General features: G+C 38.3%; 3 protein-coding genes and 1 long non-coding RNA gene across 7 annotated transcripts; 3 read left to right on the top strand and 1 right to left on the bottom strand.

Annotated features, from left to right (window-relative positions):
* Positions 1-15,781: 15,781 nt before the first annotated feature.
* Positions 15,782-20,444, top strand: LOC135673856 (catalase isozyme 2). Its single transcript, XM_065183237.1, has 8 exons — positions 15,782-15,941; positions 16,398-16,494; positions 17,877-18,154; positions 18,582-19,358; positions 19,431-19,520; positions 19,800-19,867; positions 19,953-20,046; positions 20,155-20,444. Exons 1-8 carry the CDS (start codon positions 15,927-15,929, stop codon positions 20,212-20,214), a joined length of 1,479 nt encoding a protein of 492 aa, XP_065039309.1. The 5' UTR covers positions 15,782-15,926; the 3' UTR covers positions 20,215-20,444.
* Positions 20,445-24,583: 4,139 nt separating this feature from the next.
* Positions 24,584-64,968, bottom strand: LOC135673854 (uncharacterized). Of its 4 annotated transcripts, none has more exons than XM_065183232.1 (24): positions 64,804-64,968; positions 63,382-63,518; positions 63,167-63,251; positions 62,044-62,097; positions 61,181-61,272; positions 60,985-61,088; positions 60,076-60,148; positions 36,620-37,022; positions 35,521-35,835; positions 35,211-35,429; positions 35,004-35,093; positions 34,854-34,917; positions 32,352-32,464; positions 30,929-31,175; positions 30,658-30,803; positions 30,446-30,570; positions 30,047-30,170; positions 29,906-29,964; positions 29,033-29,126; positions 28,773-28,959; positions 28,597-28,695; positions 28,369-28,496; positions 26,830-26,889; positions 24,584-24,959 (listed from the first exon to the last, which is right to left on the bottom strand). In XM_065183232.1, the coding sequence occupies exons 1-24, from the start codon at positions 64,840-64,842 to the stop codon at positions 24,858-24,860; spliced, it is 3,159 nt and encodes a 1,052-aa protein (XP_065039304.1). In that variant the 5' UTR covers positions 64,843-64,968; the 3' UTR covers positions 24,584-24,857. The 4 variants fall into 4 exon arrangements, with proteins under 4 accessions (XP_065039304.1, XP_065039305.1, XP_065039306.1 ...); XM_065183233.1 differs by having other exon boundaries at positions 28,369-28,487; XM_065183234.1 differs by having other exon boundaries at positions 35,211-35,414.
* A 303-nt stretch (positions 64,969-65,271) lies between these two features.
* LOC135674997 (uncharacterized) lies at positions 65,272-67,164 on the top strand. Its single transcript, XR_010513792.1, has 3 exons — positions 65,272-65,406; positions 66,159-66,392; positions 66,518-67,164. It is a non-coding gene; the product is annotated as an uncharacterized LOC135674997 (long non-coding RNA).
* Positions 67,165-68,277: 1,113 nt separating this feature from the next.
* LOC135673855 (serine carboxypeptidase-like 34) lies at positions 68,278-71,175 on the top strand. Its single transcript, XM_065183236.1, has 10 exons — positions 68,278-68,572; positions 68,649-68,756; positions 68,854-68,940; positions 69,027-69,119; positions 69,205-69,293; positions 69,385-69,672; positions 69,781-69,917; positions 70,015-70,110; positions 70,603-70,708; positions 70,789-71,175. Exons 1-10 carry the CDS (start codon positions 68,314-68,316, stop codon positions 70,936-70,938), a joined length of 1,413 nt encoding a protein of 470 aa, XP_065039308.1. The 5' UTR covers positions 68,278-68,313; the 3' UTR covers positions 70,939-71,175.
* The last annotated feature ends 914 nt before the right edge of the window (positions 71,176-72,089 follow it).

The following is a 72,089-nucleotide window of genomic DNA, read 5'->3' as shown; positions in this document are numbered from 1 at the left end:
GAACATCCCATTTTTAGCATACAACCCGAAAAATGAACTTCTTACATGCATTTGGTTAAGAATATTTGTCACATGATTTGCAACATGTTATTTGATCAAGCGTTTGTCAAGGCATGTAATAGTAATAACATCCGAAAAATAATTTTAACTAGTTTAAGTATTTGGACACATCAACATACCTAATTCTCTTCTTATGTAATCAAATTGTTCTTCACATAGGGGTTTTGTGAAGATATCAGCCAGTTGATGTTTGGTATCAATAAACTCTATGGTCACGTCATGATCAGTGACATGATCACGTATAAAGTGATGTCTAATATCATATTGCATAGCAGGATTTTTATTTCAGCAAGTGTAGCATTGCATCACATGGTAAGATATCAGCTCGTATGATGCAAATTTTTGTTTGATACATGGCATGATAGCAATCATATTAGCAATAGCTGACTTATCAACTTACATTGGTATGTTGCTTCATATTTTCAAGGCATAGATTTTTAAACCTTTTTAGTTTCAGTGCAAAAACCGAGATAAACAACAAGAGATGTTTGCAAAATATGCTTACACAGACAAAGATAACCATATCAGGGTAACATATGTACAGCATATCAGGTAACCATAAAGACAAAGTCCTTCATGAATAACATAAGGAGTTTACAACATGTCATATCAAAAACATCAGATGTTTATACAAGCTTATTCATGAGGTGGAAGATTAAAGTGCCTAAATAAAGAGTCAAATTGTCGATGGATTTGTTGTAGCTCGGTTAGGATTTGATCTTGTCGAAGTTCAAGCCGTTCTTGTCGTTGCTCAAATCGGTCCATCCGAATCCCGATATCTTCGATGGATGATGTGTGAGTCTGCTCAACCGGATGTGTTTCCTCAAAGGGACAGATTGGAGGAGAGTGGGTACTCATAAAGACTGGGGTTTCTGGCTCTGGTTCAGGTTCAGGTTCAGGGGGATTAGTTCTTCTAGGCATTCTTACCCAGTTTCCGTTTCTATAGTGACATCTCAGTCGGTGAAGTAGATTTTTGTTTATTATGCTGTATCTATCTGATTTCATTACTTCTTCTTCTAGTGGTATTTGAATGTCGTAAGCTTTCATTATTCTAGTAATAATTCCACCATATGGGAGCATCATATCTTTTGTAGATAATTCCAACATGTTTTGTTGGATCAGATAGCCAAGACAAATGTCACGTTCTTTCATAATTAGGTACATAATTCCTAATTCCAATTGACTTACTTCATCATGATGATATTGCTTAGGAAGAATTATACTAGTCATGATATGATGAAGTATCTTAGTGTTAAAAGGCATTAGATGTTCACAACTTTTAGAAATAGATTCTATGTTAGGATTGGCAAGGATTGTTCCTAAGGCGTCAACGTAAGATGTTCCAATAGTGTTTTCATCCCATGATCCTTTGAAGTAAAGTCCTATGCTTTTCATGGGGATACCTATTATATCACAAATGAATCTATCAGTGATTGAAATGTGTTGTCCTAAGAGATAGGTTGATATCCTTTCTTCATCATCTTTTTGCATGTTGTTGTAAAACAATCGAACTAGTCTAGGATAAATGGGTTCGTTGATCTGCAAAATGGGAAGTAGATTTAGGTTTGCAAACCAATGTATAGTCTCTACATCTCTTAGTTCATTCAGATCTACATATTTTCCCTTATTGATGCTTCTTAGTTCGAAGGAGAGAAATTTTTCAGCATGGTTTTTGGAATCAAAAAGAGTGAGATCAAACTCTTCTACTACTCTCCTCTTTCCCTTGTCCCTTGAGGATCTTCTAGATCCCATTACTACTGCTGTTTTAAAGGGATGATGATGAGCTAAAGAAAATGAAGAACAAAACAGAATTTAAGAGCTTCTTAGAGAATACCTTTGTGAAATCTTCAAGAGAAGGAAGGATTCTTGATGTTTTGCTCCGAAATGGGAGGTATTTGGAAGGCTTAGAGGAGTGAAGTGGGAATGGAGGAGTCTTGGGAGAGTAGAGGAGGGAATGGGGGTGAGTTGGGGTCGGTTCCTTAGCCGGCCCTAGCGTGATTTTAAGGGGGCAGAGCTGCTGGCGGTTGCACCTCTGGCTGGAGCGGTGCAACCTCTGGCAACCCGTGAAGGCTGGAGGTGCAACCGCCAGCTGGAGAGGTGCCACCGCCTGCAGCAGGTGAGCATTTTAGGATGTTTTGATTTAGGGAGCCTTTGCCTTGAGGAGAGTTTCAGAGCAATTGATGTTTGTCACATGATTTCGTGTGAATTTTCATTTAAGGAAGAAGCTCTTCGTAAGATAGATCTTTTAAGGTGTATACGAATGTTTGTTTGGTGTCCCTTTTATGACATGTTTAGTTTCTACAAGAATTGATTCGTAGATGAACAGGTTTTGAAGATCAGGGGTATGTGAATTTGGATATCATATGTTTCTAATTGTATTGTATTTGTGATTTCATAGCTTCCACTTGTTACTTAAGCGTTGCGAGTTCCTTTTTGATTTTATGACCATTGAGAGTCAAGGAGCAGAATATTATTTCTTGCTCCGGCCTAGACTTTTAATGTTTTTATAGGAACGGATGATCTTTAGGAACCCATTTGCTTTTGGGTGCCTCATAAACAGATCTATATTTTCTATCATGTTGCATAGAGTTTATCATGGTTCCTTTAGGAACCCAAATTAATTTGTTTGGACTTATTTTCTTGAATGGACAACAATGTGTCTTGTGTCCAAATTTGCAACAAAAGTTGCACTTGGTTTGGTGTTGAACGTGTAAGATGGGGCCTTTTACAAAGGTAGTTGGATTTCGGTGAGGACTCCTCACAAATCCAATCCCACTTCTTTTGGGAGCATGACCCTTGTTTGTAAGGATCATGTTTAATGACTTGCTACCAACCTCGAATTTCTTCAAGGTGTCCTTAAGCAGCAAGTTTTCATTTTGTATAGTTTCTAAATCATGACATTTGATACATGAGTTTAAACTATCATGATGTTTGACTTTTAATTTATCAAACTCACAAGTAAGATTATCATGTACCCTTTTTAGCAACTTATATTTTCTATTTATAACTTTGCATTCATCAAATAAATCATGGAAGGCATTTAATAATTCATCGAAAGATAAATCAGCATCTAATAAATCCGTTACCTCCCCTTCGATGGCCATAAAGGCATAATGAGCAACTTGCTCGGTGTTGGATTCTTCTTCCTCGGATGCGCTCGAATCATCCCATGTTGCTTGGAGTGCCTTCTTCTTTGTTGTTCTTTTCTTGACTTGGGGACAATCACTTTTGTAATGTCCCGGCTTTTTACATTCATAGCAGATCACTTGGTCCTTCTTAGGTTCAAGTTTATTTTTCATATCGTTTTTAAACTTGTTTCTTTTGAAGAATTTTTTAAACTTTCTTGTCAACAGTGCCAAGTCATCGTCATAATCCTCATCACTTGAGTTTTCTCTCAAGTGGCATTCAGAAGTTTTAAGTGCCATATCCTTCCTGTTCTTTGGAAGGATGTCTTCTTGCTCTTCATGAGCTTTGCAGGTCATTTCGTAGGTCATTAATGACCCGATTAGTTCTTCAAGAGGGAAATTTTGCAGATCTTTTGCCTCTTGAATGGCGGTGACTTTAGGATCCCAACTCTTAGGAAGGGATCTTAGTATCTTATTAACAAGCTCAAAATCCGAAAAGCTCTTTCCGAGACCTTTTAAACCGTTGACGACATCCGTGAAACGGGTAAACATGTCGCCAATGGTTTCACTCGGTTTCATTCGAAAAAGTTCAAAAGAATGCAGCAACAGATTGATTTTTGACTCTTTCACTCTACTTGTGCCCTCGTGGGTCACTTCAAGTGTGTGCCAAATATCAAAAGCAGTTTCGCAAGTTGAAACACGATTAAATTCGTTTTTATCTAGTGCGCAAAATAAGGCATTCATAGCCTTTGCATTAAGAGCGAAAGCCTTCTTTTCCAAATCGTTCCAATCGATCATTGGAAGAGAAGATTTTGAAAATCCATTTTCAACAAGGTTCCATAGTTCAAAATCCATAGAAATAAGAAAGATCCTCATTCGGGTCTTCCAGTAAGTGTAGTCCGTTCCACTGAACATGGGTGGACGTGTAATCGAATGCCCCTCTTGGTTTCCGGCGTATGCCATCTCTCTTGGGTTTTAATCCTTTAGAGAGTTAACCGAGCTCTGATACCAATTGTTAGGATCAAGAGCACTAAGAGGGGGGGGAGTGAATTAGTGCAGCGGAAATCTTATAAATAATTTAAAAACAAAAAGCTGCGTTCGTTCAAAAACGATTATGATGCAAAAGCAAATTCTCAGTTTGTATCTAAGTGCAGTTTGCGTCTAAGCGCAGATTGCGTCTAAGCGCAGTTTTGCGTCTAAGCGCAGATTGCGTCTAAGCGCAGTTTTGCGTCTAAGCGCAGTTTTGCGTCTAAATGCAGATTTACGTCTAAACGCAGATTTGCGTCTAAACGCAGTTTTACGTCTAAACGTAGTTTTACGTCTAAACGCAGATTTACGTCTAAACGCAGTTTTACGTTTAAACGCAGTTTTACGTCTGAACGTAGTTTTACGTCTAAACGCAGATTTACGTCTAAACGCAGTTTTACGTTTAAACGCAGTTTTACGTTTAAACGCAGATTTACGTCTAAACTTTGAAACTCGTTTGTATATTCGCAGAAGGCAGTATGCAGTTGAAATCAAGACGTAAACGTAAACTGAAATCTGATGATTGAGCGAAGAAAGCCGATTTACGTCCGAATGCAGTTTTACGTCTAAATGTTAAAACTCGTTCGTAAAATCGTAGAGGACAGATTGCAGTTATTAATAGGATTAAAATGTAAGCGTAAACTGCAAGGAAGCTCGTTCGTAAAAGCGCGGAAAACAGTTCTGCAGAATCAAACGTAAACGTAAACTGTAATGTACGAAAATACAAGTTTACGTCTGAATGCAGATTTGGAAGAACAGCACTTAGAACTTGTTCGTGAAAGCGCAGAGAGCAGTAGTGATGAGGGAGGTTTGCAGTAATGATAGAGTGCTCGAAATTAAACGCAAACCAGAGATTTAGAGTGGTTCGGTCAGCCTTGACCTACTCCACTTTTGGCTTCCTCCACCGATGAGGTTGCCGACGTCAACTAGCTGCCTTCCTTCAATGGGCGAAGGCCAAACTTCCCTCTTACAGTTTCTCTCCTTTTGACAGGCTTAGGAGACAACCTTTACAGACCTTTCTCTCCTCACTTTACAGTTGAAAACTTGAAGAACAGAAGGAGGAGACTCAAGGATTTACAACACTTTTGAGCTCTTTAGAATCACAGAAAAGATCACAATTTCGGTATCGGTCTGTGTCTTTTCAGTGCTGAATGGGTGGGGTATTTATAGGCCCCAACCCAATTCAAAATTCGAGCTCAAAACGATCAAATCGATCTAATCCCAGAATTTCTGGGATCAGGCGGTTGCACCTCTCAACTGGAGAGGTGGCACCGCCTGGCAGAGCTCGAAGACTGAGCTCTGCCGATTGCTTCTTCTCTGCCAGAGCTCGAAGACTGAGCTCAATGGTTGCATCACCTGGCAGAGCTCGAAGACTGAGCTTGGTGGTTGCATCACCTGGCAGAGCTCGAAATCTGAGCTCGGTGGTTGCATCACTTGGCAGAGCTCCAAACTGAGCTCAAGCTGATGCACCATTCTGCCATAGCTCGAAGACTGAGCTTGGTGAATGCATCACCTGGCAAAGCTCGAGACTGAGCTCAGGCTGATGCACCACTCTGCCAAAGCTCGAAGACTGAGCTTGGTGGTTGCATCGCCTGGCAGAGCTCGGAACTTGAGCTCTGGCGGTGCAACCTCTTGGCTGGAGCGGTTGCACCTCCCAGCCTTGCAACCCTGGCGGTTGCACCTCCTGGCTGGGGCGGTTGCACCTCCCAGCCGTGCACCCCTGGCGGTTGCACCTCCTGGCTGGGGCGGTTGCACCTCCCAGCCCCACAGCCCAGGCGGTTGCACCTCCTGGCTGGGGCGGTTGCACCTCCTGGTGCAATCAGGGTCCGAATGGTTCACTCCATTCGACCCACTTTGAATCTTTTCAGGGGCCCAATTGCCCCAAGATTAAGCTAATGGGATCACCTCCCATTTTCATGCTTAATCATCGTGCTAACTACGATTATCTCTAAGACAACTCCTGCAGCTTGCTCCGATGCGTCAATCGCTTCTTCCGGCGAGTTTCCGGCCAACTTCCGTCGATCAACCGATAACCCTCGGTGATCCTCCTGCGGACATCCGGTATACTCCTGGACTTTGCGACGATCCACTTGGCGAGTTCCGACGAGCTTCGCTTGGCAAGCTTCTGGACTTCTCGGATCTGTTCTCTCTGAACCTCCGACGACCGTCCGAACTTCCGTCGAACTCTCGAACTCCCAACGTGATCATGATCTTGACTCCGGCGCAACTCCTGCTGCTTGTCTTAATCTCATCGTAGTTAATCCTGCACACTTATCTCAACACATAGATTAGATAACAAATGACAATTGACTTCATCATCAAAATCCGAGATTCAACAATTACAAGAACCAATGTTTTACTATAATTATGGTGAGAAAGGACATTACAAGAACCAATGTAAGCAACCTAAGAAGAGCAAGAAAAAGGGAAAAGAAGTGGAGTCTATAGAGTCAAAAGATAATATCACAACTACAATGCAGGGTGGTGATTATTTGATTTTATCTCCTTCTGATGATATTTTTTCTTGTGTGTGTCAGGATCTTGAGTGGGTGATTGACATAGGTGCTTCTTATCATACTACACCACGGAGGGAGTTTTTTGCAACATACAGGTCTGAAAATTTTGGTGTTGTCAAGATGGGCAACTATGGCACAGCGAATATCATAAGCATGGGTGATATCCATTTAAAGACCAACCTTGGCTACAAGTTGGTGCTTAAGGATGTGAGGCATGTGGTTGACTTGAGGCTGAATTTAATTTCAGTTGGAAGGCTAGATGATGAAGACTATGATAGCAGATTTCACAAAAGGCAATGGAAGCTTAGTAAGGGTTCTCTTGTTATAGCTAATGGAAAGAAATGTCATACTTTGTATAGGTTGCAGGCTAAAGTTTATGATGAGCAGTTAAATGCTATAGAAAAAGACTTCAGCATGGAGTTGTGGCATAGGCGATTGGGACACATGAGCGAGAAGGGGCTGCAAGCTCTTTCCAAGAGAGAGGTATTACCAGACCTCAAAGGTATACATTTGAACCCTTGTATTGATTGTTTGGCAAGTAAACAACATAGAGTTTCATTTGCTAGCCCTGCTTTGTCTAGAAAAATGCATGTCTTAGACCATGTTTATACAGATGTATGTGGTCCTTTGAGGACAAAAACTCCTGGTGGATCTGTTAATGTTCTTGGTATAAGTGGTGTACTTTATTTTGTCACTTTTATAGTTGATTTTTCCAGGAAAGTTTGGGCCTATGCTTTGAAGACTAAAGATCAGGTGATTAATGTCTTCAAAGAGTTTCATGCTAGGGTTGAAAGGGAGACAAAAAGGCAATTGAAATGCATAAGATCAGATAATGGTGGTGAGTATACATAATTGTTGAATGACTATTGCAGGTCATATGGGATCCAACATGAGATGACAGTTCCTGGTACACCTCAGCATAATGCAATTGCAAAGAGGATAAACCGCACCATCATGGAAAAGATCAGATGTATGTTTTCACAGGCCAAGCTACCCAAAAGGTTTTGGGATGAGGCTTTGAGGACTGCAGTTGATGTGATCAACTTATCACCATGTACAACCCTAGATGGTGATGTTGCAGAGCATATATGGTCAGGGAAAGATGTTTTCTATAAGCATTTGAGAGTGTTTGGTTGTCGTGCATTTGCACATGTTCCATTTCATGAGAGGTCCAAGCTAGATGGTAAGACTAAAGAATGTATTTTTCTTGGTTACTCACATGATCATTTTGGTTACAGGTTTTGGGATCCAGAAAAGTAGAAGGTGTTTAGAAGCAGAGATGTAGTCTTCTTTGATGATCAAACTTTTGAAGATTTGAAGAAGAAGGCACCAGCCAATACTTTTGTAGAATGATTAGCAGATTGTGACCCAGTTATTCCTCCAGTATATCAGGGTGATGGGGGAGATATGCAAGAAGATGGTGTAGAGTCTGGTTGATCTACCTGTAGGACATGTTGAGCAAGAAGAAGTTGGAGAGCAACTTCTCATAGAACCTAAGTTGAGAAGATCTTCTAGACAACGTCAACCTTCTAGAAGATACTCTACATATGAGTATGTGATGCTTACTAATGCAGGTGAACCAGAGAGTTACCAGGAAGCAGTTGAAAGTGAGCAAAAAGAGACGTGGTTAGTTGCTATGCAGGAAGAGATAGATGCTCTTCAGAAGAACCACACTTATGATTTGGTGTTACTACCAAATGGAATGAAGGCTTTGAAGAACAAGTGGGTTTTCAGGTTGAAGACTCAAGAATATTGTTCTCAACCAATGTACAAAGCTAGATTGGTTGTGAAAGGCTTTGGTCAAAAGAAATGTATTGACTTTGAAGAGATTTTTTCTCTTATTGTTAAAATGTCTTCTATTCGTGTTGCTCTTGGTATTGCTGCTAGCCAGGACTTGGAGATTGAGCAGTTAGATGTGAAGACAACTTTCCTTCATGGGGATTTGGAGGAGGAAATTTATATGGAGCAACCAGAAGGCTTCAAAGTTAAAGGTAAAGAGAACTTTGTCTGCAAATTAAAGAAGAGCTTGTATGGGCTAAAGCAAGCTCCAAGACAATGGTATAGAAAAGTTTGATTCATTTATGATAGAAAATGGATACAAAAGAACGGCTTCAGATCATTGTATGTACATCAAATGGTTTGGTGAGGATTTTATTATTCTCTTACTTTATGTTGATGACATGCTTATTCTTGGAAAAGATATGTCTAAAATTGACAGATTGAAGAAAGAACTGAGTGAGTCTTTTGCAATGAAGGACATGGGGCCAGCAAAGCAAATACTATGTATGCAGATTTCCCGTGATAGGAAAAATAAGAAGATTTGGTTGTCACAGGAGAAATACATCGAGAAGATATTGGAAAGATTTAGTATGAGCAATGCAAAACCAGTTGGTTCTCCTCTTGTAGGTCACTTCAAATTGTGCTCAAAACAGAGTCCGTCAAGTAATGAGGAGAAGGAGAAAATGCAAAAGGTTCCTTATGCTTCAGCAGTTGGAAGTTTAATGTATGCAACGGTATGTACGAGGCCAGACATCGCATATGTAGTGGTGTTAATAGTAGATTTCTTGCAAATCCAGACAAAGAGCACTTGGCAGCAGTGAAGTGGATTTTTAGATATCTCAAAGGGAGCTCTAAGGTTTGTTTAAGCTTTGGATGTGGACCATATGTGTTGACAGGTTACACAGATGCAGATATAGCAAGAGATATAGATATGAGAAAGTCTACTTCAGGTTATGTACTTACTTTTGCAATGGGAGTTGTGTCATGGCAATCCAGGTTGCAAAGGTGTATTGCTCTCTCCACCACAGAAGCAGAATATATTACTGCTACAGAGGTATGCAAAGAAATGTTATGGATGAAAGAATTCTTACAAGAATTGGGGTTGAAACAGGAAAATTATGTGGTACATTGTGACAGCTTGAGTGCCATCCATTTGTGTAAGAACCCAATATTTCATTCCAAGTCAAAACATATAAATGTCAGATACCACTGGATTCGAAATGTATTTGAAGAGAAGCAGTTGCAGCTTCAGAAAATTCACACAGATGACAACGGAGCAAATATATTGACAAAAACTTTACCAAAAGAAAAATAGGAGATATGCCGACTACTGGTCGGCATGGCTTCACATTAAGGAGTCATGGGATAGCCTCCCTTATGGGCTGAAGGGGGAGGTTGTTAGGCTGGTAGCCCACAAATTTAGCCCATAGTGGGCTTGGGCAGCCCACAGCTCACCCCCTCTTAACCTAACCCTAATTAACATTAGGGGGGTGTGGTGACTACATTTTGGAGGTAGAAAAAGACATAAATATGGTAGCAACATGGGAGAAGGAAATAGCCATGGGATTCCAAAGAAAATGAGGAAAACAAGGCAGAAAAGGAATAGAAAGAAAGGGAAGAAAACAAAGACAATACAAAGAGGCTGTTCTCAATCATCTAGTAGTGTTCTCATCTCAAGTTAGATCAAATCTACAGTAGACTCTTACTGTGATTACTTGGGGAGGTTTTAGATATTGTAGGCAGTGACGTGATCCTTATATCCTAGTTATTCTCTTGTGATTGTTGCTAGGGTTTAGGGCAAGAGATTGAGATTTGTATATTCATTATTCTCATAGTAGATTATCTCTAATTTGCCCCGTGGTTTTTACCCTTCACATTGAAGGGGTTTTCTACATATATATTGGTGTTCTATTTTATTGTTGTTTCATTTAATTCCGCTGCGTATTATGGTCTTCTAGTATTTATTCATATACAAAGATTATTCCTGTTTATATCCCCTGTCTGTCCAAGCATAATGTAAACTGAGCACTACGAGGGAAGGAATCAAGAGAAACAATAATTCCTAATGATTCGTAAATCCAGCAAAGATGGCATTTGCTTATCCGAACGATTTTTCTAACAGATGAAGGCAAAAGATTTAAATGGATCCACTAGAAAGAATTGTTCTTATATTTACTGCTGTGAGATCGTCCATGGTGGACGCTCAGAAGACACAGGAATGCCGTGACGAGGAGAAGATTGGCGTTGAAGGCCATTGTAGCGTAACCAGATGTCTTAGTCCTCGACCTAGTGATCCGTATATAAACCGTCGAGTACCAAAGTTTCTGCCGAATAAGGCAAGATCACCATTGGCTTTATCCATGCATCCCTCATTTCATTCCTCACAATGCATGAGTTGGGATATGAGTTCCTTCCTTGTACTAGCAATAGAATATTGGTTTAATTGGCAAAGCAGTCATTGTTCAATATTAGTTAAAGCCTTGTACCCATAGAAAATTACGTTATATGGAATATGATGTTTTTTTTGTTAAGAATAGGAATACCGTCATCAACTGGTTACCTAGAAACGTACAGCAAAGATACGATTCTACTAATTGGAAAATGACTCGGTGGGGTTGTTCGGCTCGTTCGCTGGATAGGAGTTAGAAAAGGTAGGTACGAAGCGTTGGTTGATCGAAGTATGCATTTTCTGTGGTAGTCTGTTTACTTTCTGAGGTTTCATTAGCTGCAACCATGGAATCTGATGCTGATGGACAACCTTTTAACAATCTCAACTAAGGCGGAGTTTGAAGTTATCTTTAGGGGACCCACATACTGACCTATACACAATTTTTTTCTCATCAAGAGAACATTTAGCATGTTCTGCAAGATCCTACACATACAAATAAATAAAAGCACATCAACTGGTGATATGTCTGTAGGATTATGAAGTTGTGTCTGTGAATAAGATGCAGCTACAGCTGATGGTTGGCAAGATCTTGTTCATGACGATGACCTGAGAGAATATTAGGAAGAAAAATCAGCAAAACTAGTGCATTTCTAAAACTTTGGCGTTGCATATGGAACATGTGGTGTCATGTCTTGGAAAGCTTACTAGATCAAGTACCAAAATGTTGATAAATGAAGGTGCCGAAGATGCTTCATGTTTCCTGATATTTTGAACAGATGCTTCCTCTAAAGAAATAAAAATACAGGAAAAGCATGCTCCATATTTAAAACTCTGCTGCTTGATAATTGCTAGACAACTGCTGGAACACGAAAAACACCAACGGTGTGCATGGACTTGACAACAAAGATCAAGTAGTAGCTATCTGATTCGTCCAGATTCAACATCTGTTGTGGTGCAAGCCGAGACTCAATTATAATACCGATGGAGAACAATTTTTCTATGACTGCACAATCAATTATGTTCCTTTTACCGAACTAGAGAGAGAGAGTTAAATATGCATCACAGCAGGTGAAGATAACATGCATTGTAAAATATTTATGCAGAATAACAAGTTTAATATATCATTGACAACACAGCTATGAGATCTGTGACTTTCAAAACAAGTGAGCAAGAGAACCCACCTTTTATTGAGATTAGATGATGTATTTTGGTGTAATTATCCCACCTTTTCTTGCCAATTTTAGGTTCTATTCGGTAAAATGTTTCTCCAGAAGGCCCATGCTACAGATGTTTGATAGCGTAGCTACTTTTCGACCTTGGTTTTCCATTCAAGATACCACAAAAGCCTTTCTGTAATGGTGGACGAGCAGGAAGTCAGGTGAGTTGGGGAATGTTAATCATACTAATAAACATTCTGTAGGTTATATTTCATGTCACCTAAACAGAAAGTGTATAAGTATACAAAAGAACCAAAGCACAAACACCAACTATTGTTTTTCTGTCCTCCAAACATGTAAAGCACACATCACTGTTTGATCTGTCCATGACGGGCACTCTCCCTAACTCACAATCAAACCTTTGCTGGCGAAGGCTCATGGTGGATGTGGATCCACTCGAAATATTCAGAAAACTACCTATATAGGAAATCAATGCAAGCATGGTGCTATATAATTGCAGAATCATCATACAAGATGAACATTTATCAGGATTCTGGCTCAGTCTAGTTGGATAAGGCAAAGAAAAAAGAGCTACTCTTTTTTATGGCCCCCCAAATGAGCTTTCTTTCTTTTTCATGCGAGTCTCAAAAGTCAGTATCGAGTACAGGAACCTACATTATTGTCACTTGGTAACCTGAGGCAAAGATTGTTGCCTCCTAATCTTTCCAAGTTAGTTTCTGATATAAGCAAGGCAAGTCGGACATAAAACTTAAAAGTGGACTTAGGTGCCACAAGAAAGTTCTACTTTTGCAATACAAACCGTTATAACAAGTTAGCTGATGGAAAGATTGATGGTTGGAATTAAGCTTGTTAAGATATCATAAAATAAAAAAAATTATTCTATCATAAAAAGTATTTACTTGAATCAATCATCTAGATCGGCTAAGTCACATGATTCAAAGAGTCCAATTGCAATAAAAACAAGAATGATTCACCAGCTATACGATGTGACTCGAAGGATTTTTTTTTATTTTATCTTTTCACATGATATGATCTATTAATCTTCAAAGAAGCTTCCAGAGAAAAAAAATGGTGACAAGCTATATGAACGAGGAGATTTATGCTATTAACAAAAATGATATTCTAAAAGACCACCAAGCGATCGGTGTTAATCATATCTTCAAAAAACAAAAAATACATAAGGAGAGGTGGAGAAATATAAGTCATGATTAGTTGCAAAGGGATATAAATAGTAATATAGAATCGACTATGAAGAAGTATTCATACTAGTTGTTTGATTGGAGACAATAAGATTACTTATTTTTCTAGCAGCTCATATGAAATGAAAAATTTTACAAATGAATGTCAAATCGGTATTTCTTAATAGAATTTTTAAAAAAAAAGGTATATGTTCAACTACCCTCTGGTTTTATTATTCATGAATAAGAAGACAAATGTTACAAATTAAAGGGAGATCTTTATGGGGTTAAACAAGCCCTGTAAGCATGAAATTCTCGAATAGATGCTTATTGTATCCAAACAAGTTTTTTTAAATGTCAATATGAATATGCTCTCTATAAGAAATTTAATATCTTGTTTATATGCCTATATATATATTATTTAACTTTTATAAGCAATAGTTGTTCCATGATTAAATATTTTAATTACTTTATGAAGAAGGAGTTTGAGATGATCGACTTGATCCTAATGACTTATTTCTTTATATTCAAGTTATACAAGATAATGAAGAAATTTTTTATCTCACAAGAAAATTATACAAAGGATATTCTAAAGAAATTTTTCATTGAAGATTATCACCCTACATATACATCTATAGAATATGGCACCATGTTAACCAAGGAAGATGAAGGTAAATACATTAATTCAATTTATTATAAAAGCTTAGTTGGAAGTTTAAGGTATTTGACATGCGGTTGATATATTATTTGGAGTTAGTTTAATAAGTAGATATATGGAAGCTCCTAAGATATCTCATTTAAATATCGTTAAAAGAATTTTATGATATACTAAAGAGATAATTGAGTATAAAATATACTATTCATCATGGAGCTTATTTGATATAATGATAATAATTGGACGGGAAAGAGGAAGAGTATAACTAGATTTGTATTTTATTTTTGTGAAACTATATTCACATTGTCTTCAAAAAAATAATATATCATTGCTCTATCAAATTGTGAAGTAAAATATATAGTAGCATCTTTTTATGTTTGTTATATTACATAGCTAAGAAGATTATTCGAGGAACTTTATATGTTATAGGAGAGGTCAACCAAGATTTATGTTGATAACAAATCTTATTGTCTTAACCAAGAATCCAGTCTACCATGAAAGATTGAAGCATATTAATACAAGATTTTATTTTATAAGAGATCATGTCAAAAATAAAAAAAGTAGAACTACTTCACAAATGAATAAGTGGTCGATATATTTATAAAATCTCTTAAATTTAAAATATTTTAACAACTTCAAAAGAAACTTGGTATGTTAAATGAAATAAGTTTGAAAAAATTATTAGAATTAAACTTATTAAAGTATTATAAAGAGATTCATAAGAAAAACATAAGAAGTTCATTACAGGAGAAACACATTAAAAAAAACCTGGTTCTTAGAAGATTTTTTGAAAAAGAATGATTTATTTTGAATATAATTAATATAATATATCGAAGACTATACAACCCTCATGAAAAAAGATTTTATTTTTATCCTATCTCTTTTTCTTATTTAGTTATGAAAAAGAAAAAAAACGTGGGAAAATGACAACCAGCTACTATAATCAATCATGCAGCAATCTCTGGTTAACTCATCCATTCATACCCAAGATGCAAAATGAACAGAGTGAGAAAGGAGAATGCGATTTTATGGAAATAAAAGAACAAAGAATTCATGGAACACTTAATTCTGTGGCTATCAGTCGCTATTAAGTGTTTATGAAGCTTTATTATAGGAGACATAGTCTTTGATGCGACGAACATTTCACATGGTGAAACTAAATATATCAAACGCTTAAGATTGTTTCAGTAGAAGCGAGAAGATTTTTTTTTTTTTTTCTTTCTTTCTTTTTCGTTGATTTCTTGAAGTATTAATGGCGTCCACAACTCTTCAAGCTAACCTTGTTGTGGTTTACCATTTCGGAAAGTGTTGTCTTCTTCCCTCTACGCACGTCGTCCACACTGCCCCCATCCCTCCATCGTTGGCTCCAAATCCCTCGAATCTGCTCCACAAACCGACGTGCCCTTTAACGAAGAGCACACAATCAATCCAAGGGTTAACGAGACACTTGGAATGCAACGCGTCAGACACTCACCGGTGGCACAGAGATGGTCGTAGAAATGCCCTAAAGAGATAAGACTCCACCGGTGACTCCTGTTCATACAAAATACGCACAGATTAGTAGGGAAAATGTTGAGGTGGATACCTCATCCTTCAAGCCTTTTGTGGCTCTTGAGCTGCCTGCCCTCTTACAGCCAACATTACGGCATCTATCATTGATGGTTTGTTTAGCTCTCGATCTAACGATTAGAGTAGAAGAAACGGGCGATATGTTTGCTCACAAGTGATCAATCCTGCACGCGACATATAAGAACAGTCCAAGAAGAAACCAAGGCCCGTAACTTGCTTTGTGGTATGTATCTCATGTTCCAAGAAGCGAACACAGTACACGCAATCTTTTCCCGTCAAGTGGGGACGCGTGTCGACAAGTAGGGCCACATATATACATGCCAACCGGTGGCCTATATATGCATGCCTTTCCCCAGCACCGGCGAAGGTAGTCGTGTGGCCTACGCTTTCACCCGTCTCGTTGGTCTAATAATCTGATACAGAGCGAGAGAGAGCGATCGAGTGTTCTCGCATGGATCCCTACAAGGTGCGTTTTTCTTTCTGTCCGTCGATGACGAAAGATTGGATGTTGAACGGGTTTCTTTTCATCGCCCTCTTGTTTTGCTTCTTGTTGATGGATTGTTTGGTTTTGCATTCCTTTTGCTTCTCAAGCCGATTCCTCTGATAATACTCTCAATTTTCTTGATTTGCGGGCGCGATTCCGGAGTTATCCTGCCCTTTATTCGATGCTGATGACGCTGAGGTTTCGACCCTTCACCTGATTTCTACTCTTGTTTCGTGATTCCTTTTGTTCAAGATTGGATTTTGCGCTTTATGCCATAGAAAATTTTGGTTCCTTTTTCTTGTCGCCAAGTTGTTTCTTTTGCCCTCGTCTCTGTTGTTTGTTCTAAAATTTTGCTTGTGTTTTTGTCCTGTTTGATTCGATTGACATTTGGATGGTTCTGTCGTGCCCCACTCGTAATCGGCGTTTCATATGCTGCAGTTCCGCCCCTCGAGCAACTACAACTCGCCCTTCTGGACCACCAACTCTGGGGCACCCGTTTGGAACAACAACGCCTCTCTCACCGTCGGATCCCGAGGTAATTGAAGACTTCTTTTTCTTGCCTGATTGATTGCATTTGTTGCCTCCGTTATCCTTCCACTCTATCTGGTTGGTCTCTGTTCCACTTGTTTGTCAAGTTCGAAGACATGGTGTTTCCGAAATTTGTTAGTCGATGAAGAAACTTCATGCAGTGATGGATTTGTGGTTATCACCAATGGAAAAATATGTTATTTGTTTCTGAACAGTCCACCAGTCTTGGAAATGCAAGGGACCTTAGTATAGGATGTCATAATTGCAATTCTAACAATCAGCTGATTGTTCATGTTTCTCGGAGTAATATTTTTTTTTTTTTTGTAGAGCTAATAATCCTTTGACAAATATTTCTGTTGCCAGTCATATTTCATGTTTTGAAATTTGGAAAATTATTTTATATCAGTAATATTAGGAACTTTTATTTCCACAAATAAACATGATCATCTGCGAAAAGCCTATCTCTAATATTACGTTATCATTGTTTGTGGCATCCAAGCAATAATAAAACTAATTCAAAACTCATAGCAACCAAGGATTGAATTTGTGTGAATATATTATTCTATTTATTAATTACATATTAACTGATTATTTTCCGTTTAGATAAATGCCATCTATTGCATGCAAGGATTTCTATAATTCTCTTTTATTCTTTATATTTATTAAAATTCATATGGCATACTGCATATAAAATATGAATCTGTTTGTTTAGTTTTAATAAGTATATCAGTTTTATGGATGAGGTTATTGACTATAGCTCGATGATATCTTGGTTATGTAAAATCCCCCAAAAAAAGGAGCAAATTATACACTGTTTCACATGGACATGAAGAAAATTTTGATGTCTAATGGAATGAGGGAGAAAATTACCCAACTCTTTTTTAAATAAAATTAGGATATTTAGATATCCACTGTTAAGAAGGTTTACTGATGCGCTTAACCTGTAGGACATCCTGACACTGTAGGCAGTGTAGTTTATTTCAACATTATGTGACTTGAATGCATCATCAGCTCATGACTGACCGACAAGATCAATGCTTATCTGAACAATTCTTAAGGCTCGCAATATGTTAAGCTTGACGTAAGTTATTTCACAATAAATTTAATATGACGGCAAGGTCGCTCTGTAATAATAAGTAGCCTGCAGCAATTATGTAGTGGTTAGTGGTGCCAATCGAATCTAATGGAGTCTGGTGCTTGGAATGGTTGTGGAATCCCAAGTAAAATTTTTAGCGGATTAGCTGATGTCTAGATATGTACTGTTTACAATTGTTTGCTTTCTGCACACATAGTAGTAGCAAGATTTTTATTGTCACAAATCAGTCTCAAAATACAGTGATTGCTGGTAATACTTGACTCAACTGTGTGTGTCGTCTTCTTGTTGAAAAGGACCTATTCTCCTCGAAGACTATCATCTCGTGGAAAAGATTGCTCAGTTTGACCGAGAGCGCATTCCGGAACGTGTTGTCCATGCCAGAGGAGCTAGCGCCAAAGGCTTCTTTGAGGTCACTCACGATGTCTCTCGCCTAACGTGTGCTGATTTCCTTCGTGCTCCAGGGGTGCAGACCCCAGTCATCGTTCGCTTTTCAACTGTCATTCATGAGCGTGGGAGTCCTGAAACATTGAGAGATCCCCGAGGTTTTGCAGTGAAATTCTACACTAGAGAGGTAAACCCGACCAGTATGCCTCTAATCATTTTTTGTTATCAGTTTTCGACAGTGAATAAACCAATTTTCCTTGGCATGTTAGTTAAATTTTATATACTCATCTGCTGCTCCATTTTTTCAAGGCATTCATAGGTGGTATGAGAATTGACTCTTTAAAGATCCAGACCCTTTTTTGTTCTTAATATGATTACTGATTGGCACTCTTTGTTGTTCGATTGCCAGCTGACTTAAGATGATTCTAGTTTGGCAGTAGCAGTGTTATTATTCATTGTTCTTTAACCAGTAATTTATGCAAAAAAGCATTAACATGCAATATTGAAGTAACAAACCAGGCATTCATATCAGACTGCGGACTCGTAGGATGAATCTATGCAGAAGTTAGAATCTATGCTAATGCTTTTACTATTGTAAATTTACTTTGCTCCAGGGTAACTTCGATATGGTGGGAAACAATTTCCCAGTGTTTTTTGTCCGTGATGGGATGAAGTTCCCTGACATGGTCCATGCTCTCAAACCCAACCCCAAGTCCCACATTCAGGAGAACTGGAGGATCCTTGACTTCTTCTCGCACCACCCGGAGAGCTTGCACATGTTCACTTTTCTCTTTGATGACATTGGTGTTCCTTTGAACTACCGTCACATGGATGGCTCTGGCGTCCATACTTTCACGCTCATCAGCAGGGAAGGGAAAGCTACCTACGTTAAGTTCCACTGGAGACCTACATGTGGAGTCAAGAGTTTGCTGGAGGAAGAGGCTGTGATTGTAGGAGGCAATAACCACAGCCATGCCACCCAGGATCTCTATGACTCCATCGCTGCTGGGAACTATCCAGAGTGGAAGCTATTCATCCAGACCATGGACCCTGATCACGAGGATAGGTTCGATTTTGACCCACTTGATGTCACCAAGACATGGCCGGAAGACATCTTTCCTCTTCAGCCGGTTGGGCGCATGGTCCTGAATAAGAACATCGACAACTTCTTCGGAGAAAACGAGCAGCTTGCCTTCTGCCCCGCACTTGTGGTTCCTGGAGTCTATTACTCGGATGATAAGCTTCTTCAGACCAGAATCTTCTCCTACTCTGATACCCAGAGGCACCGTCTCGGACCCAACTATCTGATGCTTCCGGTGAATGCTCCCAAGTGTGCTCATCACAACAACCACTATGATGGGTTCATGAACTTCATGCACAGGGACGAAGAGGTAGTGTCATATTGCTCCAACCTTCATCTCTGACTTTTGGGACATTCATTAACATATATCTGTTTCTTTCAGGTGGATTACTTCCCATCAAGGTACGATCCCGTTCGTCATGCCGAGAGGTTCCCAATTCCAACCCGTGTTCTTACCGGCAAACGCGAGAAAGTGAGTCTCTTTGATCTAGACCTCGTGCTTCTGTAATAATAGCAACTAGTTTTTGTGGTGTAAGCATCGTTATGAATTCTACTATATCTGTGAGTTGCATCTCTCTCTAGAGAATCAACACTTGGCAATTATTTGTTTTGGTTGTATGATATTAGTGTATCATAAGAATCTGTTACTTCAGTGGAACATTGTGTAGTGAGTCAGTAGTGTGATCCTAATCATCTATCTAGGTTCCGATGGAGCTTAAGATCTAATGTTCTTTGTGCTTGGTGAATTCAGTGCATGATTAGCAAGGAGAACAACTTCAAGCAGCCTGGAGAGAGATACCGGTCTTTCTCTCCTGACAGGTCTGTCCCCCAGACTCCAGTTTTGCAGGATGCATATAGTATGCACTGGATTTTTACGTGAGTGGAATTCCAATGTTCATGGCAGGCAAGAGCGCTTCATCCGCAGATGGGTGGAGGCTCTATCTGACCCCAAGGTCACCCATGAGATACGCAGTATCTGGATCTCTTATTGGTCTCAGGTCAGATTAGCTTCCCACTCTGTGTTCTTTTCTTGTCGAGACCTACTTTTTGTTCTTCTTCTTCTTCTTCTTCATGCTAACATCCTCGTTATTCCCTGTGGAGTACAGTGTGACAAGTCTCTTAGTCAGAAGCTGGCAACTCGTCTCAGTGTTAAACCAAGCATGTAAAACTGGTTTCTTATGGTCAAAGATGAGAGAGAGAGAGAGAGAGAGAGAGAGAGAGCTGTGATGGATCCATAAGAGACCGGTAATTATGCCATATTACATATCAAATGCATCTGGATACGTTATGCAAACTTTTGTATGAATAATATGTATAAGAAGTTTTCCCAAAAACTGACGATTGTATCATACTAAGTACATTTGAATACATTATGGAAGTTGATGTTGTAATTCTATGTCATGTATTTGTTGATGTTGTCTTTACTTTTAATTTTTTTTCTTAATAATAGTTTGCAAACTGCTTTTGACTTAAAAAAAAAAAGAAGATTATTGAATTAATTTTTTACTTTGGTTTGATCGGGTCGAGTCGAATCTTAAAAGGCATATTTAATTGGCCTGTGGATCGTTTGGCATAACAACAAGCTCATTATTAGCATAACAACAAGCTCAATTGAAATAAGATTTGGCTACCAATTAATTCTCTGGTTGAATGTTAAAGTTGGGGTTTGATCGGGACTTGTCCTTTCCTTCGGCCTCTCTGAGAGAGTGAGTGAGGGGTGGAGGAGGCAAATAAACCCGTTGCTTTTGGTTTGTACTCTTCTTACAAGGACGAACGAAGCAAGCGGTCATTCGATCTTGGGACGAACCAAGCAAGGTAAACAAGTCCCCACGTCCATAAGCCCGCCCTGTTCGACCTCATCTCATCTCTCCGGGTTTCTTTCTCACCCACTCGATCGCTTGCTTTATCGTAACACTTGGTCATGAGAGGGGAGGCATTTAAATATAAGGCCACAACGTCCACCAAGGGCAGGTAAGGTACAGGTGAGCCACTCTTGTGAATGGGCCTGCCTTGTAAGTTCCTTGGGTCTCTCTGGGAGACGATAAACCCACCCTATTTTAGTTTGTACTCTTCTTACAAGGACGAACGAAGTAGCCATGCAACATTTTGCCTGCGACCATCAATGGATGCAATGAATAGTGTTGTGTCCCACGTATCGATGACGTGTTAAATACGACAATGCAATGTGCATTAGTAAAAATATATCAACAAGTATCCAAGACATTGACGAATATATTATAATTTAATTAAAATCGGATCCCGTTAAAACTCAAGATAGTTCAATTAAACTGATATAAAATATTAGATCCGTTGACCCATATATATATATATATATATATATATATATATATATATATATATATATATAGGTGTATCTAAAATAGGCTCGAGTAAAGGGTCAATTTTTTTAAGTAATCTAATCTAATCTTCTTAATAAGTTTTTATTAATGATATTAAATCTATCTAGTTTTATAATTTTTTTATCTTATAGGATAGTTATGTCATATGTATGTAAAAGTTTAGTAATCAAATCTTATATAGAAGCATCATATCCCTCTAAGATATATCAATCATATTTTAAGTATGAGATAACCAAAGAAATAAGCACATTGTCATAATCCCGGTGATAATTATTTTTAAAGTATTAGCTTTATTAAGATGATAATTATTTATGAAGTAAAATACTACTTGAAATATGATATAAGTAATTTTACATTAAATAGTAAAATATATTCATAACTCTTAGGGTCAATAGATAGATTAAAATTTTAAAAAATAATGATAATAACCTCATGATAGGTGACCCTAGTGGACTCGATGTCCCATTATCCTAGGAAAAGAAAACTTTGATCCTTTTTAAGTGATACCTAAGATGTCATAAATTATGTTATCTTTGATAGGTATATAATATCCTAAAATATAAATAGATAATTTATCATTTTTATTTATATATAAATTATTATAAAATATTCTAACTAATCTAGGGTAGATAAGTTCACTAATTTGAATAATAGGAAGGACATTTAAGTTAGTGAATCATTGAATAGTCTCCGATTCACCTAAATCTTCTAGGTCCATATATTTTTCTTTCTGAATAATCTCAAATTCAAACTAAATTTTATGACATGTTCAAAGGAATTAAATAGGATGGTGTTATAGGTTTCATCTACTTTTCTCTTCTAGGTGTCATGAGGACTATAATATTTATTGTAAAAATAAGAATAAGAGATTTAGAGATTACCCTTGTAGTCTTAGTCTTACTAAGTTAAGACCTTTATCTTAATGACCAAAAAGAGTGACTAAGTTCTTAACTTGATTCTTAACCTTATAAAAGGAGTAAAAGTCCTCGGCTTTGTGTGAGTAAAGAGTAAGAAGATAACTTAATGAGAAACTAGGAAGAAGAAGGAGAAAGAGGGTTGTGGAGGAGGTTTAGAGGGAGGAAGAAGAGGGTTAGGAGATAGAGAAACCAATTGGGGTGAGATAGAGGAGAGGAGGAGAGGGGTTTAAGGTGGTTCTACTCTAGTCCTAAAGTTATAGGGCATGGTAATGGATCACCGGGGGTAGTACCACTAGCTTGGTGATGCTATTACTATTGGACAAAATGTTTTGGTGGTACTAAGCCTATGGTGCTATCGTTGAGCCTCAAATTTTTTTTTTAACCTATGTCCAAAGTGATCTCAAGAATCATTTATATAGGTTTAATATATATAATTATCTTATAATAAAATCAAATTATTCCTCATGATTTAGTAAAAATGTTCATGTTTTGTATCAATAAATTCTAAAGATATATCATGATTACTTATATGATCCATAATGAAATGACGTCTAATATCAATATGTTTAGTTCGAGAATGTTAAATAGAATTCCTTGATAAATAAATTACACTAGTATTGTCACACTTTATAGAGATATTTTTTAAACAAAGTTTATAATATTCTAAAATATTCTTCATCCAAATTACATACACATAATATGCATTTGACATAGAAAATTTAGCTTCAGCTTTAGAGTGCAGTAGAGTTTTGCTTTTTGGATGACTAAGAAATAAGTTTCAAAATATATGAAATTGACTAGTTTCAAAAGTACATTTTCTATCTATTCTATATCTTACAAAGTTAGCATCAACATAAACAATGAAATTAAAATTTTTAGATTTAGGATATCATAATCTCATATTATTTTTTATAAATATCTAAAATATAAATTTACTGTTTTATAATAATATTATTTAGGATTAGATTGAAATATTACACAAAGTCTAATATAAAATATTATATCAGTTATAATAAGGTATAATAAAACTACCTACCATATATCTATAAGTCTTTTCATCAAAGCATTCTCCTTCAATGTCCATATCTAATTTAGTAGAGATACTCATCCGTATATGATAAGCTTAGTATTGTCTATGTAAAATCATTTTAATATATCAAAAGTATATTTGGTTTGACTAATGAAAATTTTATCATTTAGTTGCTTAATTTATAATCCTAAGAAAAATATCAATTCGCTTATCAAGCTTATTTCAAATTATTGAATCATATTCTTAGCAAATAATTCACATAAAGATTTGATACAAAATAATATCACCAATATGAATTTAAATAATAAAAAATTATTAATAAAAATTTTTATAAATAATGTGATGTCGACCTTACCTTTTGAAAAGTTATTTTATATAGGAAAAGAACTAAATCTCTCTTGCTAAGCCCTAAGAGCTTTCTTTAACTCATAGAGAGCTTTAAATAAATCATAAATATAATTAAAAAAAATATTTTTAAATCTGGGTGGTTGTTCAATATAAACTATTTTAGATTAAGAAAAATACTTGTGATATCTATTTAAAATAATTTAAAAATTTTAAATTATGCATAGATAAAGAGCATCTTTGTAACTTCAACTCTAGTCGCTCGCATAAGAATATTCTACTTGGCATGTGATACTTGCACGGTATCGATGGTGGGCAGTGTGTGCTATGGTTATGGTAGGCATGTCATATTCTACTTGACATGGGATCGATTGTTTCGTGCGTGACACGTCACAACTATAGAAAGGCGGTTCTGTTGGAGTTTTGGCTAGTTGATATCGTGATCGGTAGTCGTTTCATATCTGGATGTGTTTGAGGTGGAATGAATGGGTGCACTTAAATGTGTTCTGAGAACGGGGTTTCTGAGGTATAGTGGTGAGTGATTACGAGTGCAGCAGCTGCACATCCAACGGTTATGCATCATCATCTATGTTTAAATTTCGTGTGGGTTGATCATGGAGTCGAGTTAGTCACTGGTAAATCTCACAGCAGAGACAGCTGACACAAAAAAGATTGTTCGCAACTATTAACTTGTGAAGAATTACTCAATAATAAGCATTTGCAGGCGTGAATTTTTCTTATCGAGCAATGTGTAGGAATAGAAATTGCCTACACAATGCCGCCATCTAATCTGCAGCACACTTTGACTAAGTGGTGGATCCCACATCACACTTGTTGAGTTGCTAATTCCATCTTTGCTCACTCTGGGTGGGTTCCGTATTCCTTTCCGATCAAACTCCTTTTTGTTTATATCATGATCCAAGATACAAATGCTACCTCAGAAAGAGAGAGTAGAGTCAGCACAAATCATAACCATGACCCCTACTACGCTAAACGAAATCACACACGCAAAGAACCTACACACAACAAAGCACAAATCATAACCATGACCCCTACTACGCTAAACGAAATCACACACGCAAAGAACCTACACACAACAATAACAATAGGTTCTACACACATACACAAGTGGGAACTTAATGCGACGTCTGTCTCTCCTACGTACTCTTGCTGCCCTGTGTGGATTGTAGCAGTTCTTTTGCCAAGGATGAAAATGTCTGAGCTGTATTCTGCATCTCCGATGTCCGCAATCCAATGGCCTGCAATAATCAGCCACAACAACATACAGATTTATGACCATGGAACAATTTCTAAGCAGGTAGGTAGGTAATGCTTTTCCATAGCGGGAACAACCAAAAAGATTCGCACCAAGATTTTGCCAAGACACATAGTAGCATTTGTCCTCTTAATGCATCAGAAGAAAGTAGTCAATGTATTTTGTCAAAAGCAATGGAACAGGAAAAGATGGTGAGAATGAGATTCTTCTTATGAAAAGATAGTGTGGTTCATTTGTAGGCTTAATTTATTGTCAAAGCAAAGCCCTCAATTTCAATGAATATATATTTTCAAGTCAGAATGGCCAAAATTGATGTTTGCTAATGTAACATTCAACTCCCTATATTTCATCTTACTTTGTTTTACCAATAAACTCTATGATCCTACTTATATACTTATAAATACTAATTGAATTTTTGGGTATCAACTTAACCCAAGGAAATTCAATTTCGCAAATTGAACCTATATCAGTCCATCCTCAGATTGGTATGGGTCAGATACACACGGGCATACATATGGCTGTATGTACCATGGCACTAAAAAAGATAGAAAAATCTGCAAATAAATACTAATTTAGGATTCTGTCTCACTTATTCTTGGCAAATATTATCAATATTGATAACAATAAACTGATTTCAATCAAGAAAACAATAAAATACCAATCCATTTTGATCTAGCTGAGATCCATATGGATCTAAGCATAGATCCGCATGAATCTAGGTTAGATCCGTTTCATATGATAATAATAAAGTGATTTCAATCTAGAAAAAAATAAATACTAGATCCATTCATATGGATCTATCTAGGCTAACATAAGACTGGTTATATTCAGATCTAGTGTAGATCCACAATGATCAACCCTTGTTCCTTATGGATCTGTCTTAGATCTACAAGAAATTCAGAAGAGATGTAAGAGAAATACTCCTCCCTTGATGTTCTGGAATTATTTAAAAGGGTTGAGAGAACTTTAGAAGGGAATGAGAGTGAGTGAGTGTACGACCGTGAAGGGAATCTAGAAAAAAAATATATTCACTTTCGATTCACTTTCTAACTTGTTCCTCAGTTCTCCAGTTCACTTAAAAACTTTTGCACCACATTTTTAAATTTTAGTTAACAATACAACACAATCCTAGGCAGTAGAAGTGTACAAGGCTTGCCTACAAATTCAATAGAACAAAAAAAACACGAAAAGGCTAGAATTTACTTTAGAACTGTTAGACCATTTAAATCATCTGATGGTAAACAGTAGAACGAAGCACAGTAATGAACATCATTATATGATTGTATATCTTTTATTATAATATCTTTTCTTAGCTTCTATGATACTAGAAATGCAACTTATCATTGATTTGCATTGATCCTTGACTAATCATTTACGAGTACCTCGTCCAATGATTTAAATCTCACCCGATATATGTTTTAGCAACCTATCATACCAATATGATACCAGCATACCAGACAGATAAATGAGTGTACCTGCATCACCTAGTGTCATTCAATAGAAATGATGGATAAATGAATGTAGCCGCATCTAGCTATATATTTTGATACCAGTAATTGGTTGAATCAGTATCTTTTGTTCTGTATCAACCATGAGATTTGCAAACTTGACCTCATCAAAATTGAACATACATTCTAAAGAGACAACAATAAAAAGTGGGACTTGAGAAAGGTATTTATGATATGTAATATCAGAAATCATATCAAGATTTTCATGGAAGAAAAAAAGAAAGAAGAGAAATCTAAATCTCCATTGCTTTCTTGTTAGCTTTTCTTCCAAGGCTGACTTCATTGTTATCAATCCAATAAAGTTGACAAGGGAAAATGACACTCAAATTTGGGACAAGTTAATACCTTCAGCTTTATGACATTCTCCCTCAATTTGCTCTCTGCCATCTTTACAGTATTTGACTCCTGTATCAAGGCAATGCATCATAAACTGTGAATGCTACAAAGCTATGAAAAGAAAATAATAGTTTCCAACACAAATGCTAGAGCTTCCTCAAAATAAAAGGTGTACAAGCTACGAAAATATCAGGAAAAAGAGTGGGCTCATTTAATGGCTAAAAATAAACAAGCATATCAAATTCAATAACTAAGATAACACAAATAAAACAATAAGAAAAGTAGAAAACTATTCTGGGGCATCAGATTTTGAGCACACACGAACATATTACAAAGTAGAAAGAAAGTGGAAGTTATTGACAAGCACCCTGAAGTGATGTTTAAATCTGTCTGATATCAATTTCAATATATCAACATATACCACCCAATATCACTGAATAAACAAAAATTAAAAAGAAATTGTGTTATAACGAAAGTTGAACTGTATATTTGATACCATAACTGGGTCAGACTGTTACTTTATTAATCTTTGCCCTAAAGAAAACTAACAGAATCACATAAAAGTTGACAATGATAACGATGATGACAATGACAATGAAGACAGGATGACAACAACAAAGAGAATCAATCATTGGGGTGGACAAAACAAAGAGAATCATAATAGATGATTTAGTGGAAAGACCTATTTGTGATTATCTGGGTATGTAAATCTAGTATAAAGAACAAGTTGATGCATTAGGTAAAGTAAGTTTCATAAGCCGACAATAACGCTTCAAACAGTATCAAAACTTCAGACTAAGCTATACCAGTTGCTGATTCTCTATTTACTGTTTCTATACAAGACACTGTTTTTGCCTAGCGTGAGCGGAACTCTACTTGAAGACCAACAACACTTTGAGCAAAAGCGTAAGGAAAAAGAGACTCATAATCTCTACCAACGTCAAGCGTCAAGCCAATTTGCTTCCTTTACTCCAAAGCTAATAGCTGATTCACAGGGGATTAATTCTCTCGGGCGAACAACTGACTCAATAATTTGATCAATTCTCTTCTTTCGATTGCTTTCACACCAGATTGAGAGTTTAAGGGAAGGAAGTACACTAACCGTAACCATAAGTACGGTTATGGTTATTAACCGTAACCGTAAGTACACTAAGACAAAGAATATTAAAAGCTACTATGATATTGATATTAGGTGTTAGAGCAGCAAACAAACTGAATTGGAAGATATGTACTGGCCTTGCATCTAAAATACTGCAGCTTTTGAAACCTTGAGCAACATAAAGGAGAAAAAATAAAAAAAATAAAGACCCAGTTGAAATTGGTTCAAATTTCTGACATGTTCTTAATTCAGGAATAGGTCAAGATGGCAAGGTATGTTGATGATCTTATTTAGAAGCATATAAAAAAAAATTATGGCAAAACTTATAGATGTGTTACTAACATTATAGGAAGGTAAAACCAAACAGGAAGTTTGAAGCAATTGAAATGTAAGTTCTAAATTTTAATTGTCAAAGTTTTGCAGTGGGAGTGCGGATGAATTTTACTCACGTCATTTGTTGCATATCCATACTTTTGCTTGATCTTATCAACCGCACTAATATCCTTCTCCTCCTCGTGCTTATCTTTTCTTGAGTTCATCTTTTCTTCTATATTCAACTTCAATTTTCCTACAGTTCCTATCCGAGCAAAATTTGAAAACTAAATTGTCAAGTTGAAATTACAAAATTGTCCCAAAAGAATCACTCATAATTAATAAAGTGAACATTTTGTACTGACCTTTGAGAGCATGGAGTTTCTTTCCTAACTTCTGCTTGTCCAAAACAGCCAAGTTCAAACCTTTGTGTTTTTCTTTGGTATCTTCAAGGTCAATATCATCTTCATGGGTAGAAAAGACATGTTTCTATGTAAGCATGCTAAAACATAATAAGGTGAATAGAAATTATGGCAATTACCTATGTCCAGCTCAACATCTTCATTATTTACAACTGAGCTACACCTTGTCTCATCAGAATGTAAGAAATTAACTGTTGAAAATAAAGCTGAGAGTTCTTCAGAAATACTTGAATCATCAGCATCATTTTCTTTGCCATGTTTTGTTTTGTTTCCTTTCAGATCTTTGACAACCATGCCAAATATTCCCTGGATAACATGATCTTTCTCATATAATGTAAACTCTATAGCCAACAAGATAAGTGGCACTTCAATATTTTACCTTTTTCCTCTCTTTTTGGGGATTCTTCATGCAAGAAGTCCCTTCTTGTGGGGCAAGACCCTCCATGTAAACATTGGTAATATACTCTAAATGCCTGATAATAACTAAAACAAAATTAGGTGGGTTCCCAAAGAAAGCTTGTAGAACCACAAATTTATTTTATTTGTAACACAGTTGAGTACTTGACTAATAAGATTCTTTCCCTATATAGAGAAGTCTCAAAAAGTTGCCTTATTACAAATGTGTTCGGTACTAGAAATACTGCAGGGTTGGTCTTTCCACCTACATGAAACCTTTTGGGTTAAGGGTAGGCCTTTCTTGTTCAAAGTTATAGCACAGACTAGTACCAGTTTTCATAGCATTGGCTACATATTGAGAATGGGAAACTTTCTTCTAACCTTATTAAAACATTTGTTGATATCAATTCCATGCAAACAAAAAACTTATCGAATGCTACTAATAATATATGGGAACACACTCGATGTACGAGTTTCCTGCCAATGTGGGGCTCTGGAATGGATGAATATATGCAATATTACCACTAGAAGTAGAGAAGTTGTTTCCATGATTCAAACTCTAATCATAAAGGAGTAACCATGCTGTTGTACTAAGGCTTGCCCTCATCGAAAGTTATTACTAATATGCATATGGACTTTAGTTTTAAAAGAAATTCTAAATATTAATATCCACAAGAGTATTATTACATCAAAGAAAGTATTTTTGAAAGAAAAAAGCAATGTAGTCAAGTTATAAGCAGCAGGAAAATAGAACACCTGAAACATAATAACTAAATCATCTTCATCAACAGCAAATGAAATAAGTTAAACTGTGTCCTCAGACAGATTGTCTAAATGTTTAATTTCAATAATGTACCTGTAGATTTCCCTATGAGATAAAACTGAAATAAAGAGCAATGCTTGATCTCCATTGACCTAAGCCACATGCAAAAACCTCAGCAACTTCCAGGAAAATGTTAATGAGTTAAACATCAAATTAAATAACAATTGTTCTCACCAGAAGAATTTCTCCTTCAGAGGAAACACAGAATATACTATTTGCATTTGGGGGTGATTTCAATGTTGGATAGGTTAATCCTCTCAGGGAAACCTCATTTAAGACAGCTAAATCTAGAAGGGATCTGAAATTTGACAATTTCAAATATCAGGTAAATGTGCTTAGACTGTTAGTTCAAACGAAGCAGATTGACCTAACCGAATGACAAGCAAAGTTCAAATTTAAACCTGCTACATTAATTTTTCTGCATCTGCCACCAACAAAATCAACTCACTAATTCTTATAAAGAAACAACATTTCCTAATCAGCAGATGGACATATCTATACACAAAGCTATAATTGGATTCATTATCAAATCAAAAGAAAAACTATAACATATTCTACAGAAGATAGGATCACCTTATCTCCATCTTGCCACAGGAAAACACAAGTGCTAGTCCGACATCCAATGAAGAGCCATGGATAATTGATGCATAATAACAGCTGCCATCTAGCCTTTTCTTACTGTAAACCTTCTTAATCCCCTAAGATGATAAAAACCAAAGGGAAGTTAGTCTTTTCTTGTACTTGCTCAAGGAACTGGAAGGGAAAAATATGTGAAATACCATCACCTGTAATACATGACTTAAAGCATACAGACGTATGGCATTTTCAGAGCAAATCAATACTAGTGGTTGCTTCTGCATTAACTGTTTTGAATAACTTTGTTTGCTTGTATCCACACAGTCTGAGGTGCATACTCCATTTGGTGATGCATCTGTTTCATTTAAAGACTTGAGACAGCTATATATTATGTCATCCTGATGGCTTTTCACATTTTATAAGTGACCATTTAAGAAAAAAAAGGATTACATTGACAAATATCTTCTGACTAAGGCATACCCAATATATGCATCAACAAAGCTTTACAGGTTTTCTTAGTCTTGACTGGATTAGCACTCAATGCATGCCCTGAATCCTCTTCAAGAGCCAAAACTGATGAATCCTCCATCCCTACCAACAATATGCTGTTCTCTGAGCCATTTTGGCCATGATTCACAAATTGCAAAGACATGATACCACTATAAACTTGGCCAGGTATTTGCTTTTGATATAAGATGGTGGTCCCTTCCATCTGGATTACTGATACCTGGAAGACAACATTTTCTTTGACATGCAAATATATAACATGATGCAGAAATAGAAAGGGACATAACTCCAAACATCCATGCAATTTTAGTTCTGTTCCTATGCGGTATGGCATGAATGAAGCTGAACTTTCTTGTGTGCAAGTGATACTCACATACCAATATAAAGATAAAATATTGAGACAATAAATATAGTTATATCATGTTAGTAAGCAAAGCAATCCTCCACTATAATTTTTGGTGCAACAGGAAAACATTTTTAGATATTAAAATGAGAAATGCTTTAAGGTAAACTTTACAGAAAACCTAATTTTGTTTCTTCATGACCCTATATGCAATGACAACAGAGTCTCTGTATAAAGAATAATCTAGTTCATTGTAAACTAGGATATATCCGGTGCACGAGACTCCCAGGCTCCCAGTGCAGGGTCTAGGGAGTAGGGAGGGTCAATATTGTTGTTCTACCCCTGCAGTTTATACCTTTTTTTCTCAATAAAAAAATGAGACTTGTTAAGTTCCTCATAAATATCGAAGTCAACTTCATAAAAATATCAAAACTACACATTCTTTATGTGAGTTTCTTATGTACACTGTATAACCACATATGTTTTATTTATAATATAATCACTCCATTATCAATATTTGTATGTCAGCCCAGTGAGTACCTCACAAATTCAAAAAGAAATTTGTAAATTATGCAACCATAGATGAAAAGGATATTCATTAGAGATATTGACTTCCTCCTTCTATCCCGATATATAGTTACTTTGGTACTTGTATCTCTTTACACTTCCAATATATTAGACTTGAGATCCACAAGCATGGAAATAGAATATCCTGATGGGTCATCAAATCCACTTTCTACAAAATTTTCTGATTATTAAGTCCTTGAAAAGAATACTTAATAGCATAACTCCAGTAGACAGTCAAGATATCCTAATAGATTTTAATCACTATTGATAGAGATGAAAGTTCAGTTAAACAATAGTTTGCATTAACTTTTCTAACTAGTGCAAGCTATGCATGATTCTGATCTTCTAATTTAGTCATCCAGGTAAGAAATTGAACTAAAAATTAGCAAACTAGTTTAAAGTGATATTAAAAAACAAATGAAAACAACTAACTAAAAGATAAGAGGAATCTCAATTTCAATAGTTCAATAGTCCAGGAGTACTTACATATCCTTTGTCTGTTCCCACAGCAAGAAGTTTAGAATCCATATTCATACTGATGGACATTATTGCTCCCTTGAGGTTGACATTATGAACTGTGTAGTTGTCACCTTGCTTTGCTGATTTTTCATTCAAAACATGTGCAAAGATTAAAGATGTTTCCAAATAGTCTACAGAAGAAATATCCAACTTCTAACAGAAGATTTTACTTCGTTAAATAGTTCATTCCAAACTCTGAAGCAAATCAATCAAAGCTAAAGTCCAGAAAATTGCTTGACATCCATTGACTAACAAGCATCCCTTACTAAATGCACAAGGTACTAATATAAGGCTAACAAACCTAGAAAGCTCCAGGACTTGGTGTGAAATTCTAAATTTGATGACAAAAAAGTTCACAATTTTTACTATTCTAAATTTTCTTTACTATTTTATTGTATCATTTTTTAACCAGAATAATTACTTCTAGTATAATTATCCTTATGGCATTGTTGCATTGTATTAAGAGGGTCAAATCTTATTGAAATGTTAGATCTATCAGTGTCTGGCTTTGTCCTTAATTTGAAGAAAAAAGGAGCACTTGTTTACAAGGTTTATGCATGTGCCTTGAAACAAGTAAACTGCAAGATGCTGTAAATTTGGCTTTGGTCTAGTTTGATGGAGGCAACATGAAGCTGGCATGGTCCAATACTGGCTTAACCACTATAAGTGTCTTTACAAGAATTGTCATGTGTACTTTTAAATTGTGTTGCTTCGTTCCTTAGGGTCAAGGTAAAAAAAGGAAGAGAGAAATTGTCTTATAAGAAATAACAACAAATAGGAATACTTCTTGGTTGTCATATTGAATAAGATACAATTGTGTTTGACAATCATAAAAAGAACAAAGTAACATGTATTTGCACAGTAAGTCAGGTATGGGATGAAATAAGCAAGAAATGTAATTTTGCCCACAGATGGTGTTTACCAGTCCGCCGCAGAGTGGCATGAGGACCAGCATTCAGGCGGTTCATGTGGAATACAGGGCTTACTGCTAGGTAAGCCCTGTGAACCAAGCGTAAGGCCTGTTTAGGCACAGTAATAGGCCTAGACTGGGTGGTAAGCCCAGATCCTTTTTCATTTTTAAAATTTTAAAAATTAAAGAATGAACTTCATCAGTGGTTGAAAATCCCATTACCAGAAATACTGAAATAAGCCAAGTAATATTAAATTCTACATGAATAAGATACTGAAGATCAACCAAAGAGTAGATACCTTGTATAAGTGGTGATTAAGAGATCATATCCACCTTGATAAGCCAACACAATTAATATTAAGCTTTGCGTAATTTAGAATTTGAGATGATGTAGATCAGCCACGAGCTAACCAATACTTCTAAACTGATGCGACGTCGCCTTTATAATATTATATATATATATATATATACCGAGCGGTATATAGTTTCGTACCGTACCGAGTGAACATTGAAACTCTGGTACGGTACAAAATTGCATACCTTGTATATATATATATATATATATATATATATATATAGGCGACGTCGCTGAAAAAGGTGACGTCACATCGCCTCGACGATGTTGCCCGGGGAAGGAAAAAAAAAAAATTATATATATATATATATATTTAAAGGCGACGTCGCCTTTTATAAAAATATTTTATATATAAATTTTTTTTTATATATAAATATTATATATATATATAAATCTTTTATATATAAAAAATATTTTAAAAAATATTTTATATATAAAAACAAGGAGACGTCGCTTTGCTTGGGGAGAAGAGAGAGGCGACATTGCCGAATTATATATATATATATATATACTGAGCAGTATACTGAATGATATACTGCTCGGTATACTGCATCGTACCATACCGAGCGAATGTCGAAACACCTTAACGATACGATATTTCAAACCTTGGATTAAACCACTAAAGAAGGAAAGCCAAAAGATTTTCTTTCATGCAACATCATCAAGATCCAAGAGAATTACATGTCTAATAACATATGTTTAGTCAGCCTTACATGTCTAATAACATATGTCTAATAATGCATGTCCCTAAATGCTCAAATGAAGATATATTGGCTTTTTGGAACTCATTATATAGCCTCTTAACAAGGCAAACCATGATTATGAAGAGAGAAATGAATGGCAAGTGTGTATATCCATTAATTAATGCATATTGAAACAAAATAACTCTATAGGTTATATTTTTTACTGGATCAAACCAAACACCTATATGTTTCTAATCTAGATTTATATTTATTAAATCCTCGCTTGAGTCTGTCTATTGCCACACTTTGCTAGAGGTTAGATGATATAATGTGGCTGTATCACTAATTCCAGAATATTAATCTGCAAACTTTTAAACATCTTAAGTTTCATTAAGTTTCTCCTAATGTGAGTAAATGAACACCATAATTACATGTATCCACTTGAGGATTTTAAATCTCAATCTCATATGATGGAAAAGGTAATTGGCTAATAAATTTTCAATAGATAATTAAAGTATTACCTTGCAGAAATGAAAAAATGCTTTCTGAGGTTTCCTGAAATTTTTTGAAGATGAAAATGCGAATCTGCAAAACCAACAAGCTTAATGCATAAACAAAGTATCAGATTCATCATACAGTTTATTTTATTTTTATCAATGCAAGCAGCTTACTGATCCACTTTGGTCGCCAGATACAAGGATGTGTGAAGAAACATCAAAATGCAATGATGTAACTGGAGCAGTTGATGAACTTTCATTAAACTGACATAAAAATGTAAATCAGAAAAGACTGTCAAATTGATCAACAAAAGTTCTCCAGGATCTAATACATATCCATATTCTGTAACAACTCAGATACATACTCTAATATAAAAATACCTGCTGCTCTATTGACAAAAGTGGAAACAAAAGGGGGCATGATGCATCCCAAAAGTTGATAGCTCCATCAACATGCCCGGTAACCAAAAGGTTTTTTGCCTTCAAAAAACCGCTAAAGTGTGCAGAACTTCGACGACTTCCATCTTTTTCCTTCATATTAATTGAGAAGAGAGAGGAGTATTTGTTGGGTAACAATATATGGTCCTGCATAGCAACAGACTGTTGCAACAATCAAAAGATATTTATGATGGCATATTAATAGAACAGAGAAATATAATCATTGAGGTGTACCTAATAACATATAACATACCTCTTCCACAGGACTTGATGGGCCTATGTACAGTTTGGCAGCAGTGATTCTAGAGTCACCAAATGGCAGTGTCACCATAAACTGCTTTGGAAGAGTTGGGGGTGATTTTGATTGACAGTGCAACAAATACTGTTCAATTGCTGAATCATCATAGAGACATAAGCGGCCTGATCTAAGCAAGAGAACCAGAGTATTCTGTTTGTTTTTGCTTTGGTTGCTGAAGCATGAAACAATTTCCATTCCTAAACAAGGTTCAGTCAATGGAAGCACCAACTTGATTGTTCTAGTTTGAGTGCTCTCATTAATAATAATGACCTGTACTTAGTTAAACAAAGAAAAAACATATTTGAGAGACCTTTTATGCTATTCAAATTTCACCTGTAAAAAGAATCCTTAGCCAGAAGAAAAAAACAACAAAATTAGTTTAATAGGGAAAATGATTGGGTGCGCATCCTGGAGCTTACTGACGAACAATTGTAGAAAAACTTTAAGGTTCTACATATGCAATGTACATACAACAAGTTCACATTGATGTTTGAGCAAACAATCAGTATTCAATAAATATAGTTTTAACTTCTAAGTATGTCATATCATATAATAAATTTCATAACATCTAAACCAAAGTAATATCCATCCTCGATTTCTACCCTTAAAAGTTCAAGTATTATAAAAAAGAATATTTCCTATTTTACCAAGCATAGTTCCAAATTTTTATCCCCAAAGCTACAAAAGAGCAAGTTTCAAGAATCAGTGGAACATTCTTTAACCTCCAACTCTAATATATTTATATATTAATATAAATGTCGAACACCACAATGGTCTCAAACATCAACTATATATCAACTTTTCGAGTTGGTTTTTTGTGTCTAGCACTTAAAGATACAGTCCACTAAACATAAACACTGGTAAAAAAGGAACTCTGATTTCACATGCTTCAGTCGTGAGTCTTGTATTATATCAGTTGTCCAAATACCCCAATAGTGCACTATTTCTAAGAAATTCTGGAACCTGTCTGAGATTGATATATTCAAGAATCCAAAATGTTTGACATGTGATAAGCAACAAACTTTTAGAATATCGAAGACCAGAAAGTTTGTACCTGAAAGGAATGAGAAGATCCAGAATCACTGAAACCATTAACATACAAATGACCTGAACTTTCATCGTGGGCAAACCACCTTAAAGAAACTATAGGGACTTTGTCCATCTTATATCCTAGGTTGAGCTTAAGAAGAGGAACATTTTGAGAAGCATAAGAGTCCTTATGATTCCGTAGTGCTTCACTATTATGATCTAAAAATACTGGTATGGCCCAAAGAAATATATCTCCGCTACTATATCCAACAACAACTTTACTTCCAAAGACACATGCCCAGGATGCTGATACAACAAGCTTTGGTTCCTGCGATGAATGTTGTGCATTTCCACCAGCAACAAGCAATACTTTACTTTCTTGAATTCCCCATAAGCTAATAAGTCCATTTCTAAAGATAATAAGAACCCTGCTCAGAAATCAATACTGCAAAAAGTCAAAAGAATGCAAAAATCCAATAACTGCATATCTTTAATGTAAATTTGGCCAATGAGGACATGATACATATAGTAGTTATCATCAAGTATTGCATACGCATATCGCTAGTCTTTCAAAGAACTGTCAGATCACTTAGAACGGTTTAAGTCCACAGCTTCAGCAGGAAAAGTACATAGTGACAAAAGATTTAAACTACATCATTACCAACATCTTGTGGCAGTAACTCATATATAAGACAGCTGGGATAACTACTTTCCTTCTCTTTAAAGTCATATTTCCAGGAATCAAGAAGCAAGTGCAAACTAAAGATCTTATTGAATAAGAGAAAAAAAATATGAAAAAGCCAAAGTATACAAGATTGAAAAACAACTATTACTAATATGCTCATGGTTTAATGCTCTATGAAAATACATGATAAGCAAGAGATCTGCAATACATATTTGACAAGAAATGAAGCAATCTAGTTCAGGAAAAGATGTAATATTATCTGCAATACAAAGGTGACACAAGTATGCTTTCCTCAAAACAAAAAAAGAGATGCCTATACAAAACTCTTCTGGATTTTCTACTTAATTGGACATAGCAACATGCTCTAACAGACCAACATTTCCCAATTGTTGAATATATTTTGACTAAAATTTCTAGCTTCCATTTTACTTCATTCCTGACTAAGTTTTACTATCTCATAATATTTTACAGTTTATGTTGTATTTATTGGAACTATATGAAGAACACATTACTTCAACAAAAATGTCCTTGTTATCATTTGCTTACCCCCGAACTTCAGTTTTGATTGTGACATGAAATAACAAAGAAAAATAAACGAAAATGACACTTTATTATTTTGTAGTTTTACAAAAGTTGTTATTTTATTTTTGGTTTAATGACCTAGACTTTCTATCATGTATAAGGTTTGGATTTTAATAAATCTTAGGTAAAAATTCATAAACTGTATTTAGATGATAATAAGTATCAAGATGACCACTAAAAACCCAGAGTTTAAGTAATTCAAAGCAGGTAATCAAGAGGATACGCATGTTGGAAACAGAAAGGTTCAGAAATTGGGTTGCCTAGCATCTAGGCACATGTCATTTAAAGATACTTGTCTTGAATACTCTAAAAGTCTAAATCCTGTTATCTGAGGCAAAAGATAGGTTTTTGCCTATCCAGAATTCATTTTATTGATAAAATAAAAACACAAAAAAGGAAGAATAAACAAATTTAGAAGCCACAGGCTCTAAAGACTAATTTAGAGGATCCGCACCAAATTTACGAATGTAACTAGTCAACATTCGCATTGATTCACATGAAAATTTGTAACAAATTATCATAAAAACAATTGAAGAAACTAGTATATGTCTAATAAAACATGCGGCTAAGATTACGGTGTGCCGAGTTGGACAAGGAGCTAGAGGAATCAGAGATTGATCTCGTCGACCTTGAATACTACAATAAAGATTCACAACCGATGATAGAATTGGGTCGAAGCAATGAAAAACCAAGAGAATCATTTGCTTGATGAGGTGGGAGATCCTTCACATTCTTAACGTTTTATTACTAAGGTAATAGAAGAAAAGGAATAACTTCTCCAGTAGGAGGAAGATCCCCCTCAGTTAGAACGTGATGGAAGGAGCCAAACAACATCGAGTCAAACTACTTGATGAACTAAAGACACTTAACCAATTGTCACAAACTTAGATGGTTGTACCTAAGTCGTGCAGTACCCTTGCGTGTCCGTCCGTAAAAGGTTAGACTCATTGAAACTTCTTATGGTCCCTTAAGGACCTACAAAAAAAAAGACGGGATAAAGAAAGCATTTAACTCAGGATCCATAAGCAGTCATTTCAGCAAACACATGATAGACAATGTAAATTACAAACATAGACTTCGTAAGTTCTGAATGATCGCACAACAAAGGGTCCAAGGTAGTCCGCTACGACCAAAAGTCCTTATAAGTGCCCATATGACACTACTATGAACAAAACAGTGAACCAGCCTTAGATACTACCCTAAAGGCCCATCTAATCATGTGCCACCTGGATAGCTCTTAGGTGTTGTACTGGCTGACATTCCACACCACTCTGCAAAGCTAGAAAACCCTCAAAATGGCTACCTGAATGGCCTATTTCTAACTAGTTTTGCCTCTACACGATGACTGCACATAACCTGAGTTTACAAATTTGAAATGGCAACAAAAGCCAACCAAAATAGGGCTACCAAGCCTACTATAAGTCATTTATATACTGTGCAAAGCATAAACAAAACTGAAAGACACAAGCATACATAAGTATTACATCGAACACCCCTTTTATAGTTTTGTCCATGATATTCTCCCCCACTTATTCCTTCGACGTCCTCTTCGAAACCTTTGTGAATGCTGCATCTCCTCACCTTTACTAAATCTTCAATCTTCTGCTCTGTTTGCAACGTGCCCCTTGGCTCCCAATTACTCTCCGTTGCTATTGTTAAGAAGTCGGACTTTGATCCACCACACTGCTTCAAGTTGCCAATGACTTTGACTCTGATGTGGGGTTGGCCGATTTGTGCTAATCCTTATTGGTTCTAATGTATCCTTCAGATAAAGGAAAAGACCTTCCTTGTTATGCGTCAATCTCTTAAACGTCTCATGCCGCTTAAACTAGGTGGATGCTTGTTGGAGCTTTAACGAGCATTGCCTCGCAGACTTTAAAGTTTTTAGGATCTTTCCTCCACAAAATTAGACCATCTATTCCTCATCTACTTAGTTGTCGCCTCCAAGTAAGTTTGCATCACTTCCACTTTCGATTAGCATTTTGTTGGAAAATAAAGTGGGCAGTCTACTCTCAGTAGCACCGATCACCATTGGTGAGGATTTAACAATTATTGTCTTTCACTAAGTTTCTTCAAATAGTCTTTGAACATATGCAAAGCTCCTTTGCTCGATATATAAGAGAACTGTGGTACTTGGTTTCATATATTCTCTTGAAAGTTGAGACGACAAAGGTTGCTCGACTTCGCCCGCCTCCGCAAGGGTTGTACTCCATGCATCGAGCTGGTTACTAGCCTGTGTCTGCTCTTTGTTCACACTTTCGAAGTACCCAAAGTGTTTGCACTCCTTGCGTTGAGTTAACTACTACGATTCGCCTTCTCACTACCGTCAAACTTTTGGAATGCAAGAAGTTTTGGTCGCTTATAGGATTGTATCATCTTCTCCATCATCTATACCGCCTACTCCTCTAAGTAGAAAAGGTACAACACTACATACTGCCTACTTCGTTTCATAGTCGAGCACTCCTGCATCAACTCAAAGTCCTCCACTTTCGGCTATTTTGATGAGAAGCACTATATACTAACACGGAAGTCCCACTCTACGATATCATGGCATTGCCATGACCATGGCCTACTATTCATTGCCTAGTATTTACGTCCCTTTCTTCACGATCGAATAGATCCACTTCGGCGACACTATAGCACTCCTTTGAGTCCACCTCCATTTTAACCGACACTTGGTTTCGGGTAGTTGAGTCCCTTTGGACTCGTCATCGCTTCCTCACCTCTTTCGACCACCTACTTCAACACCTCTGTGTTCTCTGAGCAGTTCCCCTTGGTCGATGGAAAGATAAGCTGCAACTCCTATATATGACCTCCACCATCATATTGCAGAGCTCGCACTGATTCTGTCCTCCTTAGCTTCCTTGGTAACAACGTTCATTTACTCGTCCTTGTCTTCTGACTTACCGGGATCCCTTAAGCGAATATGAACTTTAGAGCAATCCAATTCTCCAACCGCTTATATCATACCTCTATATGATCAAGCCTCCCATATAGGGACTCCCTGGTACTTTCACTCGGAGTTCCCCATCAGTGGTACACAATCCTCGTATGATTATGACCAAAGTTTTCATCCGATGAAAAATTCAATACACGCACGAAAGACTCGTATCTGTGGTACCATGACAATCACTCCTTGAATTCATAATCGTTATTGCCGTCATGTTGTTCACCGAACTGGAGCTCTCAGTAGCTCCCAATCATTCCTCCATATAATCAAGTCCCTCACGGGACTTCTCTCATCTGTGTCGCATTGTCTCAAACTATTCCACAATAATCCGCTGCACCATGTCACCTCCTGGTGACATCTCCATTATATCTTGATTTGTGGGATAAACTCAGACTCCGATCTCTCCATGTGTGGCCTCTACCAACACATCGCAGGGCCTCTACTGTTAAGACTCTAGCTAGGAGAGTCCTAATTGAGAGGGACATTCATGTAAAACCTACCTAAGCCGACTCCTATTAAAGAGGTGAAGAGGCCGGCTAGGGTTAGGAGGTTGTTTCTTAGAGAAGAATTAGGAGTTGTAAGGGAATAAGAGTCTTAAGTATGAGTCCTATTAGGAGTTGGTTAGAAGTAGGAGTCTTGAGTAGGAATCCTATTATGAGTTAGGGTTTAGAAGCCCTATAAATAGCTATGTATTCCTCCTCTTTTCATAAGCAATAGATGAATCTTTTCTACAGCCTTTGAGCAGCAACTTGGAGGGAGGAACCCCTATAGAGTTCCAAGGAGGCCGATTCCCTAAAGAGGTCAACCCTAAGTTTAGAATCTGCAAGGGTTCTAACACTTGGTATCAGAGCAGCTTTCTTGGCATTTCGTTGCCCTTCCATAGCCATCCATTAGCCCTCCACAGTCGCCCAAAGCAATTCCCACAATTGCTTAAAAGATCGTCGCCAAATTCCACCGTCATCTCCACCACCGCAGATCATCCTTTGATCTCCCCGTGAATTGCAACAGGTTCTGGTTTCCTACCTTACTGCTGTTGCAATTTAGTTATCCCTATTCGAAAATACAAGAAAAAATTGTTCCTATATTACTGCATAAACTTTTCGTCCAAAAGTTTTCATCTCTACGACGAAAGATACATTGCAGAATTTCAGCCCCATAGCACTGTTTGTTTGATCTTGATACTATATTTTTTCTATCCAAATCTTTACGAAATTTTTATGATAGCTTTGACACTTTCTACTAGTATATTTCCCTTTGATTTCGTCGAAAAATTCTCAATATAAACCACTGATCTTTTACGTCCAATCTACTACACTTGAAAACCTGTGCTGCAGAAAATTTCAGCCGCATATTGTTGCCTTAACTCATCTATTTGCAATCTTTTTTGAATAAAATTTCTTATATACTTCATAGATCATCTTGGCTTCCATCTAAGGTTGATCTATTAAGGAATTCATCTTTAAAAATGATTTTATGTTGCTGCAAATTTTCATCGTAAACTACTGAAATTTTTCGACGAGAATTCTGCTATCGCAACTTACACCAATTTTCTTGCTGTTACTGCCGAAATTTTCCTGATTAAATTGGACATCCTTGTTGTCATATAAACTGAGATATTGCTGTCAATTCCCTCCTCAAATCTCTCAAATTTTTTGTGGAGATTTCATCGAGAAATCGTTGTTTCTTCAACGATAATTCTGCTCTTACAATACAACACAATTCTGCAGCAAACTTCCACTGATTTCTATCAAACCTTTGCTGCCATCTACCATAGATCTAAAACTTTCATCCACAGCCCTAAAACTCCGCCAAATCACACCCTCAAACTGCAGCCAAAACAGCCACAAAACAAGCCTAAACCGCAGCCTACATCTACCAATCCACCAACCCTTTCGACCATTACTTCTCTCAACCTATATATGCCTTTAACCCGTCAACAAAAGAGAGATCTTAACATCACAGATTTGGAGGCATATACTATAGCATATGAGGAGGCAATCAATGCTAAATTCGAAGCCTTCGAGACACGAATGGAGGATAAGATTCGGACTCTCTTTAACGAATTCAGTTTGGGCCGACCACCAAGCTCGAAAAAATCACATCAAGGAGAGAGCTCTAACCAATCGCATCAAGCCCAAAGAGATGACTTCCAAGAGAGGCGCTATGATCGACCCTAACTATTCACGCATGAGAGTGGACTTCCCTAGATGGGAAGAAGGAGACCCGATTGGTTGAATCTCACGCACGGAGCGATATTTTCGGTACCATAAAACTGCGGATGCATCCATGGTGGAAATTGCAGCTATACATCTTGAAGGGGATGCCATACAGTGGTTTGACTGGTTTGAACACAATTATAGAGTCCTTTCATGGCGACAATTCAAAGAAGGACTGCTGAACCGCTTCGGACCAACTTATTACGAGAACATTGACGGACAACTAGCAAAGATCCGACAAACCTCCACCATTCAGGAGTACCAAACCAGGTTTGAAAGGTTATCTAATCAAACTCGTGATTGGTCTGAAAAACAGCTATTGGGGACCTTTATTGAGGGCTTAAAGCCGGAGATCCGAGGAGAAGTTAAGACACGACAACCATACACGCTTATGGCAGCCATCTCTTTCGCACGACTTCAAGAGGAGCGATTGAACCATGAAGCCCGGAGGACTAGGATCACTCCTCGACCTACAATACTAAAGCCCTCAGCTCCCCCTACTATCAACCGAGTTCCTACACCGAAAACGTTAACAAGAGAAGAACTTCGGGAGCGATCTGCGAAGGGGTTATGTTGGCATTACGACGAGCCGTGGAGCCGCGAGCATCGCTGTAAAAATGGCAGACTTCTTATGATTGAACCAGTAGAAGAAGAGGTCATTGAACATCCAAAAGAGAGCCTTGAACATAAAGAAGAAGATACGGAAGAAGAGCCACAACCGACCGACATTACGGTACACGCACTAGTCGGCTACTCAAACCCACAAATGATGAAAGTTGGAGGCCTTCTCAACCAACAACCGATCACTGTTCTCATCGACACGAACAACACTAATAACTTACTGAATAGTAAGGTTGCTGCTCGGATGACACTGCATATTGAAGGTTGCAGCAAGTTCGATGTAAAGGTTGCCGACGGCAGAATCCTAAAGTGCGACCAAAGATGCCCGCAGGTGAAACTATTACCGCAAGACCAAGAAATTATCACCGATTTCTTCCTCCTACCAATTGATGACTATGAGGCCGTGCTTGGCTTAGAATGGCTGACTACACTAGGTGATGTCTCTTGGAACTTTTCCAAATTAATTATGAAATTCTACTATAAGGGCAAACAGATCATCCTACGCGGGAAGCGCGGAAGCAACGTAACCATCGTTTCGACCCAACGAATGGAGAAAGTTTTGCACAAGGTAAATGGTGGCTTTTTGATGCATCTCCAGCAGCAACTAGAAGGGAAGAAAATAGAAATTGAAGATCAAAATCTTGCCCAATTGCTTACTGAATTTACCGACATTTTTGCTGAACCGCGCGATCTTCCTCCTTCTCGGCAACATAACCATCGAATTCCAATCCTTCCGGGCAAGCCACCAGCGAACACTCGACCGTACCAATATCCTCACCTCCAGAAAGATGAAATTGAAAAGATCGTAAAGGAGATGCTTGAAACAAGGGTGATTCGGCCAAGTTGCAACCCCTATTCCTCACCGGTGCTACTTGTACGCAAGAAGGATGGAATTTGGTGGATGTGCATCGACTACCGAGCTTTAAATAGCATCACTGTCAAGGACAATTACCCAATACCAGTGGTGGATGAACTTCTTGATGAATTAAAAGGAGCTCGAGTCTTCACGAAGTTGGACCTCCGATCCGGTTACCACCAAAGTCGGGTATGTGAAGATGACATTCCAAAAACTGCATTCTACACACATGATGGCCATTATGAATTCTTGGTAATGCCATTTGGACTCACTAATGCTCCTTCAACCTTTCAAAGTCTCATGAACGATATTTTTCGGAGCTTTCTTCGTAAATTTGTGCTGGTATTTTTCGATGATATTCTCGTTTACAGCCCTTCTCTTGAGACTCACTTTCAGCATTTACGGATTATTTTGACGATCCTTTGGGAGACTACTTTTTTGTTAAGCAACCAAAGTGCAGCTTTCTCCAGCAAAAAGTAGAGTAACTTGGGCATATAATATCAGAAGGAGTGGCGGTAGACCCAACAAAAATTGAGGCAATGCAAGGCTAGCCGAAACCTACAAACGTGAAATTACTGTGCGGGTTCCTTGGACTAACGGGCTACTACCGAAAATTTGTTAAGGACTATGGGAAGATCAGTGCACCACTCACTTCTCTACTGAAAAAAGATGCTTTTCAATGGTCGGACAAAACCTCCGCTGCCTTCAACAAACTTAAAGCAGCCATAACAACGACGCCGGTGCTTGCGCTACCAGATTTCAACCGACCCTTCATTATTGAGGCCGACACATCTGGAGTCGGAATTGGAGTCGTTCTCATACAAGATGGTTGACCACTCGCATACACTAGCAAGGCATTATCTCCCTCCCATCAAAACATGTCGGTATATGATAAGGAGATGCTCGCCATTGTACATGCAGTAACGAGGTGGAGACCCTACCTGATCGGCCGACGATTTCAAATTAAAACTGACCATAAAAACCTCAAATACTTTTTGGAGCAAAAGATATCATCCCCTGGGTAGCAAAAATGGGTAACCAAACTTCTTGGATTTGATTATGAAATTATTTACAAAAAGGAGAAAGAAAACGTTATTGCAGATGCACTCTCACGGCTACCTGAGCAAGCTAAGGTTTCAGCCATCTCCCTTCCTACCACCGGTCTCCTCGAGGACATTAGGGAAGAATGGAAGAAGGATCCAGAGATCAGCAACATCATAAAAAAATTGGAGGAGGATCCAAGTGCAATAGCCCACTACACTTGGGATTCGAGGGATCTACGCTACAAATGTCGCATTGTGCTTATACCGGACTCCCCTTGCATCACAATCATCCTGCATGAAATGCACTCCAAACCTTCAGCAGGGCACTCTGGATTCCTAAGAACCTACAAAAGAGTGAAGCAAAATTTTTATTGGAGAGGGATGAAAAAAATTATTGCTGAATATGTGGCACAATGTGATGTATGTCAACAGCACAAGTGTGAAACTGTGGTAAATCCAGGGAAGCTATAACCACTACCCATACCGGACTCGGTGTGGACTGACATCTCCATGGACTCAGTGTGGTAAAAGCATAATTCTCGTGGTGATTGATCGACTTACGAAATATGCTCATTTTTGTGCTGTGAGAAATCCCTACACTGCTACTAGTATTGCCCAGATTTTCATAGAAAATATTGTTAAACTGCATGGGATGCCAAGGTCCATCGTAAGTGATCGTGATAGGATCTTTACTAGTAAATTTTGGACCGAGTTATTTCAGTTACAAGTCACCAAACTCAAGATGAGCACGGTGTATCATCCACAAACCGACGGCCAAATAGAGGTGGTAAATAGGTGTTTAGAGACGTACCTTCGGTGTTTCGCTAGCGACCGACCAAAAGAGTGGGCGAAATGGCTTCCCTAGGCCGAATGGTGGTATAATACATTAAAACTACATATCATTCATCTACAAACTGTGCCCCTTATGAAGCATTGTATGGTCGACCAGCCCCTGTGATTCCAAAATATGTAATTGGCTCGGCCAAGGTAGATCAGGTTGACCAATAATTGATTGATAGGGACAAACTCTTACAACTGTTAAAAGATAATCTCTCTACTGCTCAAGCCAAAATGAAGCAACAAGCTGACACACGACGAAGTGAAAGAGAATTTTCAGTAGGAGATTAGGTTTATCTTCGCCTACAACCATACAAGCAACTCTCCATCAACACTCGAGCCTCCATGAAGCTATCCCCTCGTTTTTATGGGCCCTATCAGATCACAGAGCGTATTGGAGCCGTAGCATACAAACTTAAATTACCTGAGGATGCCAAAATTCACCCTGTCTTCCACGTGTCATGCTTGAAGCCCAAGTTGGGAGAACACGAGTCACCCCAGATCCAACTGCCCAACCCAACTGAGGATGGAGTTATTCAAGCCCAACCACAAGCCATCCTCGATCGTAGGATCGTGATGCGTCGCCGACATCCCTCTACTGAAGTACTAGTGCATTGGAATAATCTACCACTTGAAGACGCCACATGGGAACCATATGAGGAGCTGAAGACCCGGTTCCCTGAGTTCATGGAATCTCAGCCTTGAGGACGAGACTGATTTGAAGAGGGCGGGTCTGTTAAGACTCTAGCTAGGAGAGTCCTAATTGAGAGGGACATTCATGCAAAACCTACCTAAGCCGACCCCTATTAAAGAGGTGAAGAGGCCGGCTAGGGTTAGGAGGTTGTTTCTTAGAGAAGAATTAGGAGTTGTAAGGGAATAAGAGTCTTAAGTAGGAGTCCTATTATGAGTTGGTTAGAAGTATGAGTCTTGAGTAGGAATCCTATTATGAGTTAGGGTTTAGAAGCCCTATAAATAGCCATGTATTCCTCCTCTTTTCATAAGCAATAGATGAATCTTTTCTGCAGTCTTTGAGCAGCAACTTGGAGGGAGGAACCCCTATAGAGTTCCAAGGCCGATCCCCTAAAGAGATTAACCCCAAGTTTAGAATCTGCAAGGGTTCTAACATCTACCACCTGCAATTGTGTTTGCTCCTTTGATAATCAACCTTCGTCCACCCGCTCTCGGGTCACACTCGGACGAAACACATGTCTAGGATAGTCCGTCGCCTAGCAACTCTCGAAGTCCACTGACTTCATTAAAATTAGTACGTCATTGTTTGGATCTTGGGCCTCTGCCCCCAACATAATCTTCGTGCACACCGCTTCCTTCGTGGCTACTCGAATGGCAGCACTGTGACATTCTTTAAAAGCACTCATGCCAAGGCCTTTTGACCCCAACTTCGTCTTCGCAAGTTGAGTCGCCTTAGTTTCTCCATCAAATGCTTCGTCGAGATGAGGTGCATGTGCCTTGAAGCTCCCTTCATCTTTGACACAATGCAAGATGAGTCCACTCCATCAGAACGAGGGACCCATTGTCACGGACAAAATTGTCAATGGGGTGTTCGACGTAATACTTAAGTATGTCTGTGTCTTTTGGTTTGTTCATACTTTGCACAACATGTAAAGGGTTGGCAATAGGCTTAGCAACCTCATTTTCTTTCGGTCTGTAGTGGACCATTTTAGACCCTTTGTTGTATGACCATTCAGAGCTTATAAAGTCTGTTTGTAATTTGCATGCTATGAAGTGTTTACTGAAATGATTGCTTGTGGATCCCGAGTGAGACACTTTCTCTAACCCGTTTTATCTTTTGTAGGTCCTAAGGGACCATAGGAGGTTTTGAGGAGGCTGACCTTTGCGGACAGACACGTAAATGTGCCGCACTGTCACGGACTTAGCTGGTTTTGCCTAAGTCGTACGGCACCCTTGCGAGTCCGTCCGTAAAGGTCAGCCTCCCCGAAACCTCTCATGGTCCCTTAGGACCTACAAAAGAGAAAATGGGTTAGAGAAAGCGCCTCACTCGAGATCCACAAGCAACCATTTCAGTAAACACTTCATAGTCAATGTAAATTACAAACAGACTTTACAAGCTCTGAACGGTTATACAACAAAGAGTCAAAATGGCCCACTACAGACCGAATATCTCTCATAAGTGTCCACATGACACAACCTTTATTTACAAGCCTAAGACGGTCACCAAACCAAACTAAAATGAGGCTATTAAGCCTTCGACCGTCCCTCTACATGCTGTGCTAAGCATGAACATACCAAAAGACACAGACATACATAAGCATTACATCAAACATCCTGTTTAGAATTTTGTCCGTGACAGCACGACTCAGGCAAAACCAGCTAAGTCCGTGACAGATGGTATCAGAGCGGGACAAGCACTCATAGAAACACTTGGCATGTAAACGTGGGGGATCTAGCGGGGCTGCGTTGAGGGCAGCCAGCACGCGCAACCGTTTGGGGAAAATAGGCATGGAGATGTAGGGAAAATGAGTTGCTCAAAGAAGCGAGCATCTGATATTGGCATTCAAAGGAATCGCCAACCCTTCGCGCAAGAGGCACCGTAAGGATAAGCAAGCTTAGAAGAATGCGTAGCGCACAAAGGTTGAGATGACTGAGTTCAAGCTATGACTCGATATTGGCAACTATACTTGATGGTGCTCAAGGCAAGCGAGGCGCTTGGTAAATGATGAGACCATACAAGGTGGAATGGGTTGTTCAACGACCAAAAAAGTTGTACAAAGCTCACAAAGGTGAGGGGAATTACTAACTCGAAGAATTCAATACTCATGCAAGGGCTTGTATGTGGACGATGGAATGTTCGTGGTCATCCGAAGGCGACCGAAGCTCGACACCATGGAGCATTGAAACTTTCTCTTCACCATGAGAAGGATACGTCTGTAGGAGACTGAAGTGTGTAGCGAGTTCAGCATGTTGCTAGGCCTTAAGGGGTGCAGCGGGGGCTGCATTGACGTGGAGTCGTAATCTAGCAAGTGCATTTACGAGGGCAAAACAATGCACAATTTGTTCAGCAAGACGGAGTAGTCCAAGGGGATTGTTGTCTCCGAAACTTCCAGAGGGAAGGATGTGAAGAGAGAATTTGCTCCATCGAGACAAATACCTTGGAGGGATAAGTCCCAATTCAACAGAGGGAGAATCATGTGCAACAGACCGCATATATTGAGGAGGAGTACCTCAAGACAACAACCCCACAAAGCTCAACAAGCCGAGCGAGTGGCGAGGAGTCGTCACATAATCTCGTATGAGATAATGCATTGGGGATGTATTGCGAGATCAAGTAGGGAAGCGACCCAATGCAACACAAATGAAGACACACTTGGAGCCGAAATGAAGATCGGACTCAACAAAGGGCTGACCCGTGGAATAGTGGGCGCAAGGACCACCATCAACCCAATGCAAATCGAGGAGCGAAGCAACTTGGGTGTAACTTGGTGAAGGACCTAAGCCGCATGAAGGGAGTTGGTGTAGAAGATGAAATATGGAGCGGAGGCACGAAGCTTTCCTTGGACAGAGGTCTAGGACATAAACTCTTGTAGAGGCAAGAGTGGGATTATGTCGTTTCATGGGTCCCTCATTCTGATGGAGTGGACTCATCCTACATAGTGCCAAAGACGAAGGGAGCTTCGAGGCATATGCATCTTATCTCGAAGAAGTATTTGACGGAGAAATTAAGGCGACTCCACTTGCGGAGGGGAAGTTGGGTTCAGAAGGCCTTGGCATGGGGCAAAAGGACATAGGGGCGGGTACTCTTGAAGAATATGCCACAATGCTGCCATTCAATTTGCCATGAAGGATGCGATGTGCAGCGAAGATTGTGCCAGTAGGGGCAAAGGCCCAAGATCCAGACAATGGTGCACCAATTTCAATGAAGTCAGTGGACTTCGGGAGCTACTAGGTGACGAACTATCCTAGAGATGTGCTTCGTCTGGGTGTGACCCGAGAGCGGGTGGACGAAAGTCGATTGCCCAAGGAGCGAACACAATCGAAGGTGGAAGAGGCCCTGCGATGTATTGGCAGAGGCCACACATAGAGGGATCACAATCCGAGTTCATCCCACAGGATCAAAATGCAACAGAGATGTCACCAGGAGGTGACATGATGCAGCGGATCGTGAAGGAATAGTTTGTGGCAATGCGATACACACGAATATAGTCCCACGAGGGACTAGATCATACGGAGGTATGATCGGGAGCTACTGGAAGCTCCACTTCGGTGAACAACACGACGACAAGAAAGGCTATGGATTTAATGAGTGAATGTCATGGTATCGCTGAGGTGAGTCTTCTGTGCGTGCATCGAATAAAAGCCATGGTCATCAACATATGAGGGCTATGTACCATCGAGGGAGTATACCGAATGCAAGTACCAGTGAGTCCCATAGGAGGGACTTAATCATGAAGAGGTATGGTCAGAGCGGTTGGAGAGTTGGACTGCTCTAGAGTTCATATTCGCTTAAGGGAGCCCGGCAAGTCGGAGGACAAGGCCGCGTAAGCGAACGTTGCTACCAAGGAAGCTAAGGAGAACAAAATCAGTGCAAACCCTACAACATGATGGCAGAGGCCATGCACGAGAGTTGCAGTCTGTCTTTCCATCGACCAAGGGGAACTGCTTGGAGAACACAAAGGTGTTGAAGTAGAGGGTCGAAAGGGACGAGGAAGCGATGAGTCCAAAGGGACATTGCTACTCAAAACTAAACATCGGTTAGAATGGAGGTGGACTCGGAGGAGTGCCACAATACCACAAAGGCAGATCTATCAATCGCAAAGAAAGGGATGCAGATATGAGACGACGGATAGTAGGGTCATGGGCATGGCAGCGCCATGGTACCGCAAAGGCGGGACTTCCGTGCTCTCATGGGGGGAGAGCGCTTGGTCGTGAAAGGGGCCGAGGAGGTGGAGAATACGGAGGCAAACTCCAAGTTCTGAGATAAGGCTAAAGGGCAGAGGCCAGGGAACTTCGTAAGACTGGTGTCAATAAGCTTCTCATCAAGATAGCCGAAAGTGAGGATTTTAGGCCGATGCAAGAGTGCACGATCAAGGAACGAAGCAGGCAGTACGCAGTGCTGTACCTTTGCTACTTAGTGAAGTAGACGACAGAGATGATGGAGAAGACATTATAATCTCAAAGGCAACCAAAACTATTAGAGACTTACTCTAAGTTGGGATGAAAACTTCCTGCATTCCAAAAGTTCGATGGCATTGAGAAGGTGAATCACGGTAGCTAACTTAATGCAAGGAGTGTAAACACTTCGAGTGCTCCAGAAGTGTGAGCAAAGAGCGGGCAAAGTCTAATAACCAGCTCGATGCATAGAGTACAACCCTCGAGAAGGCGAGCGAAGTCAAGTAACCTTTGCCTTCTCAAATCTTAAGAGAATGGGCGAAACCGAGTACCACAATTCTCTTATATATCCAGCAAAGAAGCTTTGCACATATTCAAAGACCCTTCGAATAAACCAAATGGAAGACAATAGTTATCAAATCCTCACCAATAGTGATCAGTGCTACTGATAGTAGATTATCCGCTTCATTTCCCAACAGAATGTCAATCGAAAGCAGAAGTGATGCGAATATACTTGGAAGTGACAACTAAGTGAAAGAAGAGTCGATGGACAAATTTTGTGGAGGAAGGACCCAAAAACTTCAAAAGTTTACGAGGTGATATTCGTTAAAGCTCTAACAGGCATCCACCCAATTCAAGTGGCATGAGGCATTTAAGAGACTAATGCATACTAAGGATGGTCTTTTCCTTTATCTAAAGGATCCGTAGGAACCAACAGTGTTCAATGTTAGGATCCTTTTATTTTTTTCTTTTATTTTCTATGTTTTAATTTTATTTTCTGAATATTTATTAAGTCTGTTTAGTTTAGCTAAAGTCGGAACTCTATAAATAAGGATGTAACTGCTTCTTTTCAGTTATCTATGAAAAATACTATTCTGTCTTTTGACAAACCCTAGGAGGCCAATCCCCTCGAAGCGATCAAGGAGGGACGATCCCCTCGAAGTGATCATCCCCTTTCTCTTCTTTTTTACGATAAGACTTTAGGGTCTTATCATTTGGTATCAGAGCGGCGATCCTTGGCGTTCTCACTACAACGTACTATTAAAAAAAAAAAGGAAAAAGGGTTGTTACCCCGGCGGCCACCGAGAAGGGTTACATGCTTCCCTTCTTCCCCACCTCCGCCCTTGCTCTCCGGCAGGCCACGCCCTACAGCGACCCTTGCTGCCTCCTTCCCACCGCCGGCGCTGTTTCCCGGCCGATCGATCAACGCCGCCGCTGCCCCCCTAGCCAGCGACCTCTCCTCCTCGCTTCCCCATCTCACTCGAGCGAGAAGGACCATTAGCGTCGTCTCCCTGCCAACAGACCACCCCTTCATCGTTGATACTATCGGCGACGCTGCCCTAACTTCCCTACTACCGTGCCCCCCCCCCAGCTCGCAACCGCAGCCGCCGATTGCCCCCCTCCTCACGGCAACCGAAACAGGGCAACTCACCACTGCTACACTTGTTCCAGCCGCGCCACCTCCAGCACTCCTCTTCCCCTCGAGCGCCGTCGCCGCCCAGCCGACCCATCACCGCTGCAGGCCATCGTGCGACGACCGCCGCTCGCCTCCCAACCGTCGCTCCACCTTGCTCTGCATCCTTTGTAACCGAAACATAGCACAGGCAACTCACCTTGCTGCCCCTGTTTCCAGCCGCGCCATAGTCGCGTGGGTTCCCTTACTGCTGCGAACGCCGGTTGCCGCCACCGTCGCTGCTACTGCCCAGCTACTGTGCAGATACCCTTGACTAGACATCAAAAACAAGAACTGGGGATTAACAACTTGCAATCGTACACAATGGCTGTCGATAACTCAGTGAAGGCACAAATGGAAGCGTTGGAAATCAGAATTGAGAGTCGGCTACAAAAAACTCTTCATGATTTCAAAAAGAGCTTGTTGGAGCATTTTAGCGGGTTTCAACAAGATGGGAGCTCCAGTTCTACGTTACGTTGAACAGATCGAGAGATACAGGAAAAGAGCCCCAGGATGGTGACATACACTACCCATGCATCAGGGTAGAATTTCCACAATGGGAAGATGGGGATCCGACCAGTTGGATCTCTAGGGCAGAATTTTTTTTCGTTTTCACAGAACCCCAAAAGAATCCAAGGTAGAAGTGGCCTCAATCCAGCTCGATAGAGATGCAATCCAGAGGTATGATTGATACGAAACTTGTCATGGAATTCCTTCGTGGGAGCAGTTCAAAAGAGGGCTTCTTGTTCGCTTTGGCCCATCCGAATATGAAAATGTTGATGGCCAACTCGCCAAAATTCGTCAGACTTCTACAGTATTGGAATATCAAAGTAGATTTGAAAGATTGTCCAACCAAGCTAGAGATTGGTCAGAACGACAATTTCTGGGTACATTTATTGAAGGGCTTATTCCCGAGATCCGGTGCGAGGTTAAGGCTCGTCAACCCCGCACTATAATGGCTGCGATTTCATTTACACGCCTACATGAAGAAAAAATCAGTGTGGAATATCGTCAAAACAGAGGTGCAAATAAACAGGTGATTAGCAAGCAACTTACCTCATCTACTCCTAATCGAAACCATAACACTAGCAGATTAACCCGAGAAGAACTCAAATAAAGGTTAGCGAAGGGTTTGTGTTGGCATTGCGATGAAAAGTGGAGTAAGGAGCACCGATGCAAACAAGGAAGACTTTTGATGATTGAACCGATCGAGGAGGAACCAGAAGTAGAAGTATCGGATTCCGATCATGAAGAAGTGGAAACCGATGATGATGTTGAAGCCGTCACACATACAGTGCATGCATTGGCTGGCTACTCTAATCCACAAACTATGAAAATTGGGGGAACTCTGAAACACCAGTCTGTCACTGTTTTGATTGATACAGGTAGCACTAATAATTTTATGGATAGGAAAGTTGCAGCCCGATTAGCTTACCACATCGAATGTTGTGACAAATTTGAAGTCAAGGTGGCCGATGGACGGATTTTAACCTGTGACAGCAAGTGCTCAAAGATAAAACTAATTTTGCAAGGTCAAGAATTATTTATGGATTTCTTTTTATTACCCTTAGAAGACTATGAAGTGGTGCTCGGAATTGAATGGCTATCAACCCTAGGTGATGTCTCCTGGAATTTTTCTAAACTAATTATGAAGTTCTTTATTAATGGAAGACAGGTGACTCTCAAAGGAAGACGGGGAGATAAGGTTACAACTATCACTAGCCATCGGATGGAGCGGGTCCTTCGGAAAACACACACCGGATTTTTGGTGCAATTGCATAACATTGGAAAGGAAATGACAGTGAACATTCCGGCTGGAAATATTGAATCATTGCTAACAAAGTTTGCGGATATATTTGCAGAGCCACACGGACTTCCACCTCTTAGATGTCATGATCATCGGATCCCACTATTACCCGAGAAGGCACCAACCAATTTCCGACCCTATAGATATCCACATTTCCAAAAGGCAGAGATAGAGAGGATTGCCACAGAGATGCTCAAAACAGGAGTTATACGAGCTAGTGTTAGCCCATATTCCTCCTGAGTCTTACTAGTCAGAAAGAAGGATGGCTCATGGCGGATGTGTGTCGACTATCGAGCACTTAACAACATTACAGTGAAAGATAAATATCCTATTCTAGTAGTGGATGAACTGTTGGATGAATTGAGAGGAGCTCAGGTCTTCACTAAATTGGACCTACGATCGAGCTATCATCAAATCAAAGTACATGAAAGGGATGTTCAGAAAACTATCTTCAGGACACATAACGGCCATTATGAGTTTCTAGTAATGCCTTTTGGGTTAACCAATGCGCCCTCTACCTTCCGGAGTTTAATGAATGACATATTTTGGGCTCATCTCCGTAAGTTTGTTTTGGTTTTCTTTGATGATATTTTAATATACAGTCATTCCCTAGAAAGTCATTTATTATATTTATGAATTGTCTTTAATATTTTTCGTGAGCATGGTCTTTTTGTCAAGCAATCTAAGTGCAGTTTTGGGCAACCTGAGGTTGAGTACCTCGGCCATATCATATCTCAAAAGGGTATTGCATTTAATCCTTCAAAAATCCAAGTGATGACAGACTGGCCAATTCCAAAGTCAATCAAAGCTTTAAGGGGGTTCTTGGGACTAATAGGCTATTATCGAAAGTTTGTGAAGAATTATGGCAAAATTAGTGCCCCCTTGACGTCACTTCTAAAGAAAAATGCATTCAGATGGTCAGAAAAGGCAATTCAGGCATTTCAATTCATGAAAACTGCAATGACTACTACACCCGTGCTTGCTCTACCCGATTTTAATAAGATGTTTGTGATTGAATCTAATGCTTCTTGAGCTGGAATAGGGGCTGTGTTAATGCAGGAAGGTCGGCCTATTGCTTATGCTAGTAAGGCTCTTTCCCCTTCCCATTTGAGTTTATCTATTTATGACAAGGAGATGTTGGCCATAATACATGCAGTCGCAAAATGGAGACCCTACCTAATTGGTCGACGGTTTAATATATGCACTGATCACAAAAGCCTCAAATATTTTCTAGAACAAAAGATTTCTTCTTCAGAGCAGCAGAAATGGGTCACAAAGCTACTGAGATTCGATTATGAGATCGTTTATAAAAACGGGAGTGAGAATTTAGTAGCAGATGCCCTCTCACGCCTTCCAGAACAAGCTAAACTAGTAGCTATTTCTATTCCTATTTGTGAGACTTTTGAAGTTATCAGAAGGGAATGGTCAAATAATCCTGAGATCCAAAGCATCATTAAAAAATTAGAAGAAGCCCTAGGTTCTGTCTCAAATTATAGTTGGGATTCGGTGGACTTGCGCTATAAAGGCCGAATAATGGTTGCCCCACATTCTTCTTGCCAGGCAATAATTCTGAAGGAGTTCCATTCATCACCAATTGCTAGTCACTCGGGATTTCTCTGCACTTGTAAGCGAGTTCGATAACTTTTTTACTAGAAAGGTATGAAAAATTTTATCAAGAAATTTGTTACTGAATGTGATGTTTGCCAACGTCACAAAAGCGAGACAGTAGCCACCTCAGGCTTACTACAGCCCCTCCCTATTCCTGATGCTACTTGGACCGACATATCTATGGATTTCATTGATGGTCTCTCATCATCTCAAGGAAAGAGTACTATACTTGTAGTTGTCGATAGACTTACAAAGTATGCTCATTTCTGTGCTTTACAGCATCCTTATACTGCTGCAAGTGTTGCTCGTATTTTTGTGGAAAACATAGCTAAATTGCATGGGAGTCCCTGTTTCATTGTTAGTGACAGAACTTTTTCGTTTACAAGGTACTCAGCTGAATATGAGCACTGCTTATCATCCACAAACAGATGGACAAACTGAAGTGGTAAACAGGTGCCTAGAAAATTACCTCTGATGCTTTACTAGCGACAAGCCGAAGGAATGGGTCAAATGGTTTCCCTAAGCAGAGTGGTGGTATAATACCTCTTACCATTCTTCTATTAAAATGACTCCTTTTGAAGCAGTTTATGGTCAACCCCCACCTACAATTACAAAATATGCACCCGGTTCTTTTAAAGTTGATCAAGTTGACAAGGAATTGATGGATAGAAATAAGATTATTCAACTTTTAAAGGATAATTTTACAGCCGCACAAGCAAGAATGAAACAACAAGCTGATAAACACCGAAGTGAACGAGAATTTACTATGGGTGATTGGGTTTTCCTTCGTCTTCAACCCTACAAGCAAACTTCCATAAAGGTCCGATCTTCCATGAAGCTATCTCCTCGATTTTTTGGGCCTTATACGGTATTAGAACATATTGGACCAGTTGCCTACCTCTTGGATTTGCCTGCTAGCTCTAAAATACATCCAGTCTTTCATGTTGCATGCCTTAAAAGGAAATTGGGTGAAGATGCCATAGTGCAATGCCATTTGCCGGACACCTCTACTACTGGGGAAGTTCAAGCTCAACCACAAGCCATACTTGACCGACGAGTTGTAATGTACCGTAGACATCCTGTAACTGAAGTGCTGGTGCAATGGGCCAACTTGCCAAAGGAAGATGCTACTTGGGAGTCCTACAGCATGCTAAAGGAGAAGTTTCCAGAATTTGATGCTGCTCAGCCTTGAGGACAAGGCTGAATTGAAGGAGGCGGGATTGTTAGGATCCTTTTATTTTTCCTTTTATTTTCTATGCTTTAATTTTATTTTCTGTATATTTATTAAGTCTATTTAGTTTAGCTAAATTCGGAACTCTGCTTCTTTTTAGCTATCTATGAAAAATACTATTATGTCTTTTGACAAACCCTAGGAGGCCGATCCCCTCGAAGTGATCATCCCCTTTCTCTTCTTCTTTTTTACGATAAGACTTTAGGGTCTTATCATTCAACATAACTCAGCCAACCCCACATTAGAGTCAGAGTCATCGGCGAGTTGAAGCAGCATGGCAGATTAAACGTTCGACTACTTAATAACAACAGTGGAGAGCAGTTAGGAGCCAGGAGATGCATTGCAATTGGAGCAGAAGATTGAAGATTCAGCAAAGGAGATGAGTTGCAATGTCGGCAAAGGCTTCGACGAGGACGTCGAAGGAATAAGTGAGGGAAAATGTCATGGACAAAATTGTAAACAGGGTGTTCGATGTAATGCTTATATATGTCCGTATCTTTTGGTTTGTTCATGTTTTCAACAACATGAAGAGGGACGGTCGAAGGCTTAATAGCCCAATTTTAGTTGGGTTTGGTGGCCATTTTCGGCTTATAAATAAAGGTTGTGTCATGTGGACACTTATAGGGATTTTGGTCTGTGGTGGACCATTTTGGACCTTTTGTTTTGCGACCGTTCAGAGCTTGTGAAGTCTGTTTGTAATTTGCATTGGCTATGAGGTGTTTACTAAATTGATTGCTTGTGGATTCCGAGTGAAACGTTTTCTCTTTTGTAGCTCCTAAGGTACCATAGGAGGTTTCAGGGAGGCTGACCTTTGCGGACGTTCATGCAAGGGTGCCGCACGACTTAGGCAAAACTAGCTAAGTGTGTGACATTATGACTAACAACAATATGGTGATAGTTAGTCATTCTTCTCTGAGCAGCAATACGATAATCGATCTTATGATACAAAGCAACAAGTCAATGACTAATTAAAAGTTTCGACATTCTCCAACCACCGTACCAATACATGCCATAATCATACTTGTCCTAAGAGCCGCCTTAGACACATGTGGTTCATAATGATCAAACTACGACCATCACCATATTGATGCACCAAAGGCATATGGTGTATTAGTATTATAATATATCGTGTGATCAGTTTCAAGATTGAGATTGATTAACATATCATATTGATATACAAATTAGTAAGATCGAGGACCCCGATCCATCACTCGTGGAATCCCATTATTCATTTTGGTAATAGAACCAAATATATCCATCAATCGATCTATTTATTATAAATCTTCATTTAAATCTTAAAGTTTAACTTATAATCTAATAATTCAAATTATTTCTTTACAGATAATTCAATATCAATGGAAGGATAGAATGGGATGTGCCACAAAACTGCTCCTCAAAACCTAAAAAAGATATATGCCAATATTTCTTCCTAATTTAGAATATTTTTTATGAAATTATACTAAATTTATATTTAGTTTTAACTTAACTGTAATCTAAGTTTTTTATTTTAAAGTAATTTTGCAGAGTTTTTGGGGGAATTTTGTGTGTCGTCGGCACACACTGTCGTTCCAACACTCAGCAAACCGGTACGGGGTAGCACGTGTCATGCCGCTGATTGGTTGACACGCCTGCTTGGACTAGTAAATCGAACCTTACTAAAGAGTAGAACCACATTATAGCTTAACAAGAAAATCATCTATGACACTTCTGTTCTTGTAAAATCAGATCATTGCTAATTTTCCGAATAAGTCAGCAAAGAATAACTGACAAGTTGTCCCAAATAAGACTTCAACAAGCTAAGCTGAAACTCTCTCCAAGATTCCAACTATATATATTTAGTCATGGAAAAAGAAAGAATGTCCATCAGAACTCGACAGAAATAGAAAGAAGCACAGATGTTTTATAGACTTCAATCTACATACGTACTTCTTTTCTTTAAGCTTCTATTATCTATTTTTTGCTTGCATCTTCTTTCACCTTTGGGAAAAGATAGAAGATTATAAGAAACAAAGTAATACTTCTTGACCTAGGACTTCTAATTTAAGATAGGTAATGAGGCAGACTGCTACTTGGTGTCAGGATTACAATGTTCTCTTGAGCGATAAGAAGTTAAACCATGACTTAGAAGGGGAAACTGGTGCCTATACATGGTTCATGTTTTAAGACCAGCTGAGACATGAAATGTAACACATATGTCAGATTAAATTGACCATTAGAACACAACATACTGTAGATGCTTAAATCAGTGTTTAGAGATCCTGATAATGTGTCAAATAATTCAACATATATTTCAAACAGTGTTTTAAGAACACTGGACATTTACAAAATCAATTTAAAACTTCAACATATATGTCAAATAATTCTTCCTGATAATGTGTACTGCAAAATCTATGATTTCATCACACAAAACCATCAGAATCTAGCACCATCAGATATAATATGCGTTGGAAAGAAAAAAATGGGGAGACAAACAGAGAGGGAGTGTGAGAGAGAATGCAGAAATTTACCTCTTGCTCTCAGCCATAGGCTGTGGAGAAGAAAATATGACAGCAGTATCACTGTCTACTTCAGTTTGTGTGCCTAATATAATAACATTCCAAATTATGCAATAAGTTCATGTGCAAGTACAAATTACGAGTGGCTAGAAAATTTACTTCACAATAAAAATATGCAAAGTGAAATTTAAACTCTTTTTTATTAGATCGCTGATGTCAAAAAAATCCATGTGATGATTTAAATTGTTTGACATAGTAAGATGATTTGATCACATAAGCAAACCAATTCATCTAATATGTGAGAATCTAAATCCATGATGACAAAAAACATTAAATACTAAAGAAAATTAGTCAAATTTTGCAGGATGAACAAAGGCTCAAATTGGATTAAAAATATTGGAAATACAACCCCTCCTTTTGTTATTTTACACTAGAGTACAGACAATTATGCAAAGATCAAGAAACAATTATAGACGTACATTAATTTTTTATAATATTTCTCATGTGACAAATACAAGGATCCTTAACAGTTTAGGATGCAAAGCAGGTTAACAGAAAGGAGATAAATTTAAAAAATAATAATCCATAAAATAATATTGTTTATGATACCCAAATATTCCATATCAATAAAATAATAATCATAAACTTGAACACATGAAATGAATGAACTACAACTGGTAAATTATGCATTCCCAATTTGGCCATTTCTGTAGTAATTTTTCTAGTGCATATTTAAGAAAAATGAATTCTTATATCAAATATGAGCTAATATTTCTGATTGATTTATTTCCATGTGCAAGATCCACTATAAGAAATACAGTGTGATTTTAAAGCATCATCTCTTAGTCAACATTGAAATAAGAAAAAGAAAAAAACATCAACTAACAATAGAAAAGGAAAATATAGTGGGATGAGTCATACCACAGGACTCTGATGGAGGAATTTTATATGGCATCTTAACCAAACACTGTAATGTATTATCGAGCTTCAGAACAGTGACATTTCCAAGGCAGTCCCCGACATAACTAGATAAGTAGCAGCTTAAATATTTAACTCAACAAAAATAAAATAGACCATTACCTCTTTCAGCAACAGAATATAAAAGATGACTACTTACATGTAGAAACTTTGTTGCACCACAACAAAAGAGGTAATTTCTTCATTGAAAATGTGCACATGTGTTACTTGTTTCTTATCAATGTTCCACACCTAAAAAATGATGGAATGTTTCAACAAGATAAACACAAACTTCAAATCTTAAAATACTTATTCCAACATTAGGATGATTGTAGTTTTTTTTATATAAGAAACCATTTCATTAATTCACTAAAGGTGGACCAATATCCGAGTACAAGTTAGGGTTGAAATCGGATCCCCAGGAGATAGCCACCTCCTGGGTTCTAGCAAAAAAAGCAAGGTTATGTGCTATCACATTCACATTTCTCCTAATGTGACAAAACTTCACATGACTGAAACTCATCAGGATGAATGTAGTTGGAAGTGCACAAGTTAAATAAAAAGGAAGGTGTGACAATCCATGCTAATCAAGACCACAAAATCAGAAGAAAATAAAAAAGTTCAAAGAGGATACACTTAGTTCAATGATAAACAAGAAGTTCCAAAGTTCAATCTACCAACAAGGCAAACAGATTTTATGGTGTGACTAGTAACAAAAAAGTAGTACTAACAGATGCATATGAACCCTTTGCTGATTTGGATTCACCTAATTAGTTCATTGAGGTCCACGAATATATTGATTACCATAATCATGGTTGGTTAGCATCAATTTAAAAAGTTGGTGCAGATAATAATAAATATAGACAATGATGCATGTTAACCATAGTTTTCTATATGCCTAAAACTAAAAATGGGTAGTGCAGCTGCACAAAGTTGGCATCAATAAATTTTATTTATCTAGATTCAGATTTAAAGAACAGAGATCTCTCACCAATGTAGTGAACAAGAATTTCAAGTACTTGCCTCAATATGATTATGACTAGTCACATTTAAAAGGATGCCTTGATTCTCCATGAACTGCAAAAAATACAGACAAAATTAAGTCAACCCAAAATTATTAGCCAAAGAAAGCCATATGACATGTCAACAGGCATAGAGGGCAACTATTGTATATCAACTGCCAATTTAGATTCAAACTAATGGCCAGTTACTAAAAATTATCATTGACAATGATGTATGCAAGATATTAGCTAGCTAAAGCTGCAATATTTATTATAGCAAACAGTAAAGGCCTTAAATTATCATATACTATTTAACCTATAAAGACTGAACATACCAAAACAAGATGTAGCCAAATAATTACAATAAAATACTTTTACGCATGAAAAAGGTCAACAATGTGGAAAGCTAATAATTTTATTCTCATTTCACCAAAACTCAACAATTTCATTTCTATCTAAGAAAAATTTCCTTAAAATATGAATTTTCAAAATTTGCAGGTTTGCATCTTAAATTCTAGTATAACATACAGATTTTTTCGTGTTTTCCGAAATCCTTTTCAGAAAATATTATGTAATATAAAGAAAGTATGTATACATTATAAACATGTACACTAACATATAGAACATGTGAAACTTGTTTTATAATATAATGCATCAATTTATAGTCTCTTTCAGATATCTTATACAAAAATTAGCAGTTCAGAATTCATGATGCTGCTCCTGTTTGTTTCCTGTTGCACCACTCCTTTATTATTATGATATTATAGCTTAATAATCATATCACGTTTATATTTTTTTTGTTTTTTCAAAAAGCAACATTAGTCTTGCTATCAAGAATTAAAGACTTATCAAAACTTATCAAAAGAAATCTCAATAAATTATATGTCATCATGTTCAACAGCCTTTACCAAGGACTACATACAAGATACAAGCATGTAGGTCACAAGAATCAATAATCTCACATCCAAACTATCTTCGGCATCTATTAGTACCACAAAATTTTCAAGACCCTTCCACTGTTTCGAGAAATAAGTCTACATAACCAAGAAAGATAACCATCGGAAGATCAGGAACCCTCGTAATAAGTGAAAAATCATGATACATCACAGTGAAGAGAGGGGGTGGGCTTGGAGGGGTTCAAGAACCTGCATGAACTTGGAGGGGGAGGCGGCCTCCGACTGAAGAAGAGCTTGGCTGTTGTCTTTCCCGAGCAACTTGATGACCCCATTCCTACAAACAGCAACACGAACACATCAAGCATGAATCGATGCCGGCTTCTTGATCCGAAGCAAGAAAGTGCAGGGGAGGGATGAGAGGAAGAGCGTGGGGCGCTCCGACGAGCTTCTCTTCTCCTCCTAACCTGGTGGATATGGCGAGAATGTGCTGAATGGGGTCGTAGGCCAGAGAGGAGGATTCGGGCGGGACGCCATAATGGAAGACGAGGCGCGGCCTCACCTCCTCCGCCTTCAGACCGTTGATGCCGCCTCCTCCATTGTGCTGTAATTTTGGAAAGACCCATTAATTGATTCCAAAAAATTAAAATATTAATTTATTCTTCTATCTATTTTATTATAAAAAATATCATCAGCATCTTACCCGTCCACGTGTACCTTATTTTAGATTTCGAGTTATTTACAAGTGACAGACATATCACGAGATAAATATATGCAAAATAAAGATGATTTCGGTGCCTAACGCTTGCGGTTAGGATTGTTATTAGGACAGATTGATGGTGGATTCACATCTGTTGCGTCTTATAACACCAAAATAATATTGATTCATATTGATTCAAGATAGATATCGGACATATACTCGTTGCTAAAAATCGATCCGAGAACCCTACATTTAATTCAATCATTCCTCTTCAATCCCGTGTATTTTAAACGTGGGAGTCGATGAGAGAAGAACACGTAGACTAAAGCATACGCATCATCTTCACCCTTCTCTGGCGGGTTTCCAACCCCTCCCGCCCCACGTGAGTGGGCTCCATCTATTTTATTGTGGGGTCCATGACTCGTCAAGATACTTGGTCGACACGTAATGACGTTTAGTTACGTCCGACACAAGAAGTCGCCCCTCCTCGGCCCGTCTCAGAAAACTTTAGTGACCACATCTTTGACCACCACGTCACTTAAATACATGGTCGGCGAATCCGGTAGTCTCTCTGGGTCTGGCCCACCACAGCGCAAGTGTCCTCCACGAGGATGATAATTACAGGTAAACTTGGAATGGATCTCAACCTGCTTCACTGTGTACCGAAACCGTCAGTCCCTCTATATTAATCTCCGCCAATAAATTAAGGATTCGCTTCAAGATCGAAGTACCGGCCAATCTAAAAGATCATATAGATTTAATCTTGTGGATAAAAGACGTTTTAAGTTTGGCGGATAGCACACTGTATCCTAAAACCCAAGGCACGGGCATTGATGAGATCCATGTGACCGCGTCAACGCCAAAAGCCACACCAAGTTCTAATGTTACGAAGTTTGTCTTGTCATGTGCTGAAGCGTTACTATATATTATGTTAATATGGAACTTCCGGAATCTTCTATGAAGAACAATGTTGAGCTTTGGCAGTTCTCAGTGCTATTTCTTCAAGAGAAGCGAGCAATAATAATAGTAATGATCAATGTTGTGACTTGCGACCAATAACAGAAACTGTATAGAATCCTTGTCTGCGATCTATCTATCTTCTAAAAAGAAGATGAATCATCACAGAAGAAGAAACAACAGGGATCGAAGAAGCAGAAGCAGAGGTTGCAGATGAAGTCGGAAGGATTACCTTTCTGGTGGCTTTCTCCACAAGCTTCTTCACGAACATGGCCGAGGGGGGTCGTCCTTCTTCGTCCGACACGAAAGAACAGGAGAAGGAATGAGAGGATTTAAGATCGACGGAGGCCTTCTTCCTTATTCTGCAACGAGAGAAGGGAGGAAAGGAAAGAGGAGAAGCGATAGGGAGAGTTTGGAGAAGTTGCGAGTCCATATAAATAAAAAGAGATGGGAAAGCGGACAAGGGAACGTGGCGTTGCTCCATACGATCTGAGTGATCCGTTTTGTGGTCACCATCAGATACTTCGCCATGAACACTAATGTACCGACGGTGGCCAATAGCTAGGCGACGCGTGCCAGAATTCTCCAATGCAAATCGAAGCTCACCAATGGTCTTTAAATTGTAATAATAATTAATAATATAAAAATAATGATGATGATGATCGTCATCATCATAACTGAATAGGTTTAGTTCTACGGCCGTGTTTCCACATCGTAAACCGATTGCCGCTGCGGTGCGGTGCGGTGGTTGTCTCTGCTCCATCTCCGACCGATTGCGCCGCTCAACATCGGACGTTTTGGAAGACCGTCAGATTTGAAGCGTTCTTTCATTTTAGTGAGGAGATTTCGTTGTTTGTTGGCACATCTTACTTAGAGTTACTTTGGGCAAGATCAATGGATGAATCTTTGGGTTGGGTTCTGGTGATTGAGGACTTCGTTGAAAGGGTCTGTTCCCGGATGAGTCTTTTTTCTTTCTTCAAAAGGTCACAACTTCAGTCTCAAATGAGACAAGAATCGAGGGTACAGCCTGTTCTTCTTGATTCTAACATGGAGGGTACACCCGTCACGAACATGTCTTTAACACCCTTATTCGACCACTGGATTTGCTATTCATGCATCAGGTTTGATAATTTTGAGAAATCATTTAGACATCTGGTTGTCCATGAATGGTACATCTCATTTTTGTTAAGTGTTGATTCAGATGGATGTAAAATTAATGTTGTTTATTTATTATTTATTTCTGCATTGATAGTAAATCTAATGGTTCATAGAATCCAACTGTTTAATCAGGGTGGCATGGGTGATTTAAGTTTACGATGGTGGTGCAGAACCCGCTTGTAACCCCAAGCATTGTTTTTATCAATGTGACCCATAAAAGATTATTACCAAAGATGTATATGTTCAATACCTAGGCAGTCTGAGGATCTTCTATCTGATTAGCTTTTGTATAAACTGTTGAGCACTAGATATTGTTTTGTCCAATTCAGAGTTCTCTTAGCTTGGAAAAAAGATCTGTTCGAGTTATTTCTGTTTTCTTGTGAATAAATAGAGTCCTTGATTAAGGACTACTGTTATAATTTCTTGCAGAGTACAATCTTATGCCAAGCCGGTCAATGTGGCCATTCGGTACAGATTGGCATAGTGCATTCTGATGTATACTTGTGTGATGATACGTTTCGACCCATGTTGACACATGGTAGTTGTCATGATCAGCAGGATAGTGCTTAACAATATTTCCAGTTGCCCAAGAGATGAGTGTTGAAAGGATTATGACAAGATCAGAAGTTCTCATTTGCAGCTTCTAGTACAATACTAGCACAGGTTGAAAATGTTTTTTTTTTTTCCATTTTAACAGAGGACTTTATATTGTATTTTGCATCTTATGCAAGATGAAGTGGTATTTTATACGAATGGAAGCATATCTGATAACAATTATACTCCTGCAGGATACTTACCTTGTGGCAAGTACATTGAAGTTTCACCTTTGGTTTCTGGATTCCCACAATGCCACTGGTGTTTATAAAAAGGAAAAGAAGAAACTATTCCTTGATGATTTTGCTTCAAGTTTTCTGCTACTGATTCTTCACCACCAAACTTGAGTGATGTCTGGTCTGCTTGGTCTTCCAACTGTTTAGCTTGTTTCCTACTCATGATTGTGTAATATTTCCTGTACATTTAAATCTTTCGAGATTTGAGTCCATTAGCAGCATAAGCCTGAAAAAGTTGCAAGTTCTGACTCCATTAGCAGCAGTAGATAATTAGGTCACAAATTCTGAGCACTTCCCACACAAAACGTTTCTAGTCTTCAGGTGTTCATCCTTCATTTTCGAGAGCAAGGGTCTGATAATTCAAGGACTTTCTCAATGGAATTTAGTGATGAAGAAGCTTCCTTCTTTGCTTTAACTGCAAGATTTGATTCTCAGAGGAAAATGTGGGATTGTAAATACGTGGCAAAATTTGGGTGTATCATAGGGTTGCTATATATCCATCCTTTAGCATATCTTTTCTTTGGAATTATTTGGTTGGCCTTGGTCAATGCCCAAAGTTGTAAGATTCTAGTTTCTCATAATATAGTTTCATGAGTTTTACAGTACTTGTACTCCTGTTTTAGGGTAATGATGACAGATTATGCTTGATAAACATAGGAGATAGTAAGTGCAGTTAGTCTTTTTCTTGTTTGTGTTTCTATCTGTGTTTTATAATTCTTTATAGTTCGTGGTGAGATACTTGACTCTTCTCTGAAGAGATTTGGCTAATGGATACCAAAAATTATGGGGATGTTAGCTTATTGTTGATGTGTCTAAGATATAACCTTCAGGTTGAGAATCTTGCAAATTTCGAATGGTTTCTCGTGACTATATTCTGATCTACGGTATGAGATGGAGTGGGAGGACATTTCATTTTATACTTTTTAACTATCAGTTACTCTTCTTGCTCATCATCATAATGAATAATTTGATATAACTTCATGATAAACTTATCTTTAACAATTTATTATTTGACTAAAGTTCAGTTAAGTTTATGCCTGCAACATCAACTGTGAAAGTTACTTGTTTGTTAATCCTACAAGATGTAGCCAAGATGCCTTTGATGTGGAAATGATGTGACAATATTGTAATATTATCATTACCTTGCATAATTGTTGCATAATAAATAAATGCAGAACATGTCACAATTATTCAGTGGTGAGTTTATTCCATCGTAGCACAATTGCCAAAGTTTGCATGTTGGCTATTCAATTGTGGCAACTATAACAAAAGATATACCACCCCTTGGTTCATGGCTCTGCTAGCTATCTCTGTCTCTCCATCCTTGAAATAAGGGAAGATGAATCCACCTTTCCAAGTCTAAGTACAAGTAGTTCAAGCTCTATAGTGAAGAGATTGCTGAAATATGGCGGTCAAACGCTTGTGAAGCTGTCCCTTGTCTCTTCCATACACAACCAGGAAATGTTTCTTATTCCCCTTCTCTTGCCAGCCAAACTCTTCAAAGAGACGACCAAGTTGGTACGTGACAGAGTTGATGGCGTTTGAGGTGGTTCATTCCTTGAATGATAAGCCAAAGACTCCACTATGCTCATGTGACTTAATCCCACTCAACACGGTTTGTCCACTCTACGCAACGTTTCTACAACGTCGAATTCTCTGAGCCAGCCCTGCTCTTCATCTTCTTGTCACCACTTGTGGTTATATAAAGGAAACCAATCTCCGCATCTCTTCATTGTCCATGTCTCTGTCGATCCATGATGCATCAGCCTTCGTTCCATGTCCTGTTTATTTGGCCTCTCGTTGTTGCGTCCTGTGCCTTGTCGTCGGCTGCGTCGAGCTTGAGGCAGGAGCTCGACCGTGTCGTCGGGCTCCCCGGTCAGCCTCCCGTCGGGTTCCGCCAGTATGCAGGGTATGTCACCATAGACGAGGGTCTCGGAAAGGCTCTCTTCTACTGGTTCTTTGAGGCCACACACAGACCTACCGAGAAGCCACTCCTGCTGTGGCTCAATGGAGGTATTGTATGTTGACACTTTCAGTTGGCTGATTGGGATTGCCTCAAGTTCATGGCGTGGCTGTGTGGGTGTTGCAGGGCCTGGTTGTTCTTCAATTGGCTTTGGAGAGGCACAAGAGATTGGGCCATTTCTTGTGAAAAAGGATGTACCTGAGCTAGAACACAACGAGTATGCTTGGAACAAAGGCATGGCCTCCAACCCTGTCACTGTAATCAGCAGATGCTTCAGAGAGCAATCTCAAGAGTCGTGTTGAATTGCTTTCTTGTTTCATTTGCAATGCAGCTGCCAATTTATTGTTCTTGGAGGCACCAGCAGGGGTTGGGTTCTCTTACTCAAACATCACTGATGTGCAAGGTGACAATGCCACAGGTATGATGTTCATCTTCATCTTCACATGTAACGCGGTGGTGCAAACCACTATATAAAAAGTCTAACCTTTTCTTTCTTGCTTGAAGCATTTGGTTCCTACTCGTTCCTGGTCAAATGGTTCCAGAGATTCCCTCAGTACAGATTAAATGAATTTTACATAGCTGGGGAGAGTTATGCAGGTACTAAAAATTATTATCTGATGTTGTCTGATTTCTTTTTATATAACTATTTTATCCATCATTGCTCTGATCTTCTCTCTTAAAGGGCATTATGTACCTCAACTTGCAAATGTGATCTTGGAGCAGAACATGAAAGCTAAGAAGGAGGACCATATAAACCTGAAAGGCCTCGTGGTATTGGCAGAGTGCCACACCATTGTTCTCTTTCTTCTACATCTGAAGCTGAACCAATTATAACTTGTAACAACTGACGGAGCTGCTGCAGATTGGAAATGCTGTGATGGATTCCGAGACGGACATCAGAGGAATGGTGGATTACGCATGGGATCATGCTTTGATCTCAGACAGAGTTTACCACAACATCAAAACAAGCTGCAATTTTAGTGCAGTGGTGCCAACTCAAGAATGCAGCAAAGCTCTCCAACAATATTACCAAGTTTATCAGATCATCGACATGTACAGCTTGTACACACCGCGCTGCGAAAGTGGATACCCCAAGTTTTCGTCTTCGGTGGCGCAGGGTGAAGAAAGTTTGATATCTATCTCAAAATTTGTAAGAGAATCTGAGTTGCTGAGTAATTGACCTTGCAAACAATGAGTGGAGTAGAAGCTATTGTGTTTCTTTTCTTTCTTTCTCATTTGTTTGCATTTCTGATGGTAGGAGGATTTGTTGAAGATACCAATGGGCTACGATCCATGTTTACAAACCTATGCAACGGTGTACTTCAATCGTCCGGATGTTCAAAAAGCTTTGCATGCCAATGTCACAAGACTATCACATCCTTGGTCTCTTTGCAGGTTGTTTAAAATAAGCTAATATGTTTGCGTAAGCTATTAAATATTTTTTGTAGTCAATGTAAAATCACTTTACCTCTAAATTTCTTGTGTGTATCAGCTCATCTGTTGTTAGGGCTTGGAGTGATTCTGACAGATCAGTTCTTCCAATTATCCGTAAACTTATCGATGCTGGGCTCCGCATGTGGGTGTTCAGGTGAAATTTTATGTAATAATAGTGTTATGTTCTATATCTTCTTATTCACAATTATGCAATTATATATTCAATATCTTGTTTAGCTGTCACGAAAATGTTTTTTTTAATAATTTATCAATTTCTGATCATTTAGTAAATGCTACATTCTTTATGAGCATAAAGCTTTCAGGGATCTTTCTATTCTAACATTTAGACATGAAAGGAAAAAACTTCCCATTCAATGTTTTCTACTAGAAGCCTTTTTCTTAAAAAAAGAAATGTTTTTTTTTCCGGTGGAAATCATTAGATAAAAATGCTTTAATCTTCCTTAAGAAAACTTGTTTCTTATGGATTTATACTTGTGTGCACTTGTTTGTACTTGTACTACAATGTTCTTCGTAGATTACTACTGAATTATGACATCTGCGTGCTACTAGTTTAGCACATTACATGAAATCAAACTAATGCTGAATTCTGAATGAAATCACCGACCATGGTTTTCCATGCAAACAGTGGTGATACTGATGCTAGGGTTCCGGTGACCTCCACAAGATACACACTAAACAAGCTAGGACTGAGCATAACCGAGGACTGGTCCCCCTGGTATAGCCACAAACAGGTAATTGATGGCCTTTCTCTCTTGTCAGATCTCAGACGGTCGACTGTTTGACTAATCTCTGTAAACTATATGTTCTGTAGGTGGGAGGGTGGACCATAATCTATGAAGGGTTGACTTTTGTTACAGTAAGGGTGGCTGGACACCAAGTCCCCACATTTGCCCCAAGGCAATCTCTGCAAATTGTTGAGCACTTCTTAGCCAACAAGAAACTGCCCTCATTCCCTTTTTAGACTATTTGTAAGTTAACTTCTTGTTGTGTACCTAAGAAATGTTTTTTTTTTTTTTTTTTTTGTTCTGTGATCTAAATAAACAGGTGCTTTCTGCAATTTGTTTAGTATAATAGCATATCTTTGCCATGGCATTTTTCTTCTTTGATAATGTGTTGTATATGACCTACTCATTGATTAATGATACTGATATGATTTAGTATGGCCAACTAACTCCCTTTGATCATTTTCATTTTTGTTGAGGTTCTACATAAACACCGATAGCACATCAAAATTAAATTTTAGTGTGGTATATGACTGCTAATCCACTGGCAAAAGAAGGTTTAAATAGTTCAGCTTGCTTATCATATATATCTATCAGTAATATCATCTTTGATTCTATAGTTAAAATAGACAGGATAATTAACCATCTCACTGGATGGTTAGATGCTGCTAATCTTTTCTTCAGAGGGCAGATTAAATTATTTGAGCGGTTAGTCCTAATGATAATTTGCAATAGTATATTAGATGATGTGATAAATAAAATTTGGGTATGAGATGTGAAGCTCATACAGATGATAAATTTTGCTTTAATCTGGAATATTTAACCGGTTAGAGAGAGAGAGAGAGAGAGAGAGAAGCTGTCAAATTGCAATCTTGGGGTTTTGATGTAAAATCACCGAAATTCTCGCTTCTACCTTTGTATTGGATAAAGTAAATAGTTTCAATTATAATATTTTTGAATAGCATCTCAACCTAAATATTATAAACTTATATAAAACATTGTAAGTGATGAACAAAGACTCAAAATATAATGCAAAGTCATTTGTCATCATTTGTAGGATTCCAAATATATATTCTTATTAATTTTAAAATTAAAATATGTAAAAAAAATTGAATTATACATCATACATGTCTTTGAATAGAATTATAATGTGTTTTTACCACATGTACAAAAACAATGTAATTGAAAAACAACTCCTCAAATTACAATATAAACTAATTTATTACCCCTGGTAGAGTTTTAAATGTATTAATCTGAAAAAAGGACAAAAATAACTTGAACTTCTATATCGATTATAATGTTTTTAAATAAGATTTTAGTATTTCTGGTATCTCTATAAAAATACTACAGACCTTTATAATGCAAAAGATGATGACTTTTTAGGATATCT

This window comes from Musa acuminata, chromosome BXJ1-5 (assembly GCF_036884655.1).
Source record: "Musa acuminata AAA Group cultivar baxijiao chromosome BXJ1-5, Cavendish_Baxijiao_AAA, whole genome shotgun sequence".
Lineage (NCBI taxonomy): Eukaryota > Viridiplantae > Streptophyta > Magnoliopsida > Zingiberales > Musaceae > Musa > Musa acuminata.
The sequence above is the reverse complement of the archived record's forward strand: the minus strand, read 5'-3'. Positions and strand labels throughout refer to the sequence as shown.

What these genes read in the sequence shown, in the direction of transcription:
- LOC135673856 (XM_065183237.1), top strand. An exon ending in TCATGCACAGGGACGAAGAG is followed by an intron (nt 19,359 to 19,430) that starts GTAGTGTCATAT and finishes TGTTTCTTTCAG; the next exon opens with GTGGATTACTTCCCATCAAG. An exon ending in TTACCGGCAAACGCGAGAAA is followed by an intron (nt 19,521 to 19,799) that starts GTGAGTCTCTTT and finishes TGGTGAATTCAG; the next exon opens with TGCATGATTAGCAAGGAGAA.
- LOC135673855 (XM_065183236.1), top strand. Translation starts at nt 68,314, where the DNA reads ATGATGCATCAGCCTTCGTTCCATGTCCTGTTTATTTGGCCTCTCGTT. An exon ending in CGAGTATGCTTGGAACAAAG is followed by an intron (nt 68,757 to 68,853) that starts GCATGGCCTCCA and finishes TTTGCAATGCAG; the next exon opens with CTGCCAATTTATTGTTCTTG. An exon ending in AGCTGGGGAGAGTTATGCAG is followed by an intron (nt 69,120 to 69,204) that starts GTACTAAAAATT and finishes TCTCTCTTAAAG; the next exon opens with GGCATTATGTACCTCAACTT.
- LOC135673854 (XM_065183232.1), bottom strand. Translation starts at nt 64,842, where the DNA reads ATGTTCGTGAAGAAGCTTGTGGAGAAAGCCACCAGAAAG. An exon ending in TCCTCCATCAGAGTCCTGTG is followed by an intron (nt 60,149 to 60,984) that starts GTATGACTCATC and finishes TTATTATATTAG; the next exon opens with GCACACAAACTGAAGTAGAC. An exon ending in CTGGCGACCAAAGTGGATCA is followed by an intron (nt 34,918 to 35,003) that starts GTAAGCTGCTTG and finishes TTGGTTTTGCAG; the next exon opens with ATTCGCATTTTCATCTTCAA.